The sequence below is a fragment of the Nicotiana tomentosiformis genome, chromosome 11, assembly GCF_000390325.3.
Source record: "Nicotiana tomentosiformis chromosome 11, ASM39032v3, whole genome shotgun sequence".
Lineage (NCBI taxonomy): Eukaryota > Viridiplantae > Streptophyta > Magnoliopsida > Solanales > Solanaceae > Nicotiana > Nicotiana tomentosiformis.
Genome location: NC_090822.1, coordinates 20,949,204 through 21,021,292, shown reverse-complemented (window position 1 = coordinate 21,021,292; position 72,089 = coordinate 20,949,204). Strand labels below are relative to the sequence as shown.

The window sequence follows — 72,089 nt, the reverse complement described above, 5'->3', positions numbered from 1 at the left end:
TAAGCTAGCTGGTCGGAATAAGGCATATGAGGACCACGACCACCTGAGGCACCGTGGGATGCCTGGAGTGATAAATGAAATGGCCTGGGAGGATGGCCCTTACCAAAAGTACCCCTGCCTCTAGATGAGGCACCACTGAACTCACCAGAATGACAGTGTCTCTTGTCAGACCCCTAACCTCCCTGAGCAAGAACCATCTCGACTCGTCTGGCTACATTAGCAGCCGCCTGAAAAGAAATCTCACTCCTAGTCTCCTTAGCCATCTGCAATCTGATAGGCTGAGTAAGTCCATCAATAAACCTCCTCAACCTCTCTCTCTCTCGGTGGGAAGCAGAAGAATAGCATGATGGGCCAAATTCACAAAATGAGTCTCATACTGAGTAACAGTGATACTGCCCTGCTGGAGTCGCTCAAACTGACGGCGACACTCCTCTCTCAATGTGATAGGCAGAAACTTCTCTATGAAGAGCTGAGAGAACTGGTCCCAAGTAAGAGGAGGCGACCCAGCTGGGCTGGTCAACAAATAATCTCTCCACCATTTCTTGGCGGAACCAGTTATCTAAAATACAGCAAAATCGACCCCATTGGTTTCCACTATACCCATGTTTTGTAGAACCTCGTGACAGCTCTCGAGATACTCCTAGGGATCCTCTGAAGGAGTACCACTGAAATGAACTGGGAAGAGCTTGGTAAACCTGTCCAATCTCCATAAAGCCTCAGAAGACATAACTGACCCATCACCGGTCTGCGCCGCAATAGCCGGTTGAACTACTCCGACTGGCTGAGCTGCTGGAGCCTGATACTGGGGAGCTATCTGCTCTGGAGCGGGAGTAGTGGGAGTCTGGGCTCCTCATCTAGCCTGAGAGACAGTTGGTGCCATGGGGAATGCGCCCGTCTGGGCCACGCTCTCCATAAGGCCCACCAAACGGACCAAAGCGTCCTGAAGTACTGGGGTGGCAATGAACCCCTCCGGAACCTGAGTTGGCCCGACAGGAACAGTCTGGCCTGGAACCTCCTCGTCAAGCTCTATGTGAGGCTCCACTTCTGGGGCTGCTGCTCGAGCTCTGGGCTGATCCCTGCCCCTGCCTCGGCCCCTGGCACGTCCTCGACCTCGACCTCTGCCCCTCGTAGGAGCTGCCACTGGAGGCTTTGGCTGTTGCTCAGCTGAGAAAGCGGTACGTGTCCTCCCCATCTGCCATAGAATAAGAGTAGAAGAGTTCAATCAGTATTGAGAAAACAAAATCGCACGACAGAGAACAATAGAAGTGAAATTTGTTCCTAAACTTCATAGCCTCTAGAAGAATCACATGCGTCTCCGTACCAATCCTCCATACTCTACTAAGCTTGATCGTGAATCGTGAGACCTAAGCAACCTAGTGCTCTGATACCAATTTGTCACGACCCGGAATTCCCACCACCGGGACCGTGATAGAGCCTAACATGTCACTTGCTAGACAAGCCAACGTTAGAAAATCATTAAACCAAATCCTTAATTCCATTCAGTAAATAACAATACTTAGCTAAGATGAAATATAATAAGTGCGGAATAATATAAAAACTATATTAATTACTACCACCCGGATCTGGAGTCACAATTCACGAGCATTCTAGAATTTACTACAAGTAATAGTCTGAAAGAAATACAACTATTTAAATGAAAGAAACAGTAAAACAGAAGGATAGACGGGGACTTCAAGGTCTGTGAATGCCGACAGATCTACCTTGAGTTTCCGTATAGCGGGTCCAACAGCTAAAATCTTGATCAACCAGAGCCGGTATCAAAATCTGCACAGAAAGTGCAGAGTGCAGTATCAGTGCAACCGACCCCATGTACTGGTAAGTGTCGAGCCTAACCTCGACGAAGTAGTGACGAGGCTAAGGCAAGGCACCTACAAATCAACCTGTACAATTTAACAGTGTATATACAAATAAAATAAATGAGAGCTAGATAAGAATTATCGGGAGGGGGAAATATGTTGGGGGAAATACGGAATAAAGAGCTACAACAAAATAAGAACTGGAACAATCAATATACTATAAATTAACAGGAGCACGAATACAGTAAAGTAAAAATGCACGACATCACCCTTCGTGCTTTTACTCTCAATCTCACCATAAAATCAATAGAAATGACACGGCATCACCCTTCGTGCATTAACTCTCATATCATGGCACGACATCACCCTTCGTGCTTTTACACTCACAATATGGAACGACATCACCCTTCGTGCATTAACAATCACAATATGGCACGACATCACCCTTCGTTCATTAACACTCACAATACGGCACAACATCACTCTTCTTGCATTAACACTCTCCCTTACCATAATGTAATGCATAAATAACAACAGGGAGATAGAATAACAAGTACAAGCCTTACTTCAACATTTGGTTCCACAATAATAATCTCACCTTTGAAATAAATACTTAATTATCATCAGAGAATCCGTAAACATGATAAGAACGATCAATTTAACAACAATAGTCTAAACACGTAACAATTAGGCATAGGAAAGAGACAATGCAAGAAAAATGAGAGAAAACAGGTAAAACAGGTCAAACAGGTAAATTGGCGATGCATAAGTACTCGTCACCTCACATATAAGCCGCTCATATGCATTTCACATTGCAAATAATCTGAGGTTCCTAATTCCCTCAAGTCAGGGTTAGACACAATACTTACCTCTCTCCGAAGGCTACTTAATACTCAATCATAGCTTTTCCTCTAGAATTCACCTCCAAACCACTCGTAGCTATTCAAAAACGACTCAAAATATCAAACATTGCTAAAGGAATTAATTACATTTCATAAATTTAGATTTCCCAAATTTTCCTCCAAAAAGTTAAAAATCGACCCCGGGCCCGTTTGATCACAACCCAAGGTTCGGACCAAAATCCACTTGCCCATTTACCCCCGAGCCCGGATATATAATTAGTTTTGGGATCCGACCTCAAATTGAGGTCTAAATCCCCATTTTCTTTGTTCAGCAATGCCTTCACACGATCAAAATATTCATGCCCATGTTCGAGATGCATAATAGACTCTTTGGTTGCAGAAACTTTCCACTAAGAACAATAGGCGATATAGTGGAAGATGTTTCTCGTAGAATTTCATTTGTTTGCAACACCATAGCTGATTATGGTGGTGACCCAAACATGCAAACCATTGTGCCGCCGATTTGTATTTAGAGATTAATTGAATAACAATGTCCATATCACTATCTAGGATAAGAATGCTTGAGATTATTTTCAATGTTAGAATGTATATCACACTTCATCATTCTTATTTATGGATTGGGGGAGGAGGGGGAATAGTTCTTATGGACTCAGATCTAAGGCGGAAAAATATGAAATAGAAATACGGGTCTACTGGACAATCAATGACTACATATTTTCTTATATTTATCTAGGATTTATCTTTAGGGCCAACCTACTGGTACACATATCTCTTCATGTGCTCTTACGACGCACGCAATTAAAGAATCTACAGGAGAAAGTGTTTCTTGGACTACCTCCCAAATAAAAGATTATTTTGATTTATCCGGGCGGGTAAGCGACCAATTTCGTAGCTTTGTTATCTATTTTTTGATTCGGATATGAGTTGGATTCGACATGATTGAAATCAGATAAAAGGAATTGAAGCATTCTTTTTCTTTTCCTTGCACTAAACTTTGCTGCTTTCGTTATACCATATTGGTATACCATTTTTTTCCCCGCACCATTCTTTTGCTGCAAATACTCAACAAAGAATTGTTTGCATTTTATGTGCTATTTTCCGTCAGTTGGTGTGCTCTTTTTATTTGTTCATTTTTTTAATTTCTTGCTAATTGATGTCATATTGTTTGACTTGACAGGTACAATTTTCCCGACTTGATTGATCATTTCAATAATAGAGGTCTGTAAGGTTTGTTGTAGTTGTAGTAGTAGTAGTTGTTGTTGTTGTTGCAGTAATTATTGTGTATATTAATTTTTTGTGATGACCCAAAAGGTCATCTTATGTTTTAGAACTCGAATCCGTTCTCTTAAGTCTTAAAAATCTTATTTTTACCCTCTTCGATTTGCGTGCAGAATCCGGGCAGGTTTTCGGAAAGCTTTTTATGTTGAAAACTAATGAAAATAAGATGTTTTCCTTAAAAAATGATTTTACTTGACTTCGGTCAACATTTTTGGGAAACATACCTGGATCCGTGTTTTGACGGTCCCGGTAGGTCCGTATCGAATTATGGGACCTGGGCGTATGCCCAGAATTGAATTCGGAGGTCCCTAGCTTGAGTTATGAATTTTTGATGAAAATTAAAAGTCTGAAAATTATTTATTTTTAAGGATTTATTGATATTTGGCATTATTAGTATCGGGTCCGTATTTTGGTTTCGGAGCCCGGTACAGGTTCATTATGATATTTAAGACTTGTCTGTGAAATTTGGTGAGAGACAGAGTTGATTTGACGTGATTCAGACGTCCAGTTGAGAAAATAGAAATTTTAAAGCGTTCTTGAGAATTTTATTTGATTTGGTACTAAATTCATAGTTGTAGGTGTTATTTTGGCGATTTGATCGCGCGAGCAAGTTCGTATGATATTTTTAGAGTTGTGTGTATGTTTGGTTTGGAGCCCCGAAGACTCGGGGTGAGTTTTGGATAGGCTACAGAGTGAGTTGGACTTAGAAAAAGTAGCTGGTGTATCGCAATTGCGAACTTTCTTCGCATTTGCGAAGGGAGTCTGGGAGGGGTATGGATCGCAAATGCGATATTTTGTCCGCATTTGCGAGGTCAGTGATCGCAATTGCGACACTTTCCTCGCATTTGCGAAGGGCAGCAGGATTGTGAAGGCTTAGCAATTGTGATAGCCCCTTCGCAATTGCGAGCTTCGCATTTGCGAAGCTCAGGTCGCAAATGTGACGTCTGCAGCTGAACAAAATGACTTTTGAACGGGAATTTTCATTCATTTCCCAAATTTTCAAGACCTAAAACACAAGAGGCGATTTTCCAAAGACCATCTCTTCCCCAAATCATAGGTAAGTGATTCTAAACTGGTTTCTTTCAATCTTTCACTACACTTTACAAGATTTTAACCAAAAATCTAAGGTTTTCATGGTAGAATTAGGGGTTTTGGGTAGAAACTAGGGATTTCGGAAATTTGGGGATTTAAACCTCAATTTGAGGTCGGATTCCAAAACCAATTATATATTCAGGCGCGGGGGGTGAATGGGTAAATGGAATTTGGTCCAAACCTCGGATTTTGACCAAGCGGGCCCGAGGTCGATTTTTGACTTTTTGGAGAAAAAATTAGGAAATCTAAATTTATGCAATGTAATTGATTCCTTTATCAAAATTTGATATTATTGAGTCATTTTTGAATAGATACGAGTGGTTTGGAGGTGAATTCCAAAGAAAAAGCTGTGATTGAGAATTAAGTGGCCTTCGGAGCAAGGTAAGTGTTGTGTCTAACCCTGACATAAGGAAATTAGGAACCTTAGATTACTTGCTAAGTGGAATTCATGTGAGCGGTATTTATGTGAGGTGACGAGTACTTAAGCGCCGCCAATTTACCTATTTTCTATGTTTCTCAGTTTTTCTTATATTGTCTCAATCCTATGCCTAATTGTGATGTGTTATACTAGTGTTGTTCAATTTATCGTTTTTATCATGTTTACGGATTTTAGGTGATAATCGAATTTTTATTTCAAAGTTAAGATTGATGTTATGGAACCAAATGTTGAGGTAAGGTTTGTACTTGCCATTCTATCTCCCTGTTGATATTTATGCATTGCATTATGGTAAGGGAGAGTGTTAATATACGAAGGGTGATGCCGTGCCATATTGTGAGTATTAATGTACGAAGGGTGATGCCGTGCCATATTGTGAGTTTTAATGCACGAAGGGTGATGCCGTGCCATATTGTGAGTGTTTGTCGGGCGATATTGTGAGAGTTAATGCACGAAGGGTGATGCCGTGCCATATTGTGAGAGTTAATGCACGAAGGGTGATGCATTGCCGTTTCTATTGATTTTTATGGTGAGATTGAGAGTAAAAGCACGAAGGGTGATGCCGTGCATTTGTTTCCTTACTGTATCCACTATTCCTGTTGATTCATGATATATTGACTGCTCCGGTGATCATTCTGTTGTAGTTCTTTATCTTGTATTCCCCTCAGTATGTTCCCATCCCGACATTTCCTGTTTAGTTCTTCATTTCTGTTATTTGTATATACACTGTTAAATTGTACAGGTTACTTTGTAGGTGCCTTGCCTTAGCCTCTCACTAATTCGTCGAGGTTAGGCTCGACACTTACCAGTACATGGGGTCGGTTGTACTGATACTGTACTCTGCACTTTCTGTGCAGATTTTGATACCGGCTCAGATTGATCGAGATTCTGCTATTGGTCCGCTGTCCGGAGACTCAAGGTAGATCTGTCGGTGTTCATAGACCTTGAAGTCTCCGTCTATCTTTTCTGTTCTACGGTTTCTTTCATTCAGATAGTTGTATATCTTTCTCACTATTACTTGTAGCAAATTCTAGAATGCTCGTGAATTGTGACTCCAGATCCGGGTGGTAGTAGTTAATATAAATTTATGATATTCCGCACTTATTATATTTCATCTTAGTTAATTATTGTTGATTACTGAATGGAAATAAGAAATTGGTTAATGATTCTCTAACGTTGGCTTGCCTAGCAAGTGAAATGTTAGGCGCCATCACGGTCCCATCGGTGGAAAATTTTGGGTCGTGACAGTTGGTATCAGAGCACTAGGTTTCCTAGGTCTCACAATTCGCGAGCAAGCTTAGTAGAGTTTGGAGGATCGGTATGGAGACATCTGTGCTTATCTTCCAGAGGCTATGAAGTTAGGAACAAGTTCACTTCTTTTCTTCTATGTCATGCGATTTTGCTTCCTCAATACTGATTGAACTCTTCTACTCTTATTCTCTCGCAGATGGCAAGAACACGTACCGCTTCCTCAGTTGTGCAGCAACCAGAGCCTCTAGTGACAGCTCCTACACGGGGCAAAGGTCGAGGCCGAGGCCGTGCTAGAGGCAGAGGCATGGACAAGGCTCAGCCTAGAGCCCGAGCAACAGCCCCAGCAATGGAGCCTCAGATAGAGCTTGACGAGGAGGTTCCAGCCCGACTGCTCCTGCCGGACCAGCTCAGGTTCCAAAGGGGTTCATTGCTACCCTAGTACTTCAGGACGCTTTGGTCCGTTTGGTGGGCTTTATGGAGAGTATGGCCCATACTAGCGCATTTCCCATGGCACCAACAATCTCTTAGGCTGGAGGAGGAGCCCAGACTCCTACCACTCCCACTCCGGAGCAGATAGCTCCCCAATATCAGGCTCCAGCAACTCAGCCAGTCGGATTAGTCAGCCGGTTATTGCGGCACAGGTCGGAAATGGGCCAGCCATATCTTCTGAGGCTTTATGGAGATTGGACAGGTTTACCAAGCTCTTTCCTGTTCACTTCAGTGGTGCTCCTTCAAAGGACCCCTAGGAGTATCTTGACAGCTATCACGAGGTTCTACGAAACATGGGTATAGTGGAGACCAATAGAGTCGATTTTGCTGCATTTCAGATGACTGGTTCCGCTAAGAAATGGTGGAGAGATTACTTGTTGACCAGACCAGCTGGGTCGCCTGCTCTTACTTGGGACCAGTTCTCTCAGCTCTTCATAGAGAAGTTTTTGCCTATCACATTGAGAGAGGAGCGTCGCCGTCAGTTTGAGCATCTCCAGCAGGGCAGTATGACTATTACTCAGTGTGAGACCCGTTTTGTGGATTTGGCCCGTCATGCCATTCTTCTGCTTCCCACCGAGAGAGAGAGAGAGAGAGGGTGAGGAGGTTTATTGATGGACTTGCCCAGCCTATCAGATTGCAGATGGTTAAGGAGAAAAGGAGTGAGATTTCTTTTCAGGCGGCTGCTAATGTCGCCAGACGGGTCGAAATGGTTCTTACTCAGGGAGGTCAGGGGTATGACAAGAGGTCTCGTCATTCTGGTGAGTTCAGCGGTGCCTCATCTAGAGGCAGGAGTACTTTTGGTAGAGGCCATCCTCCCAGGCCATTTCATTCAGCGCTCCAAGCATCCCACGGTGCCTCAGGTAGTCGTGGCCCTCAGATGCATTATTCCGACCAGCTAGCCTACAGTGCACCACCAGCTCCTATTAGTGCACCTCCACTCCATAGTTATCAGGGTGGTTATTCAGGTCGACAGGGTCAGTTTCAGGGTCAGCAGTCACAAAAGCCGAGGTTATGTTATACTTGTGATGATCCGAGGCACACTGCTAGATTTTGCCCTCAGGCAACGGGCAACTCACAACATCAGATTTCTCGTGTCATGGTTCCGGCACCGGTCGCTGCACCACCTGCTCAGCCAGCTAGAAGCAGGGGTCAGGCAGCCAGAGTTAGGGGCCAGACCGTTAGAGGTGGAGGTCAGGCCGTTAGAGGTGGAGACCAGCCAGCTAGAGGCCGTTCTAGGGATGTAGTTTAGGATGGTGGGGCCCAGCCCCGGTGTTATGCTTGCCCAGCCAGGCCTAAGGCTGAGTCATCTGACGCTGTTATCACAGGTACTGTTTCAGTTTGCAGTAGAGATGCTTCAGTTCTATTTGATCCGGGATCTACTTACTCCTATATGTCATCCTATTTTGCTTCCTATTTGGTTGTGCACCGTGTTTCTTTGAGTGCTCCTGTGTATGTGTCCACCAGTGGGAGATGCTATTGTTGTAGATCGTGTTTATCGTTCGTGTATGGTCACCATTGGGAGTCTTGAGACTCGTGTAGATCTTCTACTTCTTGACATGGTTGATTTTGATGTCATACTGGGTATGTATTGGCTGTCACCTTATCATGCTATATTAGATTGTCACGCCAAGACGGTGACCTTAGCCATTTTGCCAGCAGGGTTATCTCCTATGTGAAGGCTCGACATATGGCCGAGAAGGGGTTTCTAGCTTATTTGGCTTATGTTTGCAATTCTAGTGCGGAGGTTCCTTCCGTAGATTCAGTGCCGGTTGTTCGTGAGTTTCCAGAGGTTTTTCCTGCAGACTTGCCGGGGATGCCACCCGACAAGGATATTTATTTCTGCATTGATTTGGCTCCGAGCACTCAGCCTATTTCCATTCCGCCATATCGCATGGCCCTGCCAGAGTTGAAAGAATTGAAGGAGCAGTTGCAAGATTTTCTTGATAAGGGCTTCATTAGACCTAGTGTCTCGCCCTAGGGTGCACCGATGTTGTTTGTGAAGAAGACAGATGGATCGATGAGGATGTGTATAGATTATAGGTAGTTGAACAAAGTCACCATCAAGAACAAATATCCATTGCAGAGGATTGATGATTTATTTGATCAGCGTCAGGGTGCCAAGGTGTTTTCAAAGATTGATTTGAGATCTGGCTACCATCAGTTGAGGATTAGGGCATCCGATGTTCCTAAGACAGCTTTTCAGACTCGGTATGGGTATTATGAGTTTCTAGTTATGTCATTTGGGCTGACAAATACTCCAGCAGCATTCATGGATTTGATGAACCGGGTGTTCAAACCCTACTTGGATTTCTTTGTGATTGTGTTTATTGATGATATCTTGATCTACTCCCGCAGTCGAGAGGAGCATGAGCAGCACCTTTGGATCGTTCTTCAGACTCTGAAAGATAGCCAGTTATATGCTAAATTCTCAAAATGCGAGTTTTGGTTGAGTTCAGTTGCTTTCTTGGGTCATGTTGTATCAGCAGAGGGTATTCAGGTGGATCCTAAGAATATTGAGGCAGTCCAGAACTGGCCTAGACCCACATCAGCTACAGAGATCCATAGTTTCCTGGGTTTGGCGGGCTATTACCGTCGATTTGTGGAGAGGTTTTCATCCATAGCAACCCCGTTGACCAGATTGACCCAGAATGGTTCCCCATTCAGGTGGTCAGGCGAGTGTGAAGCGAGCTTTCAGAAGCTCAAGATAGCTTTGACTACGACACCGGTATTGGTGTTACCCACATGTTCAGGATCTTTTACAGTATATTGTGACGCATCTCGTATTGGTCTAAGTACGGTGTTGATGCAGGGTGGCAAGGGAATTGCATATGTTTCATGGCAGCTGAAGGTTCACGAAAAGAATTACCATGTTCATGATCTAGAGCTAGCAGCCATTGTTCACGCGCTGAAAATTTGGAGGCACTATCTTTACGGCGTGTCATGTGAGGTATTCACTGATCATCGGAGTTTGAAGTATTTTTTCAAGCAGAAGGAACTCAATATGAGGCAGAGGAGGTGGCTGGAGCTATTGAAAGACTATGATATCACCATATTGTATCATCCCGGGAAGGCCAATATGGTGGCCGATGCTTTGAGTAGAAAGTTAGTCAGTATGGGTAGCCTTGCATATATTCCAGTTGGTGAGAGACCGCTTGCATTAGATGTTCAGGCCTTGGCCAACCAGTTCGTGAGGTTAGATATTTCTGAGCCCAGCCGTGTTCTAGCTTGTACAGTTGCTCGGTCTTATTTATTTGAGCGCATCAGAGATTGGCAGGATGACGATCCTCATTTACTTGTCCTTAAAGACACAGTGCGGCACAGTGGTGCCAAACAGGTTACCGTTGGAGATGATGGAGGTTTGAGGATGAAGGGTCGTATTTGTGTGCCAAATGTGGATGGGTTTCGTGAGTTTATCCTTGTGGAGGGTTCACAGTTCTCGGTATTCTATTCACCCGGGCGCTGCCAAGATGTACCAGGACCTACGGCAGTATTATTGGTGGAGGAGGATGAAGAAAGATATAGTTTCTTACGTAGCTCGGTGCCTAAATTGTCAGCAGGTAAAATATGAGCATCAGAGACTCGGTGGTTTGCTTCATCAGATGGAGATTCCTGAGTGGAAATGGGAGCGTATCACTATGGACTTTGTTGTTGAACTCCCACGGACTCAGAGGAAGTTCGACGCCGTATGGGTTATTGTGGACAGGCTGACTATGTCAGCGCATTTCATTCCAGTGGCAGTTACCTATTCCTCGGAGCGGTTGGCAAAGATTTATATTCGTGAGATCGTCCGTCTTCACGGTGTGCCCGTGTCTATCATTTCTAATCGAGGTACGCAGTTTACCTCGCACTTTTGGAGGGCAGTTCATCGTGAGTTGGGTATGCGTGTTGATTTGAGTACAACATTTCATCCCCAGACAGATGAGCAGTCCGAGCGTACTATTCAGATCTTGGAGGATATGCTCCGTGCCTGTGTTATTGACTTCGGAGTTTCTTGAGATCAGTTTTTGCCGTTAGCGGAGTTTGCCTACAATAATAGCTACCAGTCAAGCATTCAGATGGCTCCCTATGAGGCATTATATGGTAGACGATGTAGGTCGCCAGTTGGGTGGTTTGAGCCGGGGGAGGCTCGGTTATTGGGTACAGATTTAATACAGGATGCCTTGGATAAGGTCAAGATTATTCAGGATCGACTTCGCACAGCTCAGTCCAGGCAGAAGAGTTATGCCGACCGTAGAGTTTGTGATGTTGCACTCATGGTCAGAGAGAGAGTGTTACTTCGGGTATCACCCATGAATGGTGTAATGAGATTCGAAAAGAAGGGCAAGTTGAGCCCTAGGTATATCAGACCTTTTGAGATTTTGGAGAGAGTGGGATATGTGGCTTATAGGCTTGCGTTACCACCTAGTTTAGTAGTTGTTCATCCGGTATTTCATGTGTCCATGCTTCGAAAGTATTACGGTGTTTCGTCCCATGTGTTAGATTTCAGCTCTGTCCAGTTGGACAAGGATTTGACTTACGAGGAGGAGCCGATGGCAATTCTAGCCCGGCAAGTTCGTCAGTTAAGATCAAAGAGTTACCCTTCAGTTCGAGTGCAGTGGAGAGGTCAGCCTATTGAGGCAGCTACTTGGGAGTCTGAATCTGATATGCGGAGTAGATATCCCCACCTTTTCACCAGCCCAGGTACTTTTCTATGTCCATTCGAGGACGAACGGTTGTTTTAGAGATGGAAATTGTGATGATCCAAAAGGTCATCTTATGTTTTAGAACTCAAATATGTGCTCTTAAGCCTTAAAATCTCATTTTTACCCTCCTCGATTTGCGTGCACAGTCCAGGCAGGTTTCCGAAAAGCTTTTATGTTGAAAACTAATGAAAATAAGAATTTTTGCCTTAAAAGTTAATTTTAGTTGACTTCGGTCAACATTTTTGGTAAACGGGCCCGGATCTATATTTTGATGATCCCGGTAGGTCCGTATCAAATTATGGGACCTGGGCATATGCCCGGAATTAAATTTGGAGGTTCCTAGCTTGAGTTATGAATTTTTGATGAAAATTAAAAGTTTGGAAATTATTTATTTTTAAGAATTTATTGATATTTGGCATTGTTAGTATCGGGTCCGTATTTTGGTTTCGGAGCCCGGTATAGGTTCATTATGATATTTAAGACTTGTCTGTGAAATTTGGTGAGAAACGGAGTTGATTTGACGTGATTCGGACGTCCAGTTGAGAAAATAGAAATTTTAAAGTGTTCTTGAGAATTTTATTTGATTTGGTACTAAATTCGTAGTTCTAGGTGTTATTTTGGCGATTTGATCGCGCGAGCAAGTCCGTATGATGTTTTTAGACTTGTGTGCATGTTTGGTTTGGAGCCCCGAGGGCTCGGGGTGAGTTTTGGATAGGCTACTGAGTGATTTGGACTTAGAAAAAATAGCTGGTGTGCTTCAGCTGTGTTGCAGGCCTCAGACCTCGCAAATGCGAAGTCATGGTTGGCATTTGCAATCATTGTTGAGGTCGTATTTGCGAACTTCTCATCGCAAATGCGAAGAGAAGCTGGGCCAGCCTATGTTCGCAATTGCGAACTTTCTTCGCATTTGCGAAGGGAGTCTGGGAGGGGTATGGATCGCAAAAGCGATCTTTTGTCCGCATTTGCGAGGTCAGTGATCGCAATTGCGACACTTTCCTCGCATTTGAGAAAGGCAGCAGGATTGTGAAGGCTTCGCAATTGCGATAGCCCTTTCGCAATTGCGAACTTCGCATTTGCGAAGCTCAGGTCGCAAATGCGACGTCTGCAGCTTAACAAAATGACTTTTGGACGGCAATTTTCATTCATTTCCCAAATTTTCAAGACCTAAAACACTAGAGGCTCTTTTTCAAAGACCATCTCTTCCCCAAATCATAGGTAAGTGATTATAAACTGTTTTCTTTCAATCTTTCACTACTTTTTATAAGATTTCAACCAAAAATCTAAGGTTTTCATGGTAGAATTAGGGGTTTTGGGTAGAAACTAGGAATTTCGAAAATTTGGAGATTTAGACCTCAATTTGAGGTCGGATTTCAAAACTAATTATATATTCGGGATCGGGGGTGAATGGGTAAATGGAATTTGGTCCTAACCTCGGGTTTTGACCAAGCGGGCCCGGGGTCGATTTTTGACTTTTTGGAGGAAAATTTAGGAAATCTAAATTTATGCAATGTAATTGATTCCTTTAGCAAAATTTGATATTATTGAGTTATTTGTGAATAGATACGAGTGGTTTGGAGGTGAATTCCAAAGGAAAAGCTGTGATTGAGAATTAAGTGGCCTTCGGAGTAAGGTAAGTGTTGTGTCTAACCCTGACTTAAGGAAATTAGGAACCTTAGATTACTTGCTAAGTGGAATTCATGTGAGCGGTATTTATGTGAGGTGACGAGTACTTAAGCGCCGCCAATTTACCTATTTTCTATGTTTCTCAGTTTTTCTTATATTGTCTCAATCCTATGCCTAATTGTGATGTGTTATACTAGCATTTGTTCAATTTATCGTTCTTATCATGTTTACAGATTTTTGGTGATAATCGAGTTTTTATTTCAAAGTTGAGATTGATGTTATGGAACCAAATGTTGATGTAAGGTTTGTACTTTCCATTCTATCTCCCTGTTGATATTTATGCATTGCATTATGGTAAGGGAGAGTGTTAATGCATAAAGGGTGATGTCGTACCATATTGTGAGTGTTAATGCACGAAGGGTGATGCCGTGCCATATTATGAGTGTTAATGCACGAAGGGTGATGTTGTGCCATATTGTGAGAGTTAATACACGAAGGGTGATGCCGTACCGTCTCTATTGATTTTTATGGTGAGATTGAGAGTAAAAGCACGAAGGGTGATGCCGTGCATTTGTTTCCTTACTGTATCCATTATTTCTGTTGATTCATGGTATATTGATTGCTCCGGTGATCATTCTGTTGTAGTTCTTTATCTTGTATTCCCCTCAGTATGTTCCCCTCCTGACATTTCCTGTTTAGTTCTTCATTTATGTTATTTGTATATACACTGTTAAATTGTACAGGTTAATTTGTAGGTGCCTTGCCTTAGCTTCGTCACTACTTCATTGAGGTTAGGCTCGACACTTACCAGTACATGGGGTCGGTTGTATTGATACTGCACTCTGCACTTTCTATGCAGATTTTGATACCGACTCGGGTTGATCGAGATTCTGCTATTGGTCCGCTGTCCGGAGACTCAAGGTAAATCTGTCGGCGTTCACAGACCTTGAAGTCCCCGTCTATCTTTTATGTTCTACTGTTTCTTTCATTCAGACAGTTGTATTTCTTTCTGACTATTACTTGTAGTAAATTCTAGAATGCTCGTGAATTGTGACTCCAGATCCAGGTGGTAGTAGTTAATACAAATTTATGATATTCCGCACTTATTATATTTCATCTTAGTTAATTATTGTTGATTACTGTATGAAAATAAGGAATTGGTTAATGATTCTCTAACGTTGGCTTGCCTAGGAAGTGAAATGTTAGGCGCCATCACGGTCCCGTCGGTGGAAAATTTCGGGTCGTGACATTGCTTTTACCTATTATCTGATTCCTACATTAGTAACACTTAGCAGATGCTTCATCGTTTTTATTGTACACACTACATGGTGTAGCGGCTGAATATCTTTTGATCTTTTTCTTGTCAAGAATTGTATTGGAAAATTTTAAAATTGCAAAGGTCACACGGGCTACATTCGTCTAGTAATTAAATATAAGAAACAAACAGATTCTTAAGATGTAGAGGATGTTGCCTTAAAACACCTTCTTTCACCTTTCAAGCAGGTTGCGATCTACATAATCTTGTTCCAAATAGAACTCATATGAAGCATGACTTATTTCACTGGAGTCTTATTATGGTCTTTATTCTGCATGTAGTATTTTTGTCCTTCCTTTGTGTCAAGAATTATAGGTTGTTCGTTTTGTAGTTAGTACATAACTTAATCAAACATAGTTTTCTAGCATTAAATTCTTCAAACTAACTGGAAAGTTAGCTTTTCAATATGCAGATTCTCAAACTTCTATGGTATGTCCTCTTGGAAGTGGGAGAAAGAAAGCCTTGACATAATGATATTCTGTCACACTTGTGTCCTTTTTGCTTAATTTTCATCTCTTTCCTGTCTGGATCATATGGCTAATCTTGTCCAGCAAGGAGAACATCCTTGCATAAGCGAGCACAATGTCAAGAAGTGGCTTTTTTCTTGCGACCCCACGATCTATAGCCACCTTACCAATATCGCCAAGCGCCTTCCTATTTCTCCCTTTTGCTGCCACATTCTTTTTCTGCTTTGCTGCCCCAGGGACTGCCTCACCTGAACAATATAAAAGTCTATCTATATTAGGAGTATCAAATAAAATACCATTAACATTCAATACATAGTATAATATTTATAGAGTTGATTATTAGCATCATATACTGAACAATCTATCATCAACATTTTAAGAGGTTCACCCAATAACAATGGACGGTGCACAAAGTCTATCTACTTAGTATCAAACAAAATACCACAAATATTCAATAATATATAGAGAGTGATTATATGTAACATCATTTAACATGATAGATGGTTCACCCTATAAGAAATGTTTATGTCCCTGAAAATTTACTGAGAGACCTATTCAAAAACAATAGGCCACCGCTTCTTTCACCAGTTTAATTTTAACACAACCATTCCATTTTTTTTGTTAAAAGGTAAAGAAAAAACATATAATGATTGAATGTGCATCATTTACTGAAAAACTATATCACAAATAGCCAAATAGGTCGATTGGTTCACATAGGTATCCAACAAACAGAGAAAATATGGAAGGAAATCAAATACCTAAGACTGTAAGAGCTAAAATAAATAAGTAAACATATCATAATTTATGTAGTCCTTGAAGTATTTAAAACCTGTGTCAAGGCTATTCTTGTTCACTGATTGATCATGATCAACAACTGATTATGATCATGTTATGGATTTTAGAAAAAATATGCAAGCAGCAAGAAGGTTGAAAATATGATTGGAAAACTGTCTCTAAAATTTTATTAATCATAGGGCTTTAAATAGACAAATAAATAAAGTAGTAGACTCTTCCTACAACTAAATTACTAAACTCTTACTATAATTAAAATTCTGAATCTTCTAGTAGACTCCTCCTAAAACTAAACAACTAATTATTCTAGAAAACAGTAGCAGTAACAGATGCAAAATCCAACACTCCTCCTTGCTTCTGTTGCTGCAGTCTAAAGAAGGTCATCCTCAATTCCTTCTTCTGCTATTAGTACTTGTGCATGAGCATCTTTGAACTCGCACACTTTTGTAACATGACCTTTTTGTTTGCAATTTTCACATAATGCATCAGGTCTCCACCAACAAAATTATTCTAAGTGTGTTTTCTTTTTGCAATATTTGCAATAAGGATAATCGACTTTTTCTTTTTGGTGTTTCGCATAAAAAATATCCTCAGTAACTTTGTCTTGTCTGAAGGCCCTTTTTTTCTGTTGTGCTTGTAGAGTACTTATTAATTATGCAACAGAGATGGTAGAAAGATCTTTAGACTCTTCCAGAGAGGAAATTTTGGATTCAAATCTCTCGGGAATTGTCACAAGAATTTTTTTCAACTATCCTGTCATCTTTGAAATCCTCGCCAAGTAACCTGATTTTATTGACAATTAAAGAAATTCGGTCAGAATACTTAGCGATGGTCTCATCATCTTGCATTCTAAGAGATTCAAAATCTCTTTTCAAATTTAAAATCTGATTTTGTCTGCCTCGTTCACTTCCTTGATACTCATGTTTGAGTGTTTCCCAAGATTCTTTTGCTGTCTCACATGCAATGATTTTAGAGAAGATTGAATCTGCAACTGAATTTTGAATTATAGTTTTGGCTTTGTATTTTTTGGTTTTCTCATCTGAATGAGCTTTGATTTGGGCAAAGGTAGGATTTGCAGGAAGTGGTTGTATAAGTTTGTCTTCCATTACAACTTCTCATAGATCATAAGCTTCAAGATAAGATTTCATCTTCACTGACCAAATCTGATAGTTTTCACCAGTGAAAGTTTGTGGGGTATTCAAAGATATACCGCTTGTCACGACCCAAAAATCCTAACCTGTCGTGATGGCACCTATCTCAGTACTAGGCAAGCCGACAACATCAATAACCCACGATTTCCTATAAATTTAAAAATGTAACGTTTAATACAATACCAAAAATCTAGCAATTTCTGATACAACACTCCCAAAACCTAGTGTGACTGAGTACATGGGCATCTAATATGAATACAAGTCTAAAAAGTATAGTCTGAGACTAAATACAGTGAACAAAGAGATAGAGAAGGAGAGACAAGGTCTGCGGAACACTGCAGCTACCTCAAAATCTCCTGAAAATCAACCGCGTGAAAGGATCAACACCCGCTATGTCCGGAAATACCTGAATCTACACACGAAGTGCAGGGTGTAGTATGAGTACAACCAACTCAGCAAGTAACAATAACAAATAAGGAACCGGAGATAGTAACGAGCTACACAGTTATGGTTTATTTCCAGTAATTCCAGCAAAAGAATAGACATGCGATCAAATCTGGCAGTTTAATGTCAAATCAATTTTTATACAGTTCTTGTTCATGTAATTCGTATATCAACAATCTTTCAGAGATTTCACAACAATGACAGATAGCAACTAAGTGCAACAATAAATGAAAATCAAGTACAACCTCTTAGGACAACAATCACTCACTGGGCTCCCAACCCCCATCACTCCCTGGGCTCCCAGCCCTCATCACTCACTGGGCTCCCATCCCTCATCACTCTCTGGGCTTCCAGCCCTCATCACTCACTCTCAATCGGTACCCGCGCTCATTGGGGGTGTACAGACTCATGAGGGGCTCCTACAGCCCAAGCGCTATAAGCACAGACAACTCACGTGCTGCACGGATAACTCACGTGCTATAATATAAATGTATGGATCCGCCCGGCCAACTCACGTACTGCACGGCCAACTCACGTGCAATAATAATATAAGGATCCGCACGGCCAACTCACGTGTAATAATAAGCCAATAAGGTCTGCTGCAGGCGGGCAACCCCAATCCATAAAATATCCTCACAATCAGGCCCTCGGCCTCCCTCAGTCATAAATCTCTCCAGTCTCTCGGGCTCTCAATAATCATGAAATCAACCCAAACAACAATGATATGATGTATCAATAATAATAACAGAGACTGAGATAAAATGTACAAGTAAAAATTGAGACTGAATAAATATAGCATTTAGCAGGCAATTCAACATGTACACAACCTCTGTGGGTCCCAACAGTACCATCACATAGCCTAAGCATGATTTCTAACATGATTTACAGTTAAATTTTATCAACACATAGAGGGCATATACCTAACAACAAATTATTCAACTTTACAATTTTCCGGGATGGAACAAGTCACAATCCCCTCGGTGCACGCCCACACGCTCGTCACCTAGCATGTGTGTCACCTCCAAAATAATCACATGATACCAAAATCCGGGGTTTAATACCCTCAGGACCAGATTTAAAACGGTTACTTACCTCAAACCGTGTAATTCTTTATTCCGCTATGCCATTTCCACGAGAATTGGTCTCTGAAAGCCTCGTATCTAGCCACAATTAATTCGATTAAGTAAATACCCATTATTGTAATTAATTCCATAAGGAGATACTAAGTTTTCCAATAAAATCCGAAATTAACTCAAAAATTTTCCGTGGACCCCATGTATTGGAACCCGATAAAAGTTACAGAATATGAACGCTTATCCAACCACGAGTCCAACCATACAAATTTTACCAAAATCCGACACCAACTCGACCCTCAAATCTTCAATTAAAGTTTATGAAGATTTCTACCATTTTCAACCCAATCCTTACCCATTTGAACTTAACAATCTTTCCACAACCTTATTGGTATGTATATATGATACTCTACACCCAAGAATCATACTATTAATCACCCATCTTTACTTCAAATCCGAAATTGCAGAATTAGGGAAAGAAATTCTTACCTCTTTGAAGCCCTAGCAAGATCCCTGTAAAATCTTCAAACCTTGAACAAGAATTGATGGATAAATCACTAAGTTTTCACTTTTTCTCTCTAAAATGCTCTCACCTCTATCTAAAATATCAGATTTTTGGCTCAAAAATGAGCTTCAAGGGCTATAAATCGAATTTGGGTCGAGTCAAAAATTAGAAAGAATGGAAGCTCCGACGCAGTTATGCGGTCGCATATGCGATCGCATAATAGGTATGCGGTTCGCATACCGGCCGCATAATTTGGTCTCCAAACCTGGGTGTTACAGACATATTTTGCGGTCATTATGCGGTCCGCATACTTATTCTGCGGTCGCATAATGCACCGCAAAACAGGTCTGCGGTCGCATAGTGCGCCGCAGAGTTTTCTCAAATCTTGCCCTCCTCCTGTTCTACTTTGTGACCATTATGCGGTCCGCAGAGTGATTCTGCGATCGCATAGTGGTCGCAGAAATGATAATTTTTCGATAAAAGTTTCCTTTACACTTTGGTGCATTGTTCAACCCAAAAAGTCCGAGCCACGGCTCGCAAGCTCGCCGCGAGAAATTTTTATAATCTTTGTACTAACTGATTTACCTCGGCACCACCAAACCTTAATTTTCTTAGCAAAATTTCTGCAGGGTCGTTACACATAAGTCAACATCTGGTGAACCTTTTCAACTTAAACTTCCATCATGAAATTTATTCTTCCAAGATAACTCCGAAATACCTTAAAACCAAAACCGACAATTCACACAAGTCATAATACTTCGTAGAAAGTTATTCAAGACTTCAAATAGTTGAAAGGAGCGTAAATGCTCAAAACGACCGGTCGGGTCGTTACACCGCTGCTTGCCATTGTTAAAAAATTGATTAAAAATCGGTATGGGTAAAAATGCGTATGGTTTAAAAGGGGTTGAAATTGGTTGTTTTTCAGCGAATTCAGAAATCCGTCAAGATTAATGGAGGCTCTGATACCACTGTTAAGTATTTTAGAAAATATATGCGAGCAGCAAGAAGGTTGAAAATATGACTGAAAAACTGTCTCTAAAATTTTATTAATCATAGGGTTTTAAATAGCCAAATAAATAAAGTAGTAGACTCCTCCTACAACTAAATTACTAAACTTTTTACTATAATTAAAATTCTTAATCTTCTAGCAGACTCCTCCTAAAACTAAACAACTAATTATTCTAGAAAACAGTAGCAGTAACAGATGCAAAATCCAAGAGATCGTTCCCATTCAAGGCTTTGCCATATAATGATACATTCTTCAAAGCACCATTTTGCTTTTCATGCATTGTGAATGACTTACCATTGCTAAAAAATTGGTGTAAAAAAAGACTGTAATACTTTTTAAGCTATCATGGTGCAAACGTCTTATGCTGTAAATGACTTACCATTGCTACAAATGGATTGTCTTATCTATATGAATAGGAAAACTGTAATAACAGAAAGAACCATGAAAAGCTTCAAATATCTTGTCCATAAGTATTGAAATTTGCAAACTAAGTAAAACGGAAAAGTTAAATAGTAGAAAAAACTTGAAATGATATTGTTCATAACTAATAAGACAACTAATAAGACTACTAAAGTAACTAATCAGATAGTTCTTGGTTTCTCTAAGTGTTACGTTTGCAAACGCCTTATATATATGTTATTTTCTTCTTCTTAAATACTCTCTTGATTTTATTTTCTGACAATTGTGCATTCGGATCTTCTTCAACCACTATTTCGTCATTAGTTATACCAATCTTGGCAGGTGTATTTGCAATATCGATTAACTCGTTATCTTCAGTGGACTCCTGCATATAAAAAGCACAAAAAATTGAGAAAACCAGTAGTGAACTTTTAGTTCAGGTAACTTTATTAATTTATACCCTGCAAATACTTTAATTAAAAGAATCAATTACCTAAAAAAAATGTTGATAGGGAGTTCGTAGCATCCTATAGAATAAACAAAATGAACATTCAAAACTTTTAAAGTTATAAAAAAACCTCCAGATCGGAAAATTTATTCAGAAAGATACCCTTCCAGATATATAAGTATCTTTAATGTTAAAGGACAAATTAAAAGTCATCGATGTATTTACCTCACATTTCTTTTCTCCATCTAAGCCTTGATTAGTATTGAAGTCAGGGTCCTACCAAACATTAATAAATAAATGAGTTTGAAATTATACTACAAAATCTGCAATTTAACAGAAATTCTCAATTTAAATACGTTATGAAGTTTGTGAGCGAAGATCACATACAGTGAAGGCATGTGAATGTGGAACATAATCATACTTTTTTTTTAGCAGTTGCTCCTCATCTGTAAGCTTCACAACACTTTAAACTTCAGCTTGCAACTGAATGTTCGAGCTCTTGACAATAACCTTAAACATGAATTTTCTTTGAAGAATATTGTTCAACTCTACCGGATAGGAATACTCATCAACATCGCCAGTATTCTAGAATTAAATTTTGCTTTAGAATTTTTCAAATACCAAATGTGAATTTAATTACTTGATATACCTCAATTAATCCTTCTTTCAATTCATTTGCAGACTTGCCTATGAGAAACATGGCTTCGCGGTCCAGAGCAACAGGGAAACATATCCAGTAGTATCCAGTACCCTAACCTGAAGCTTGTACCTAAAGCACGTTTTATTTGAGATATAAATGTACATTTTGATGGATTAAGGAAATAGAGCTTCTGTTATTACCTATTCACCGTTGAGTAATCTTTTTTTTTACATTTTGGGTTAGGGTAAAGATAAATGCTTCTCACTTTATCCACCTTCTTTTGACACTTCTCACCGCTTACATATGACTACCCTTTTTCAAGTTCAAAATTTTCAATACTTGCTACAATCCGACAGGGGACCTTCCTGTTGAATAAAATGATAATTAGTAGATAGTGAAGTTGAGAGAGAGCATATATGTGCAAATCATGAATGATATAAGTTAGGCATACTTTATATTAGAAATATGACGGTTGTCATCCATTAGTAACCAAAATGTCATCCAAGATGTGAACATATGAAGCATGATTCGTGGTAAAACATATGTTTACATATAACTTCCTTATTACAGAGATTAAAGATAGGTTAATTTTGCATGACTATAAGATTTGGTGTTTAAAGATAGTGTTGCCGTACTAAATTACTAACTGGCTCAAAATCAAGAGGAACTTATGTAAAAAAAGTGTTAAGTGTGCAGTAGAATATTGATATGATTGGAGTTTTTCTTATATTTTCCTTTTGTGCATTCTACTGAGCATAAAAAAGGCATTAGCCCCCAAAGATTTCACTTGCTAAACAGAGCTGTCATCTTTTCCATACCAAATTATATTAGTCAAACTAAAGATTTATATGCAAATTGAGTCAATGTAATATAAAAACTTATCATATGCTAAATGCTGAACCACTTTTAAAATCAGGCGAACAAACAGTAAACTTGAGACCTCAATTTTAAGGCACTTTATATCACCGAAAATTGCATCACTATTTATTTAAGCCTACACCTATCTATGTGACGCAGTTTACATGGTAAAGCTACTTCCTATAGAATATGACTGAACAGCAGAAAATTTAAAAACAAAAGTGTGTTACATACATATAAGAGTCATTGTGATAGTTTTTATCAACTTAATAATCAAACATGCGAAACACCAATAAGCTGCAAAATCACTTTTAAAGGATAACTTTCTTGGTGACAATTGTATATTCATTGTAAAAGATGGTCTTTCAGAATATCAACGTAAGAAGATTAACATTACACTGTAATGTTTATAGCTTCTTTATTCAATTTTGTCACACAGCTACTTACACTATACATTGTAAAAGTTGTGCATAGAACAACTATTAACATTAAAGACCGTTTGAACTAATACTACACAAGATAGTTTACTCACTTGCATGGACTCCACTAATTGGCCAATTGTTTTAACTTGAACAATGCCCTTCTCTAACTCATCCGAAACAAAGTAACTTTGTTGAGAGATAGCCTCTCAGTGTAATTATCCCGAATATAAAATAATCTGTATTTATGAATGAGTAAGACAGTTAGATGTATACTTGAAAAATATATTTGAGGATAGATGCAATGAAAAAAACCATATATTGCATCGTGTTTTAAACTCTTCAGATTGAGAAAAATTTGGATTAATCCACAGCTTTGATGCATTCCAAGTATTGGCACAGAATATGAATCCAAAATAACATACGTTTAAGATATAATGAATAACTTTCACAAAAAATGTGAAATTGAATAACTGCATTTTACCTTGAAATTTATGGGATTTTATGAGTTGCAGAACAACAATAACATGCTGGTTGTTAGAACTTAGCAGGTGAGGTACAATTTCATCAACAAATTCGCCCCATAATGTAGCAGACAACTTCTTCATCCTGCCAAATAGAAATAGATATGCAATTTTAAGCATATGTAATCATCAAATCCATCCTTAATCAGTAGATGACTGTTTATTCTTACTCATCATCTTCTAGTTGGATATCCATAAACTTCCTAGAAATTCCACCCCGTTTGTGCATTTTTACCTCACTAAAACTAACGATATCTCCGATCACATCTAAATAAAAATATGTTAAAAGAAATAGGAGAAAAGTTCATAATTAGAAATTTAAGGTAAAAATTATTTTTACCGAATATAAAGAAATTTTTGTCAGGGAGTGTAGAGCTGTAAAAAGCCAAATGAAAGAAATTCATAACTAAGTTCAAAAGAATATCCGTATAAATTTAGAAAGAATATGGACTTGAACTTTGTATATATTATAGCTCCATAAGTCATCTTTCCAACGGCACAAGCGGATCGTGGTTTCAGCGTGCCTGTAGAGAGATATAATTTTTTTATTCAGAACGCGCAAAGCTGTGAAAAGCAGAATACCTGAAATATTAACTGAATTCAAAAGCATATCTGTACAATATACGAAATACTTGACCTAATTTTTGTTTATAATGTAGTTTCAGAAGTCCTCTTTCTAACGGCACAAGCATATCATGATTTTGATGTGCCTATATAGAGATAAAATACTTTTAGTCAGGGCGTGCAAAGCTGTAAAAAATCTATCACGACTCGAAATTCCCACCTGTCACGACCCGAAATTCCCACCTTCAGACCGTGATGGCGCCTAACATTTCACTTGCTAGGAAAGCCAATGTTAGAATAATATTATTCATTTTTAAAATAATTTTTTTGAATTTATTAATAACAAAGAACAAATGTGGAAGTAAAGTCTGAAATGTAGTGAATAATCCTTAAAAATAACGGTGTCTAAATACCATCCCAGAATTGGTGTCACAAGTGCACGAGTTTCTAGAATAATAAAAATAAAGGCCTGAATAAAATAAAGCTGCCTGGAAACAAACACACAGCTAGAGTAAAGTATACGGGACTTCAGAACTGCGAACGCCGTGCAGTTATACCTCAAGTCTCCTCTTAGTAGCTAAAATCCGAGCAAGTCTATGGTAGGCCGCTGGGACCAACTCCGAAATCTGCACAAGAAGTGTAGAGTGTAGTATCAGTACAACCGACCCCATGTACTGGTAAGTGCTGAGCCTAACCTCGATGAAGTAGTGACGAGGCTAAGCCGGTTCACTTACATTAACCTATACGCAATATTAGTAACAACAACAAATAATAGAAATAAATCAGGTAACTCATTTATAATAATTGAAGACAATTCAGCAGTCATAACTAATTATCATTTCCATAAATTATGTTGCAGCGTGCAACCCGCTCTCACAATATATTCACATTCAATTCTGTTGCAGCGTGCAACCCGCTCTCCCAATATATTCCTTTTAATCAAGTCCGTCATATATTTATTTCAATCAAGTATATATAGACTTTTAAATAAGTCTGTTGCGGCGTGCAATCTGATCCCCCAATATTGACTTTTAAATAAGTCTATTGTGGCGTGCAATCCGATCCCCCAATATTGACTTTTAAATAAGTCGATTGCGGCGTGCAATCCGATCCCCCAAATATTTACTTTTAATAAGGCTGTTGCGGTGTGCAATTCGATCCCCCAAATATTGACTTTTAATAAGTCTGTTGCGGCGTGCAACCCGATCCTCCAATATGGACTTTTAATAAGTCTGTTGCAGCATGCAACTCGATCCTCCAATATGGACTTTTTTAATAAGTATGTTGCGGCGTGCAACCCGATCCTCCAATATGGACGTTATAATAAGTTTATTGCGGCGTACAACCCGATCCTCCAATATGGACTTTTCAATAAGTCTGTTGCGGCGTGCAACCCGATCCTCCAATATATTCATTTACCAATTCTTATAGAAGAAATTTTCTCAATAAATGCAACAATTAATATAAAACTATAAGACAACAAGCATACAATAATTATGATTTAATTATGAAACAAATAATGACAAATAGCAAGTTATTATGGACATCAGAGAGAAAATAGGCAGTTTAATATTTAATATGCTAAATGTCAAATAACAATTAAGACACATAATTCAAATAGCATGTAACAATTAATGCAAGAATTCAAGGATTAATATTTGACGAAGAATAGGAGAGAAATAATTATTATAATAATTAATTCATGATTTAAAATAATTTATGATTTTTTAAGTAATTAGGCAAACAATTAATTTGACGACGTATAGACACTCGTCACCTCGCCTATACGTCGTTCACATACATTTCACATAACAAATAATTTAAGGGTTCTATTCCCTCAAGTCAAGGTTAACCACGACACTTACCTCGCTTTGCAGTTTCCAATTTCCAATTTCCAATCAATTACTCGACCACAGTTTTTTCTTTTAAATTTATCTCCAAAAGCTTCAAATCTATTCACAAACAATTCGATATACTCAATACGAATCATAGGAATTAATTCCATATGAATTTACTAATTTTCCGGAAAAAAACCAAAATTCATTTAAATATTCGACAGTGGGACGCACGTCTCAAATCCCAAAAAAACTCGCGAAATCCGAATATCCGTTCCGCTACGAGTTCAACCATACAAAAATTATCCAATTCCGATATCAAATGGACCTTCAAATCTTAAATTTTCGTTTTTGGAAGATTTTATAAAAATCTGATTTTTCTTCCCTAAATTCACGGATTCATGATGTAAATGAGTATGAAATTATGAAATATAATCAATATAAGATAAGGAACACTTACCCCAAGAATCATACTCTTAATCACCCATCATTACCCAAACTCGAAATTGAAGATTAGGGGTTAGAACCTTACCTCTTTGATGAAGAACTTGAGGGATTTCTTGTTGGATTTCAGGGCTTGGAAAAGAATTTGATTAACAAGATACTTTATCTACTTCCTCTCTCTAGAACACTTTCACTTCTCTCTAAAATTATCAGATAATTTCCCCAAAATATGCCCCAAAATCTATTTATCAAAATAGGGTCGGGTTATAAAAATAGAAAAATTACCCCTCCGAAAACAGGTATGCAATCGTACAATGCACCGCCAAATAGGTATACGGGTCGCACAATGGATTGCAAAACTGATGCCCAGAAGTGGTATGCGCTGGACAGATCGGCGACCATTTTGCGGGTAGCAAACCTGTTTTGCGGCTTGCATAATTGATTTGCGGTCGCACAATTTGCCGCATAATCATATTTTTTTCAGCTTTTGGTAATTTGGTCATAACTTCTTGTAGGAATGTCCAAATGACGAACGGTTTGAAACGTTAGAAACTAGACTCAAAGAATTAGATAGGTAATACACCATATAAAACTTCGTATCATGAGAGTTATGCTCATTTGAAGTTAGGTCTTATGCGAACTCACTTGAAACTTTAGTCTTCTGAAATTTCAAACCTCTACATTCGATGCCGAAACCTATCGAATCAAGTCCGGTTGACCTCAAATTTTACACACAAGTCATAAATGATATAACAGAGCTATAAAAATTTTCGGAACTGAATTACGACTCCGATATCAAAAAGTCAACCCCGTGGTCAAACTTGAAAATCTTTAGCATTTAAATTACTAGTTTCCGTTAAATGGTCATAACTTGAGCTAGGGACCTCCAAATTAAATTCCGGGCATACACCCAAGTCCCAAATTATGATATGGACCTAACGAAACTTTCAAAATATTGATCCGGGTCTGTTTGCTCAAAATATTGACCAAAGTCAACTTAGTTGAGTTTTAAGATTTTAGTTCACATTTTAATCCATTTTTCACATAAAAACATTCTGAAAAATTTTACGGACTTCTCACGCAAATTGAGGAGTGACAAATAGTGCTTTTCAAGGTCTTAGAATACATAATTAATTATTAGATTTAAAGATCATATTTTGGGTCATCACACCACATTCGGTACCGTGATGGCGCCTAACATTTCACTTGCTAGGCAAGCCAACGTTAGAATAATTTAAACTATTTTTTTTAAAAAAATTTAGATTTATTAATAACAAAGAAACAAGTGCGGAAATAAAGTTTGAAATAAAGTGAATAATTCATAATAATAGCGATGTCTAAATACCATCCCAGAACTGGAGTCACAAGTGCACGAGTTTCTAGAATAATACAAACAGGGGTATGAATAAAAAAACTGTTTGAAAGAAAGCATACAGCTAAAATAAAGTAGAAGGGGACTTCAGCACTGCGGACGCTGTGCAGTTATACCTCAAGTCTCCTCTGGGTAGCTGAAATCCGAGCAAATCTATGGTACGCCGCTGGGACCAACTCCAAAACCTGCACAAGAAGTGCAGAGTGTAGTATGAGTACAACCCACCCCATGTACTCTATAAGTGCCGAGCCTAACCTCTACGAAGTAGTGACGAGGCTAAGGCAGGTCACTTACATTAACCTGTACGCAATAATAATAATAACAACAATAATAGAAATAAAACATGTAACTCATTTCAACAGTTAAAACCAACTCGACAGTCATAACCAATTATAATTTCAATCACTTTCCGTTGCGGCGTGCAACCCGCTCCAATAATATAATTCTTCAATAAATTTTCGCTGCGTCGTACAACCCGCTCCAACAATATAAACTTAAAATATAATCCGTTGCGGCGTGCAACCCGATTCCCCAATATATTCCTTTTCATTTTCGTTGCGACGTGCAACCCGCTCCAACAACAAAATTTAACAACTCTTAAATATAATAAAAATAATCCCATAAACACCACATTCAGTAAGAAAGTATTTGGCAACAATGCACACATTATTTATAAATTATTTAGGAAACAAGTAATGAAAAGTAGCAATTAATTGTGGAAATGAGATAGTAAATAGGCAATTTCATATTTAATATGCTAAATGTCAAGTAGCAATTAAGACACGTAAATTAAATAAGCATGTAACAATTATTGCAGGAATTCAAGAATTAATATTTGACAAGGAGTATGAGAGGAACAATTATTATAACAATTAATTCGTGTCTTAAAACAATTTTTGATGTTTAAATAATTATGCAAACAGTTAATTTGACGACGTATAGACACTCGTCACCTCACCTATACGTCGTTCACATGAATTTCATATAACAAACCATTCAAGGATTCTATTCCCTCAAGTCAAGGTTAACTACGACACTTACCTCGCTTTGCAACCAAATTCAAGATTCCAATAAACCTTTGCCTCGCGAATTCATGTTCAAAATCCTCAAATCTAGTTATAAACAATTCAATATACTCAATAAAAATTATAGGAATTAATCCCATATGAATTTACTAATTTTTCGGATTAAAATTCGAAATTCATTTTAATAATTAACTGTGGGACCCACGTTTTGAATCCAGGAAAAACTCAATAAATATGAACACCCGTTCCGATACGAGTTCAACCATATAAAAATTATCGAATTCCAACATCGGATTGACCTTCAAATCTTCATTTTACATTTTTTGAAGATTTTCTAAAAATCTGATTTTTCTTCCATAAATTCACGGATTCATGGTGTAAATGAGTATGGAATCATGAAATATAATAAATATAGGATAAGGAACACTTACCCCAACGTTTTTCCATAAAAATCGCCCAAAATTCGTCTTACTCGAGCTCAAAATCGAAAATGGTAGAAAATGGGGCGAAATCCCATTTATAGAATTTAAGTTATGTTTGCCCAGGTTTTTACCCTATGCGATCGCGGACAATGCTTCGCGATCCCGAAGCACATTTTTAGGTTGCCCAGTTTTTGCTCTACGCGAGCACGGCAGTGCTCTCACGAACACGAAGCACATCTTCTCAGCCTTCCGCGATCGTAGACTACCTTGTGCGATCGCGTAGCACAAATTTTGTGCTTCACCTTCTGCCTCATTCCTTCTTCGCGAACGCAGCTTGGCCCTCGCGTTCGTGGTGACTTAGTTGCTTCAACTATGCGATTGCAGACCTCACTATGCGAAAGTATAGTACAAATTTCATCCTTGACCATTAAGTCTTCACGATCGCGGACACAGTCAAGCTATCGCATAGAAGGAAACCCGTAGCAGCAGGTTCAACAGTTTCATGGTTCCGAAATGCGCCGATCATGATCCGAATTACACCCGGGCCCTCGGGGTTCCAAACCATATATGCACACCAGTCCAAAAACTTAATACAAACTCGCTCGCGCAATTAAAACACCAAAATAATGCCTAGAGCTACGAATCAGATACCAAATCAAATGAAATTTTTAAGAAAACTTTAGAATTTTTATTTTAACAACCGGTGGTCCGAATCACGTCAAACCAACTCTGTTTCTCATCACATTTGGCAGACAAGTCATAAATATAGTAATGGAGCTATACCGGGTTCCAAAACTAAAATACGGACCCGGTATCAACAAAGTCAAACATTGGTCAACTCTTTAAAGTCATTCAGCCTTTAAACTTCTAAATTTCGACAACATGCGATAACTCGATCTAGGGACCTCCGAATTCGATTCCGGGAATACGTCCAAGTCCCAAATCATGATACGGACGTACAATAACTGTCAAAATACTGATTGGAGCCCGTTTGCTCAAAATATTGACCAAAGTCAACCCAATTGAGTTTTAAAGCTCTATTTCACATTTTAATCAATTTTTCACCTAAAAACTTTTCGGAAAAATTTACGAATTGCACACGCAAGTCGAGAAAAGTTGAATGGTGCTATTTTAGGTCTTAGAATATAGAAATAGTTATTAAATTGAAAGATGACCTTTTGGGTCATCACATTCTCCACCTCTAAAACAAACATTCGTCCTCGAAAGGAATTAGAAAAGTACCTGAGCTGGTGAAAAGGTGTGGATATTTACTCCGTATGTCCGAATCGGACTCCCAGGTAGATGCTTTTACCGGCTGACCTCTCCATTACACCCGAACTGAAGGATAACTCTTAGACCTCAACTGTTGGACCTGCTGAGCTAGAATAGCTACCGGTTCCTCTTCATAAGTCAAATCTCCGTCCAATTGGACTGAGCTGAAATCTAATACATGGGACAAATCACCATGATATTTCCGGAGCATAAACACATGGAACACCAGATGAACTGCTGATAAATTAGGTGGTAGTGCAAGCCTGTAGGCTACTTCACCCACACTTTCAAGAATTTCAAAGGGTCCAATATACTTAGGTCTCAACTTGCCCTTCTTTCCAAATCTCATTACACCTTTCATAGGTGAAACCCGGAGCAATACTCTTTCTCCAACCATGAATGCAATGTCACGAACTTTACGGTCGTCATAACTCTTTTGCCTAGACTGAGCTATGCGAAGTCGATCCTGAATAATCTTGACCTTATCCAAGGCATCCTGTACCAAATCGGTACCCAAAAATCGAGCCTCTCCCAGTTCAAATCAGCCAACTGGCGAACGACACTGTCTCCCGTATAATGCTTCATATGGAGCCATTTGAATGCTCGCCTGGTAGCTATTATTATATGCAAACTCCGCAAGTGGCAAGAACTGATCCCAAGAACCTTCAAAGTCCATAACACAAGCGCGGAGCATATCTTCCAATATTTGAATAGTGCGCTCTGACTGTCCGTCTGTCTGAGGATGAAATGTTGTACTCAACTCAACCCGTATGTCTAACTCACATTGTACAACCCTCTAAAAGTGTGAAGTGAATTGCGTACCTTGATCTGAAATAATAGACACGGGCATACCGTGAAGGCGGACAATCTCACGAATTGAAATTTCAGCTAACCGCTCTGAAGAATAGGTAACTGCCACTAGAATGAAATGTGCTAACTTGGTCAACCTTGTCCACAATGACACAAACTGCGTCATATTTTCTTTGAGTCCGTGGGAGCCCAACAACAAAATTCATAGTGATACGCTCCCACTTCTACTCAGGAATTTCTAACTTTTGAAGCAAACCACTTGACTTGTTGACAATTTAGACACCGAGATACATATGCCACTATATCCTTTTTCATTATCCTCCACCAATAATGTTGCCGCAAATCTTGATATATTTTTTCTGCGCCTGGATGAATAGAATACCTGGAACTGTGTGCCTCTTCAAGAATTAATTCACGAAGCCCATCACCATTAGGCAAACAAATATGATCCTGCATCCGTAGAACTCTATCTTCCCCCACAGATACATGTTTGGCATCACCGTTCCGCACCATGTCCTTAAGGACAAGTAAATCAAGATCATCATACTGCCGCTCTCTGATACACTCAGATAAAGAAGACTGAGTGACTGTGCAAGCTAGAACCCGACTGGGTTCTGAAACATCTAACCTCACGAACTGATTAGCCAAAGTCTGGACATCTGCAACTAACGGTCTCTCACCAACCGGAATATAAGCAAGACTGCCCATACTCATCAGCTTTCTACTTAAAGCATCAGCCACCACATTGGCCTTTCTGGAGTGATACAAAATGGTGATATCATAATCTTTCAAAAACTCCAACTATCTTCTCTACCTCAAATTGAAATCTTTTTGTTTGAACAAATACTGTAGGCTACAATGATCAGTAAATACCTCACATGAGACACCGTAATTGTAATGCCTCCAAATCTTCAGTGCATGAACAATGCCTGCCAATTCTAAGTCATGAACATGATAATTCTTCTCGTGAACTTTCAACCGCCGTGATGCATATGCAATCACCCTGCCATTTTGCATCAATACTGCACCGAGCCCAATGCGAAATGCATCACAATATACCGTATAAGATCTTGAACCTCTAGGTAATACCAACACTGACGTCACAGTCAAAGCAGTATTGAGCTTCTGAAAGCTCAACTCATACTCATGTGACCATCTGAATGGAACACCTTTCTGGGTCATCCTGGTCAACGGGCTTGCTATAGATGAAAACCCTTCCACGAACTGGCGATAATAACCCGCCAAACCCAGAAAACACTGTTTCTCCGTAAGTGAAGTAGGTCTAGGCTAATTCTGAACTGCCTCAATCTTCTCAGGATCCACTTTTATGCCTTCAGCCGATATTATATGCCTCAGAAAGGCAACTCAGTTTAACCAAACTCATATTTTGAAAATTTGGCATATAAGTGATTATTCTTCAAAGTCTAAAGCACAATCCGAATATGTTGCTCATGCTCCTCTCGACTGCTGGAGTAAATCAATACAGAAGTCAATATCTCTGTCGGGTGGCATCCCCAACAGCTCTGCAGGAAATACTTCTGAAAATTCACGAACAACTGGTACTGAGTCCATAGAAGGAACATCCTCTCTGGGATCGCGAATATAAGCTAAATAGGCTAGACACCCCTTCTCGACCATATGCCGAGCCTTCATATAAGAAATAACCCTGCGGGTAGAATGAATAGGAGTTCCTTTCCACTCTAATCGAGGTAACCACGCCATGTCTAGGGTCACCGTCTTGGAATGACAATCCAATATAGCATGATAAGGTGACAACCAATCCATACCCAAGATGACATCAAAATCTACCATATCAAGAAGTAGAAGATCCACACTAGTCTCAAGACTCCCAATAGTAATCACACACGAACGATAGACATGATCTACCATGATAGAATCTCCCACTGGTGTAGATACACACACAAAAGCACTCAGAGAATCATGAGGTACAACCAGATATGTAGAAAAATAGGAAGACACATAGGAATAAGTTGATCCTGGATCAAATAGAACTAAAGCATCTCTATGGCAAACTGGAACAATACCTGTGCTCACATCATTGGATGACTCGGCCTCAGGCCTAGTTGGAAAAGCATAAAATCGAGACTGGGCCCCACCACTCTTAACCGCGTCCCTGGGATGGCCTCTAACTGGCTGACCTCCATCTCTAACGGCCTGGCCTCCACCTCTAATGGCCTGACCTCCACCTCTAGCTGCCTGACCCCTATCTTTAGCTGGCTGAGCAGGCGGTGAAGCAATCGGTGCCGGTATGATGGCACGAGAATCCTGCCGAGATCTGTTACTCAACAACCTAGGGCAATACCTCCTGATATGACCAATGTTCCCACACTCATAACACCCATCCTGTTGCCGTGGCTGCTAAAGCTGACCCAAACGGGACGGATAACCGTTGTAGTGACTCTGGAGTGGTGGTGCACTGATAGGAGCTGAATGTAAACTAAATGATGGCTGCCCAGAGTAAGGCATAATAGAGCCGTGACTCCCTGAAGCATCGTGAGATGCCTGAAGTGCTAAATGAAATGATCTGGGAGGATGACCCCTACCAAAATTACCCCTACCTCCAGACGAGGCACCACTCAACCCACCGAATTGACGATGCCTCTTATTAGACCCCTGGCCTCTCTTTTGTGCAAGAACTATCTCGATCCTGCTCGTAACATTAGCAGTCACCTGAAAGGAAATCTCACTTCCGATCTCCTTGGCCATCTGAATCCTGATAAGGTGAGTAAGTCCCTTAATAAACTTTCTCACTCTCTCTCCCTCAGTAGGAAGTAAACGGAGAGTATGACGGGCTAGATCCACAAAATGGGTCTCGTACTAAGTAACAATCATACTGCATTGCTGGAGACGCTCAAAGTGCCTGTGGTAATCCTCTCTCAATGTGATTGGGAGTAAATTCTCTAGAAATAGCCGTGAGAATTGTTCCCTCGTGAGTGTAGGCGACCCAGCTGGTCTGGTCAACATAAAATCTCTTCACCACCTCTTGGAGGAACCCGTCATCTGAAATACAGCAAAATCGACTCCTTTGGTGTCAACTATAACCATGTTCCATAACACTTCATGGCATCGGTCAAGATAATCTTGTGGGTCCTCAGAATTTGTACCACTAAACGGAAAAGTGGCAAAATTGCCCCTAATCCTGTGGGTACTCAGAACGGAAAAGGGGCAAAATTGTCCCTAAACTATTGAAAATAGAGCAATTATACCCTCCGTTTGTTATTGTGCACAAAAATACCTTTACCGTTAGTCAAGTGGAGCATATATACCCCTCTCCACTAATAGACTCCACATCAACTATAAATTCACTTTCAAAAGATTTTTTTTGCTGAGTTGGAGTTCCACATCAGATTTGGCTGTTTGTTTTTCATCAAAGAAATTTAATGAAATCTAAATTACCCATGTCTTTTTCCATTTTCAACAATCAACAAATAAAAATGCCTTAATCAACAAATCCTATCAAAGAATCAATTATTCTCCTCATTGTTCTCATATTTATTTATTCATCATTAACCCTTCAAACATCTATAAACACTGTCGAAATAGCCATTCCAGAGTTCAGCTTCATCGTATTACAACATGTACCACCTGGAGATATTAACATAGAAAAAGAAAGATTTATTGGTGTTAGAGACTTAATTCGATTCTATTTTTACATTTATTTTGTTTAATCCTTCTGCAATTTTCTCCATTTTTTAATTTTCAAGCCTCTATATCATCTCTCTTTCCATTTTAAACCGTTTGCAGGGGATCAACTCTGGACTTGTGTTTTTCTATACAATTTTTTAGGATTTTTCTATACAGATTTCTGAAAGAAAAAAAAATATGTAAGGAAAAAATGGACTATTGGAGGAGTTTCTGTTGAAGTCTGATGGGGCTCGCTGGTTGGATTTTTTGGGATAAAAGTCTGCTACATAAGATAAGGAGTGGTGATGATTGATGAAGAAGTGAGAAAAGTGGCGAGGGAGGTGTCGGCGAGATGTCCTTGATATTGGAGAATTAAGAAATTATATGGAGGGTATTGTTTTCCAAGCGAGAGCTCCAAATTAGCAAAGAAAATACTTTTGAAAGTGAATCTATAGCTAATGTGGAGTCTGTTAGTGGAGAGGGGTATATGTGCTCCACTTGACTAACTGTGAGGGTATTTTTGTGCCCCATAGCAAACAGAGGGAATAATTGCTCTATTTCCAATAGTTTAGGGACAACGTTGACCCTTCTCCCTAATAAGAATTAAATGGAACAGTGACGTTCTTACATTCCGAATGCCATTAATTGTTCCCAGCTATAAGATCAAATTATAGTAGGATTACCAAATAGAGAAGGCTTCATCAATGGAACCATGGTATTAATCATACCTTTACTGCCAAAGTTACAAAAAGAACAATCAGAACACGAAGTATCAGAAAATATCGTACCTGATATCGCAGTATACATATTTTTCTTTTCTCTAGTTGGACAATATTTTAATTAATGCAAAATTCACATTATTCAGTTGATGAAATACCACATTAAAACCTCTTTTCTAGATGACATCCAGTATTTTTTCATCAACATGAGTCTCTTGCGATGTAAGAATTACTGTTACGCCAAGTTATAGCAAAATGTATTTGCACCAGTTCATGATATATAACTCTATAACAATTTCAAAGAAAAACAGATTACATTTTTTCCCCAAAAGTATAACATACCTATTAAATGTTTCAGGAATCATCGCAACAACTCTTTTCCCAATTGGCTTATCAAACTTTGCAAGAAAAGTAGTACATATACCTCAAAAACACACTTTTGTATTTGGATCCTACAAATGTTTCTGGAATCACCTCAGTAACTCTTTTCCCATTTGGTTCATCAATCCTAGCAACAAAAGTAGTAAATTCAAAAGAAGATGTATTTATTTATGGAATTGCTGAATCATCAACAGTAAGTTAAACAGTTCATGGAGGGATCAACCAGTGGCGGACCCAGAATTTTGTGCAAGCAGGTTCAATCTTAGAAGTACATAACTTTAGTTGTAAAATAGTAGTTGTCAAGTGGGTTCAAATAAAGTATTTATACAAAATTTATACAACTTTAATCCTAATTTATACATATATACTGTATTATTTTTTGGTGAAGCGGGTTCAGTTGAACCCGCTAACCACCACGTGGGTCCGCCACTGGGATCAACTGCATATTTGTCTTAACTACTCATAAGAGGAAAAGAAATAGAGCCATAGATGATAGAAATTCAGCATTGAGTTTAAAAGAATATAATATTTGTTGAAATTTAGAAAGAATCTACACCATATTTTTGTATGTATTGTAGTTCCAGAAGTTCTCTTTCCAACGGCACAAGTAGAAAGTGACTTCAACGTGAATACATACAATATTGCTTCCAAGTCTAACTGTGAAAAACAGAATACAAGAATTTATAATTGAATTTAAAAGTATATCTGTATAAATCAATAAAGAATCTTGGTCTAATTTTTTAATATATTGTAGTTCCAGAAGTCCTCTTTCCAACGGCACAAGCAGATCGCAATTTCGACATGCCATTGGAGAGATAATCTTTTTTTAGTCAGAGCGTGCAAAGCTGTAAAAATCAAAATTGCAGAAATTTATAACTGCGTTGAAAAGAAAATCTGTATAAATATGCAAAGAATTTGGACCTGATTTTTGTAGATATAGCAGCTTCAGCAGTGTTCTTTCTAACGGCATAAGCAGAACGTGGTTTTGACGTGTCTGCAGAGAGATATGAATTTTTTAGTCAGGACGCACAAAGCTGTAAAAAAATTAATACATATTATTCAAAACTTAATTCCAAAGCATATGTGTATAAATCTATAAAGAATGCTAACCTTATTTTTGTACATACTATAGCTCAAGAAGTTCTCTTTCCAACATCACAAGCGGATCGTGGTCTCTTTCAACATGCTAAATGAAACAATGTATACAAAAGACATTATCATAAAAAACAAATCTTAGTAATTAAATAGATTAAAAGTAAACAGAGAAGCCTACCTCCTCAACAATTGTCAGAATAAATTTCGAAAATCTTCTTTAAATACTACATTTGTAGCTTCAGTAGTTATTTGTCCATCATCATCATAAACCTGAATTTCTAATCCCTTTCTAGCTGTCACCCTGGAAATAGCAACGCATAGCTATCCGTGTGTAAACACACGTTTCTTCAAAAATAATCCCACGTGAGACAATGATTGTCTTTGGCTTTTATTGATTGTCATGGAAAAAGATATAGTGATTGGAAATTATTTTCGCTGGAACTTAAATGGAATTCTAGCATCAGATGGAGTCAATGTCATTCTTGGGATAAACACTTTTTGTCTAGCCATATGTCCTGATAAAACCTTGGCTTCAATAACTTGATTTTCAAGTTTAGTTATGATCAACTTTGTTGCATTACATAATCCTGCTGATTGGTCAATATTTTTTAATAACATCACCGGAACACCTACCTTTAGAGTAAGAGCATGATTTGGAACTCTAGAACATTTAATAGTGTTCAAAATTTCTGGTGTGTGTACATGTTCCAATACTGAATAAGTTTGATCAGAGTTGCAAATTGTATCGGAACTCAAATATGATTTTTCAGGACTATGATTGAGTGAAATCATATATTCGTTGATTGATTCTACCATATCAAGAGTTGGAGCAAGAATGGCTCTTTGTTGGAGGTATCCTATATCGTTGCAACGATTGATAAAATCAGGATATGTACTTTCCAAAATTGCAGATATTGGATCAACAGAATCTTTTATCAGAAGATCATATGGTATTTCAACTTTTTCATTGCCATCAACTGAATTATCAATCGTACCATCACCAATTGCAAAAATCCAATCTGAAAAATATTCAACTCTTGCATCTGGGACCCTATTTCATTACTTTGCAATCTCATATTCTTTGTTAGCCTTAAGAATTGACAATGAGACCATAAATAAGAAGAATTGAGAGAAGCATTAACAATATCTTGCCTAGTACCTTTTAGAATGGCATGTAATATTTGTCTGAAGTCACCACCAAGAACAACTGTTTTACCTCCAAATGGCCGTTCTAAGTTGGATGCATCTTTGAATATAAGAATGTCTCTTAGAGTTCTATCAAGAGATTCAAAACAATAACTATGCATTATAGGTGCCTCATCCCAAATAATCAACTTTGCCTTGGCAATCAAGTTTGCTAACAGAGTACCTTGATTGATATTACATGTTGAATCTTCAGTAAGATTGAGTGAAATTATAAATATTGAATGAGCTGTTCGACCACCTGGTAACAAAAGAGATGCAATCCCGCTAGATGCAACAGTTAACACAATATCTCCTTTAGATCTTATGGCAGAAGAAAGAGTCCTCCAAATAAAAGTCTTGCATGTTCCTCCAAAATCATATAAAAAGAAAAATTCACCTTTGTTTTCATTCACAACTGTTATTATTTTCTCATAACTACAATTTTGCTCACCTGTCAAATTCTTTACTAACTCTTCATGTTCCTCTGCCAAAGCGCGTCTATTATAACACAATTCATCTCGAATTAATTTGTTACTGGTGTCAACTTCTTCCTCTTTATAAGTAGGCGTTGGCATTATTGGAAAATCCCCAAAACTTCTTCCACAACCTTTTAAGAAGTTTTCCAACTTTTGCAAATAATAATTTTTCAACTCATTATCTGTTAGGTCAAATTCTGGAAAAAAAAAAAAAAAAAAAAATTAAATATAATTTCAATTAATCTTACTGGTTAGTGTAGCTACATGAAATGAATAATAAGATTAATGGATCGGTAAAATGTAAAATGGTGATTTAGATAAATATGAAGGCCATTTTAATTATCAGCGAATTTGAAGCAATAAGATACCAAACCATCTAGTTCATTTTATTGAGAAAAAGTACAAATCTTGAAGTGAAGATGCATTTTCTTCTACCTAATATTACCAGAAAGCCAGTTTTATTGGGGTATTTAGAAAATATTATGGTATATACCAACTTGTCACGACCCGAAATCTCACCCATCGTGATGACGCCTATCTCAATACTAGGCAAGTCGACAACATCAATTACCCACAATTTCTTTTAAATACGAAAAAATATAATAATTAAGTTTAAGAGAAAATTCCACAAATACTGGATACAAATACACTCCCAAAATCCGGTGTCACTGAGTACATGAGTATCTACACATTACAGGTCTGGAAAACACGATATATAATAATCTGAGACCAAAAATAATAAACAAAAGGATAGGGAAGGAGAGACAAGGTCTGCGAAACATGGCAGCTACCTCTGAATCTCCGAAAAATTAACTGTGTGAAAGAATCAAAACCCATTGTGTCTGGATCACCTGGATCTGCACAAGAAGTACAGGGTGTAGTATGAGCATAACCAACTCAGCAAGTAACAATAATAAATAAAGAACTGAAAGTAGTGACGATCTTCACAGCTAAGTCCAAATACAGTACTTTTCAACATAAAAAGGTAGACATGCTTTCAAGTTCAACATTTAAAACTCCACAGTAATTTCATATCAAATTTTGATTGAATCAGAAATAATATCTTTTATAGTTTTCCAAAACACTGATATATGACAGCTGAAATGCAGCAATAATTGAATCAATGCATCCTCTCAGAGTAACGGTCATTTAGTCCTCCCATTCACTCCAACCTCACATTCACTCTTTTCTCTTAGTCACTCAATCCTCTCAATCACTTAGCACTCGGCTGTAATGACTCGGCCGGTCGTTTTGAGTGTATTAGTCGCGATCCCCTATTTACTATTTTCTCCGTATCTGTTTTTGCTTATGTGACTAGCCGGGAGGTCTTGTTTTTGGTTTCGGAGTATTTTGGGATACTTAGTCCCTAAAACGGAAGCTTAAGTCTCAGGATTTTGACCATAGTCAAAATTGTGTGAAGACAACTCCAAAATGGAGTTCCATCGATTCCGTTAGCTCCGTTGGGTGATTATTGACTTAGGAGCGTGTCCAGACTGTGAATTTGAGGTCTGTAGCTAATTTGGGCTTGAAATGGCGAAAGTTAAATTTTTGGAAAGTTTGACCGGGGGCTTGACTTTTAATATCGGGGTTGGATTCTAATTCCGGAAGTTGTAATAGGTTCGTAATATTGATTATGACTTGTGTACAAAATTTGAGGTCAATCGGAAGTGGTTTGGTAGGTTTCGGTGTCATTTGCGGAATTCGAAAGTTTAGAAGTTCTTTAGGCTTCAATCCGGGTGCAATCGATGTTTTGATATTGTCTTGAGTGATTCGAAAGTTTGACTAAGTTCATATTGGGTTATATGACTTGTTGGCAACTTTGGTTGAGGTCCCGGGGGCGTCAGGTGGAATTCGGGAGGTTTCAGACTTGGTTTTGGATTTGAAAGGTAGCTGAAGTGTTGCTGTTGCTGGTGTAATTGCACCTGCGGAGTGGGAACCGCAGGTGCGAGCTCGCAGAAGCGGGGATGGGACCATAGAAGTGGCCAAGGATGAGATGAGCAGAAGCCGTAGGTGAGAAAAGTTTCCCACACCTGCGATGGTCGCAAAAGCAGGCAGCTGGGCGCAGGTGCGAGTTTTAGCCGTAAGTACGATGGGTTTTTGCAGATGCGATCTTCTAGGCGTAGGAACGGAAGCTAGGATTTTAAGTGGAATCCACACCTGCGATGGATTTTCCACAGGTGCGGCGTCGCAGATGCGATAGTGGGTCCGCAGATGCGAAAAGTCTGGGCGGAAGGTTTAAAAGCAAGGGTTCGCGATTTTAGTCTTAATTCACCATTTGAGACTCGAACTTAGGCGATTTTGGTGAAGATTTTTGAGGGGATTTTTGAGGTAAGCTTCTTGTACTCATTTTTTATCATAAATCTTGATTTCCCACTAATTTTCCCCACCTAATTAGCGTGATTTTGAAATGAAATTTGGGGGTTTAGGGCTTGAGAATTGGAGAGTGGATTTTGGGGATTTGGAGGACCAAATGATGTCGGTTTTTGATGAATTTAGTATGGTTAGACTCGTGAGTGAATGGATTTTCGGGTTTTGTGACTTTTATCGGATTTTGAGACGTGGGCTCGGGGTCCGGGTTTGAGCTTATTTCGGATTTTGACTTATAGTTTTGTGTTTTTCTTGTGAAATTGATTCTTTTAGCCTATATTAATTATATTGTACTGCTTGTGGCTAGATTCAGGGCGTTTGGAGATTGATTCGAGGGGAAAAGGCATTGCGGAGTAGGATTTTACGCGGGTTGAGGTAAGTAACAATTTTAAATCTGGTCCTGAGGGTATGAAACTCCGAATTTTGGTATGATGTGACTATTTTGGAGGTGACGCACATGCTAGGTTACAGGCATGTGGGCGTGCACCGTGGGGGATTGTGACTTGGTGCGTCCAGTGAGACTGTAAAGTCGAATAACCTATTCTTAATTACCTGTTCTCTCTATCTTCTAGAAATTTGAGTGTCATTAATGTTAGAAACCATGCTTAGGCCATATGGTATTACTGTTGGGACCCTCAGCGGTCGGGTTCTTGTTGAATTAGCCGCTATTTACTGTTTTGTACTCAGTCACAGTTTTACTTGCGTATCATATCTCTGTTTCCTCTTGTTTCCTTGTTGATACTGCTATTGTCTCTTTTGGCTGATTTGTATGATTTCTAAAAGCCCGAGAGGGCTGGAGAGGTTAGTGACTGAGATAGGGCCTGAGTGCCAAGCTGCGAGCTATGTGAGGAATATGGATCGGGTTGCACACCGCAACGAGACTTATGGCTATTTATGGACTGTGGAACGGGTTGCATGCCGCAACGATCCTTATGTCTACTTATTTGATTGGGTCGAGCTGCACGCCGCAACGATATAACGCTTGGGCTGAAAGGAGCCCCTCCGTAGTCTACTCACCCACAGTGAGCGTAGGTACCTATTGAGTGTGAGTACTGAGGGATGAGAGTTGAGTGATTGAGCTGCTGTGACGAGTTGAGTGACTGTTGCCTTGAGAGGCTGTACTTGCTTTTTTATTTGTTGATGCACTTAGTTTCTATCTGTCATTGTCATGAAATTTATGAAAGATTCTATATCCGAATTTACCCGCACTTTAATTGTATAAAATTGATTTGATTTGAACTGCCGAATTTGAAAGCATGTCTATTCATTACTGGAATTATTGAAATGAACTGTATTGTATAGCTCATCACTTCCTTCTCAGTTCCTTCTCAGTTCCTTATTTATTTCTGTTACTTGCTGAGTTGGTTGTACCTATGCTATACCCTGTACGTCATGTGCAGATCCAGGTGTGTTTGAGCACGGAGGTCGTTGAGTTCGTGTGTGATCGAGTATAGGAGACTACGAGGTAGCTGTCGGCGTATGCAGACCTTGTATCTCCTTCTATGTTTTCTTTCTTTTATGTATTGATACTTAGACACTATTTGTATTAGACTAGATATCTAGATGCTCATGACTCAGTGACACCCCGATGTTGGGTTATTTTCTTTTCGCACTTATGTTATTTTGGATTTTACCCCCATTTTTATGAAAACCTCTGGTTATTTTAAATGTCTTAATTCATTTCTGTTAAATTTTGTAAGTGTTTTGAAAATGTCAGCTTGCCTAGTATCACGATAGGCGCCATCACGACGGGTTAGGTTTTGGGTCGTGACATCGACACTCACACTTAGTTGGTACCTGCGCTCACTGGGGATGCGTACAGACTCCGGAGGGGCTCCTTCAGCTCAACCGCTATATGTCACGATCCAAAATCTTATCCATCATGATGGCGCCTATCTCGATACTAGGCAAGCCGACAACATCACTAACCCACAATTCCTTTTAAATACTAAAAACATAATAATTAAGTTTAAGAATAAATCCCACAAGCATTAGAAATAAACACACTCCCAAAAACCAATGTCACTGACTACATGAGAATCTATACATTACAAGTATAGGAAACTCGATCTATAATAATCTGAGACCAAATACAATAAACAAAAGGGTAGGGAAAGAGAGACAAGGTCTGCGAAATATAGCAACTACCTCTGAATCTCCAAAAAATCAATTGTGTGAAATAATCAACACCCACTGTGTCCGGGATCACCTGGATCTACACACGAAGTGCAGGGTGTAGTATGAGTACAACCAACTCAGCAAGTAATAATAACAAATAAGGAGTTAAAAGTAGTGACGAGCTTCTCAGCTAAGTCCAAATACAGTACTTTCCAACATAAAAGGGTAGGCATGCTCTCAAGTTCAATATTTAAGATTTCACTGAAATTTCATAACAAGTTTGACCGAAACAGAAAATAATACTTTTCCAAAATTTTCAAAATAATTATATATGACAGCTGAAATGCAGCAAATAATGAAATCAATATATCCTCTCAGAGTAGCAGTCACTCAGTCCTCCCATTCACTCTTTCGTCACAGTCACTCATCACTCGGCACTCGCACTCGCACTCAGTAGGTACCTGCGCTCACTTGGGATGTGTACAGACTCCGGAGGGGCTCCTTCAGCCCAAGCGTTATATCAAGCCAATCATGGCATAAATAAATAAAATATGATGCGGCGTGCAGCCCGATCCATAAATATCCTCATAATTAGGCCATCGGCCTCACTCAGTCATCAACCTCTCCAGTCTCTTGGGCTCTCAGAAATCATGATAATCAGCCCAAAATTGATAATATGATATTTTAATAAATAGCAACAGAGACTGAGATATGATATGAAATGAATAAACATGATTGAATGTGAAATTTCAATTTGAACATATAATTCAACCATATAAATGACCCGAGTGGGTACCAATAATAACAACATATGTCTAAGCATGATTTTTAATACGAGTCTCAACTCAATTTTCCTTAACACGTAGAGAATGTACGGATATCAACAGATAATTCAACTACACAGTTCCATGGAATTTGACCAAGTCACAATCCCTACGGTGCACACCCACATGTCCGTCACCTAGCATGCGCGTCACCTCAAAACCAATCACATAACGTATGATCTGGGGTTTCATACACTAAGGACCAAATTTAAAACTATTACTTACCTCAAACAGTGTAATTTCTTATTCCGCTATGCTTTTGCCTTATGAATTGGCCTCCAAACGCCTCGAATCTAGCCACAAATAATTCGATTCAGTCAATAAAAAGTGTAGAAATTAATTCCATATGAAAATATAATTGTTTCCATAAAAATCCAAAATTTCATCCAAAAATCGCATGTGGGGCCCACGTATCGGAACCCTACAAAAGTTATAAAATATGAACCCTCATCTAACCACGAGTCCAACCATATAAATTTTACCAAATTTCGACATCAACTATAACCTCAAATCTTCAATTAAAGTCTTCAACAAACCCAATTTACCCATATATATTAGGCTCACTGTTTTACGAATATCTCTTAGAGTTACATGAACACCCATTCCCTAAACCAAGTGTTTTCATAACTTAAACTCTTTTCACAAGTTTTATAAATGTAAACCACTTACATACATATTTCAAAATTCTTTCAATCATATTCACCAACACATGTCTAGACTCTTTTAAAAATTCACACCCTTTAAAGATCGCGCGCTTTTTTTTTAATCATACTATCACTTATACATACAGTAAGCCGTAATCTTTAACACTAATTAAGATATAGTAAAATAATTGATCCCAAACTTAGTCTAAGTCCTATGGAGCTACCTTAGGTAGATTTTAAGGGGTGCCTAACACCTTCCCCTTAGAAGAACAAAATTTCTTACCCATAATCTTACTAATTAGTAGACTACTAATGAATATGACTTAGTAATTAAATAGGTGCATTAGTATACCTTTAAATATTAGGTAGCGGCTCTCTTTTATCAACAAAAGAGAAACCACAAATTGAATCTTGTTCTGAGTAGTGCAAAATTGGGTGCAACAACATGGCGAATCTGCTGGGGATCAACACTTAGGTTCTGACCTTAGCAAACTTACACTAATTTGACATCTAGATTTATTTGTACATTGCTTTAATTGTAGATAAATTGCAATTACGTGCTTACCTGCTTTATTTGCTATTTATGCTTATTATCATGCTTCGTGTTGCCACGCCCTTGTCTGCTACTGCTTTATATACATTGTAATCACATTTCTTCCTATCGAGTCTTGGCCGTACACTATCACACACAATGGCACACGAGGGTTGTCTTTTACACCCCTCTAAACCTTCCTTTCAAAACTCTATAACTTTAGAGAATGGCTTTGTCAGGTCAACTGACATAACTTCTCGCAGCCTTCAGTCCAACTCAAAAGTAGGAGACACTCTACTCTAGTAAAATAGGTCATGCTGTATAAACCTTAGGTGAGTCAGTCTTTGGCACTGACGCACAATTAAGAAGCAAACACTTACCAAATATCTTTCTTTTACCCATTACGGAAAAATGGAAATCAACCAAAACATCCTTGATATTAGCATGGTAATGGGAGGACCACATAAATTGAAATAGTGGTGGAATAATATTCATTGGGAACACGGAGATGAGGTTCAGACACATCTGGGGAAATTAACCGCTTTGCTGAATATTCGAGCAGACATGGTGCTCACTCGCCTGTTGATAGAATTTTGGGATCTGGCTAAGGTGGTGTTCAAATTTGCCGACTGTGAGTTAGTACTGACATTGGAAGAATTCACAAGTTTCACGGAGCTGTCGTTCAACGGAAGGAAGCCAATATTGCCAGTTACTATGCCCGGTTACCGATTCTTAGATGCCTTAGGCCTGGCCAACAGTAGGAGTCTCAGAAGTATTGAGGACGGATGGGTCAGCCTTGACTAGCTTTTCGACAGATTTGGGCACCGTGAAAGCTACAAGTGGTATTCAGGGGAATTTCAATGTGACCAAGTGACTTGGGAGAGTCTTAGGCCTATCACTTTCTCAATGGCACTATTGAGACTATTGCTCTTCCTGTAGTGAAGGGGTCGGATCAATATCAACCTATTACATGTGGTTCTGGCGATCTTCTATGGCAATCTTTAAGCTACTTTGGTGCTGATGGTATTAGCTGAGATGCCGAGGTCTTTGTCCGCATGTTCAGGAGGGTATGATTTCTTTAAAGGTTGTAACTTGCTACTCTATATTTAAGCTACTGAACATTTCTTCCAGCAAGAGGCAACCATCGATTACTTTGTGGGCGTCAATAACATGATCCACAGCCATAACAAAAGAATGAGACATTGGGTCTCCCTACATGGGCAAGAAGAGTGGAGGGAAATGCTGACCAACCTGAGTGGAGAATGGATCAACTGGAAACTGTCCTAGTTAGATGGAAGAGAAATCTTGAGGACTCCTCAGAAATACTTCATTGAGCTAATCGGACTCAAAGATATTCAACCATACTCACCCATGTGGGTCCTCAGACAATACGGGATGATCCAAGATATGCCTCTGTGGACAAAGACAACACTATATGAGGATTCGTACAACAAACATATTCAAATCCTCGAGATAAGAAGGCTCTAAGAAGAGTGGAACAGCCTGGTCACAATGCCTATGGGTCAAAACACATGGTGTACAACAGAGTATTATGTCTGGATCAACGGGAAAGAAGAGTTGGCTCAGCCAAGCAGAGAGGGTAAAGACTGGTTAGAGGACGCAATGGCTGCTTTTCAAATTTACCATGAGATCCTGCCACATTATGTTGTGACCACTTTAATGCACCATCAGGTGGTCCCAGGATCCATTGACCACATGTTGCCACCTGCCATAGACGATGACTATGTAGTGGTGTGCATCCAAATAGAGTCTAGCATAGAGCCAGAAGAAGATCCGGAGGAGGATTCGGAAGAAGAGACAGAAGAAGATGAGGATATGGGAAACGACTCAGGGGATGGTTATTAGAGTAGGTTGATTTGCCCCTTTTTCCCACTTTGTACCCTTATCCCTAGTTTTCTCTTTTACTTTCCAAATGGGCAAGTTGTCCAAGCCTAAAAAGTTCTATGAAACAGTGATGCAATCTTTGTTCTCACTTGTATCAGTCCAAATTATCAATGAAAATAAATTATTTCGGATCTAAATGTGTCAAGTCTAAAGTCTAAATGTCTGCCAAACACTGAGATTTAGGCCTACCTCCGGCAATGAAAGGTCCCTGTGAATTCTAGGAAACGCGATAGCCTTAATGAACGAATTAATTACTCTGTGTGATTTCATGCTTGTATAAATGAACAAACTGACTCCTGTTTCTTTTATTTTTTCTTTCTTCTCATTTTTATTTTGCTTTATTTTTATCCCCCATAAAGAAAAAAGAAAGTTGGTTTGTGTCGACCGAAACTGGCGGAACCACCATACAATCTAAGGTCAACGGGAAAGATGTCAGCTGTAGAAAACCCAACTGAACATGCTCTGGTCATAGCCGACAGCCCGGGGCGATCGGAGGAAAATGATGACACTAGGAATGATGAACATTTGGCCAGGATGGCCCAGGAAATGGAGTCTCTAAGGGAGGAGGTACAACATATCATGGAGGTAGCGTGCCTGGCCGTGACAACGCTTCCTTAACCACTCGATTCCCTTCTTTGGATTCACTCTCACACCATTTTCCTTTCACATCACGTCAAAACAATAACACTCCAACTACAGTGCCTACCACTCAAGTTATACCCCCAGTAACCCCTACAAATCCACCAAATCCCCCTATCCACACTACCTACGTACCACAGTACATTCATACACCACAAAACCCGCATATTACCACCAATGCAACTCACACCCTTCCACATGTTGGGGTCACTTTTACTATCAACCAGCACATACCTGTGGCACATACTGCCACCCATGAGCGGTACGTTCCCCCTGTATATGCCATTTCTGAACCTACCTTTACAATACCTGTCATGGTTAGGGTGCCTTATGAGATTGACCAATACGTCGAGATGGAAAGAGAAGCCAGGCGTAAGGAAGAAGAGTCAGTATCTGAGCAGTTATAAATCTTGAGGAAACAGATGAAGAGCCTCTAAGTTGCCTGAGGAAGTGAAAATTTGGATTGCCAAGATCTGTGTATTCATCTGAATATGGATATGCCAGCAAGGTATAAACCCCTAAAGTTTGATATCTTCAATGGGACGGGTGATCCCTACACACATTTGAGGGCATATTGGGACAAGTTAGTCGGAGTGGGAGGAATGAGAAGCTAAGGATGGAGTTATTTATAAGAAGTTTGACGGGAGAAACACTCACCTAGTATACTCGACAGGATCCGAGAAATTAGAGAACTTGACAAGCTATAGTGGAGGACTTCATGAATCATTTTCGATTCAACACTGAGATAACTCCCGATCGGTTCGCACTGGTGAACTTGCAGAAAAAACCATCTGAGTCATTCCAAGAATATGCACGTCGGTGGAGGTAAGAGGCCGCCAGGGCGCAACCTCCGCTGGATGACAATGAATTAACCAAGTATTTCATCAGAGCCCAAGACGGGATATACTTTGAAAAGATGATGGGACAAAAATTTCCCGAGCTGGTCAAGATGGGAGATTTCTTAGAAGAAGGTATAAAATTTGGTAAAGTACAATCCATGGAAGCACAACAAGCGGCCATCAAGGCCATCCAATCAAGGTCGATCGATGGAGGAAAGAAGAAGAAAGGGGAGGTCTCAGCAGTCGTCCCTTATTATTAACGCAACCCACATCACGTAAACACTTCATATTCCCCAAACAATCATTCATCACCATCCACTTACGCTCCAGTCTATATCCCCCAACCATATTACCACCCTCAACCATAATACAACCCTCCTCGAGCCAATAACACCCAAAAACCACAATGACTATATGCTCATGTCCAAATCACTTGTCACCAAAACCAACCTGCTTATGCACCACACCCTCGTCCCAACTTTGAAGAGAGGGGTCCTTGAAATTACACCATGATTGTCGACCCTCTGGTCCAATTGTTCGAGAGATTGAGAAGGTAATGATTGATACACCCAGTTGAAGGAAGGGTTCATGAAAATCCCTCCAAGTATTTTGACGCAACTAAAAGATGCGTGTATCACTCCAACATACCTGGGCATGATACTGAAGATTATTTTAAGCTAAAAAATATGATTTAAACATTGATCAAGAGCAGATCTATTCAGTGCACTCTGGCACCGCCTAATGTGAATCGCAATCCGCTGCCAAATCACCTAAACTAGGGAGTTAACAAGATCACATTGGATGTAGAGTATGACCTAAAGGGAACGATTGTTACTATAGGAAACGCAGAAGCCACCAAGATCCCTCCTCAAAGGCGCCAATGAATACAGTACAAGTGAGACCCACAGTGATTGTTCAGACCTATCGGCGACAACCTGTCATTGCTACAAGAGACAAAGAAGTCTGGAATACAAAACTGTCTTGTGGACGTACCAGCAAAAAGGGATAGCCAAAATGACAGACTCTTCCGCAGCCCATGGTATGACTATTTTTGGGAGATGTTACGCTCCTGAAGATATCAATCGAGGGAACTTAGGAAGAGAGAAAATTCAAATAAGGAACATAATAGACCCAGAAGTCGCTGAGTTTTGGAAAAGAATGTCGACCAAACAATACTCTGTGGAGGAGTAGCTGAAGAAAACTCCAGCACAGATATCAATCATGGATCTCTTAATGAGTTCTGACAGTCATAAGGATACCCTATTGAAAGTACTAAGTGGGGTAAGTGTACCGAGTAACACCACCAGTGAGGCACTGGCCGCGGCAATTGGGAAAATTATCGAAGCAAACATGATCACTTTCAGAAGAGACAAACTTCCTGTCGAAGGCGCAAGTCACAACAAGGCTATTCATATCACTGTCAAATGTGTGGACAAAGTGGTGTCCCGGGTGTTGGTCGATGGAGGGTCAGGAATCAACATTTGTCCGCTCTCTACCCTAAAGGAGTTAGGAATTCATTTGAGGGGAGTCAAGGAAAGTCACGTGAGGGTGAGGGCCTTTGATGGTTCGCAAAAGGATGTTATTGGAGAAATTTATTTGGCCTTGCAGATCGGGTCGGTCGAATTTCCCATATTGTTTCAAGTAATGGACATCTCATCTTCCTACAACTTGTTGATGGGAAGGCCCTGGATACATATGGCATGGGTTATCCCATCCACTTTACACCAATACATGAAATTTGAGTGGGGATCTCAGGAGATCGTGGTTCATTGGGAGTGGGGTCACTCCACTTATTTGGAGTATGTTGTTCCATTCATTGAAGGGCTAGACGGCATTGATTTCCATGCAGTGGAAATCATGCAGACTGCCGAAATGGAAAAGATTTAATAGAAACGAGGAATGCAGTCATTGTATAGATCCAAGATGTCTTTGAGGGAGATGATGAAATATGGATACAAGCCAGGAACAGGGCTGGGAGCCAGGTCGGACTGAATCAGCGAGTGAATTGAACATAACGGGCAGAAAGGAAGGGATGGCATAGGATATCAGCCCCCGGAAGAGAAAACTCCTACCGTTAGCTCCGGGAAAATGGTTTTTGTGCCAGAGCATATTTCAAGTCCTGGTCAAAGTTCAGTACTAGAAATTTATATCATCGATGGGATGGAAAAGTTGTTCGTAAATATGATTGAAGAATGTTGCGAAGGGACTGACATCAAGACACCAACTATCAGGAATGTTGAACCAGGGGAAGATCCGCGGAATTGGACCACCAGTCCGTCTTTGGTTTACCAAGAGTCTTGGTAGTATGGAACTGTAAAAGTTTTCTTTTGAAAAGTGCACGGTCAATTGAGGCACGAAAAATGTTTGTACCTTTTTTTCATTTGTCTATTTTGAATGCTTAAGACGTTCCTTTTTTGATGAAATAAAAAGAATCATTTTTCAAATATTGCAACTTATTTACCTCTTTGTTTATACTTAGCTTTTATTTTCAGTAATCAAAAAGCTAAAAACCCGCATTCTGCGATTATGACATGTAACGAAACCGTCGAGCGCAACGACCCTGATTACGAAGAGTATGACGAGAGTATGATGCCAGAAAATTTCCCGCAGGATATCGAACAACTAGAGAATCAGAAAAATTCCAACTTCGAAGAAACGAAAGTTATCAACATCGAAAGTGAAGAAGACATAAAAGAGACCAGATTCAGCAATCACCTAGAAGCCGAGCAGAAGAAAAAACTGATTGAGCTCCTCCGACAGTACATCGATGTATTCGCATGGTCATATGATGACATGCCGGGAATAAGCACTGATATTGTCTTGCATAGACTGTACACTTATCCTACCAAACCGCCAGTCAAGTAGAAACCCAGAAAATACAAACCTAATTTAATTCTAAGGATAAAGGAAGAAGTGACCAAGCAGAAAGAAGCGAATGTAGTAAGGGTCACCAACTATCCAAGCTGGTTGTAAAATTTTGTACTAGTACCCAAGAAACACGGGAAGATCAAGATATGTGTGGACTACCGAGATCTCAACAAAGCTAGTCCAAAGGACGATTTTCCTCTCCCAAATATCCACATTCTCATCGACAATTGCGGGAAGCATAAACTGTAGTCGTTTATGGATTATTTTGCTGGATATCACCAAATATTAATGCACGAGGAAGATGCAGAGAAGACAACCTTCACTACACCTTAGGGAGTTTACTGCTATAGAGTCATGTCATTCGGTATCAAGAATGTCGATGTCACCTCCATGAGGTCCATGACGACCCTTTTTCACGACATAATTCATAAGGAGATTGAAGTGTTTGTGAATGATGTCATCATAAACTCTCAAAAGATTTTAGAGCACTTGGACAATTAGAAGAAATTTTTTGAACACCTGCAAAGGTACAATTTGAAGTTGAAGCAGGCAAAGTGAGTATTCGGAGTCCCCGTCGGAAAGTTGTTGGGATTCATTGTAAGATCCCAACAAAGAACAAGAAAGATGTAATGAGTTTCATGGGTAGATTGAATTACATCAGCCGCTTCATAGCCCATTCCACGGTAATCTGCGAACCCATTTTCAAGTTGTTGATGAAGGATGCTTCCAAAAGATGGACAGAAGACTGCAAGAAAGCCTTCGAGGGAATCAAGGATTATCTGTCAAATCCACCAGTGTTGGTTCCTCCCGAATCAGGGAATCCATTGTTAATATATGTGTCAGTCTTGGATAACGCCTCTGGCTGTGTGTTCGCACTAAATGATGAAACTGGGAAAAATGAGCAGGCCATCTACTACTTAAGTAAGAATTTCATGCCATGCGAGGCCAAATGTTCTCTGATAGAACGCATTTGTTGTGCTCTAACTTTGATTGCCCAGAATCTAAGGCATTACATGTCAGTATACACTACACATATGATATCACAGCTTGACCCACTCAATTACATCTTCCAGAAACCGATGCCTACCAGAATGCTAGCGAAATGGAAAATTCTCCTCAGCGAATTTGACATTGTGTACATAACTCAGAAGGCTATCTAAGGACAAACGTGAGCCAATCACCTCGTAGAGAATCCGGTGGATGGGGATTATGAGCCACTTACTACGTCATTTCATGGTGAAGAAGTGCTATTTGCTGGAGAGACTATTGAAGATTCATACCCTGGATAGAGGATGTTTTTCGATGGAGCGGTAAACTTCAAAGGAGTCGGAATTGGGGCAGTCCTGATTTCAGAATCTGGACAGCATTATCCAGCATCGGCAAAGATAAGATTCCTTTGTACCAATAATATGGATGAATACGAAGACTGCATCCTTAGGATCAGAAAGGCAATCAGCATGAATGTCAAAGAACTTTTGGTCATAGGGGATTCTGATCCATTGATACACCAAGTCCAAGGGGAATGGTCCAACAAGAATGCCAAGATACTTCTATACCTGCACTTCATGAAGGATCTATGCAAGCAGTTCACAAAGATTGAGTTCAGGCACGTCCCCAGGATTCAGAACGAGTTCTCCGACGCCCTTGCAACCCTATCATTTATGATTCAGCATCCAGACAAGAATTACATCAACCTATCAAGATAGAGATCAGTGACCAACATGCCTATTGCTTCTATGTAGATGAAGAACCAGATGGTAAACCATGGTATCACGACATCAAGGAATTTCTTTCTACCAGAGAGTACTTGAAGAATTCTACTAGTGGTAAAAAAATGAGCCCACACGAGGCAGGCAAACCACTGTTTCCTCAACGCAAAAATCCTGTACAGGAGTACTCCTGACTTAGGTTTGTTGAGATGTGTAGATGCTGCCGAGGCAACCAAATTATTGGAGGAAATATATGCAGGACTTCACATGAATGGGTTCACATTAGCGAAGAAGATCTTGAGACATGGATACCTTTAGACAACTATGGAAAGCGATAGTATTCGCTAGGTGCAGAAGTGTCACCAATGCTAGATTCATAGGGATTTCATCCGGGTTCCGCCGAATGAGTTAAACATAATGGGTTCCCCTTGGACGTTCGCCGCATGGGGCATGGATGTGATTGGACCTATAGAACCTACCGCATTGAATGGACATCCCTTCATCTTGGTAGCTATCGACTATTTCACCAAATGGGTCGAGGCATCTACTTACAAGGACGTCACAAAGAAGGTACTGGCAGATTTTGTCTGGAACAACAATGTCTGTAGATTTGGAATACCGAAGTCTCTCATCACTGACAATGCAGCTAACCTCAACAGCGACCTCATGAGAGAAATTTGCAAGAAGTTAAGAATCGTCAACCACAATTCTATAGCCTACATACTGAATAGGGCAGTTGAGACAGACAACAAGAATATCAAGAGAATTCAACGAAAAATAGTGGACAATCACAGGTAATGGCATGAGAAACTAACTTTCGCTTTACTGGGTTATCGGACCACCATGAGAACATCCACTGGGGCAACGTCGTACATGTTAGTATACGATACTGAAATTGTGATACCCGCAGAGGTTGAAATTCCATCCTTAAGGGTCATTCAAGACGCAAAATTGGACGACGCAGAATGGATACGGTCAGACAGGAGCAACTCATGCTCATTAACGAGAAAACAATGGATGCACTATGTTACGGTTAGCTATATAAGAACATGATGGCTAGTGCATTTAACAAGAGAGTGAAGCCTCGTCATTTTGCACCGAAATAGTTGGTCTTGAAGAAAATCTTTCCCCGCCAAGAGAAGCGAAAGGAAAGTTCACACCAAACTGGCAATGTCCTTACGTGGTTCACCGAGCACTATCAGGTGGAGATCTAATATTGACAGAAATGGATGGAAGAATCAACACGGAGCCCATCAACTCAGACGCAACCAAGAGATACTATGTTTGAAGACAAATAGAGTTAGGTTTTTGCTGTAACAAAACTACATTCAACTTGACATCCCATGGAGGGATACGTAATCAACCAATGTAAGGTTTGGTTTCTCACCCCCTTCTCTTGTAATAGAATAACCAAATATCACTTTTGTATGTTGTTCAGGAACTATGCTGACTTGATTTCCTCAGAAAGGAAAACATAGGAATCCTCATCGAATTCAGTCATCTTTTGTAATTGAACTACGTTACGGCCTGATTTCATTTAGATATGTAGGATGTCTGAATTAGACTCAGCCAATTTCATTCTTAATCTCATTATTTTGTATCTTTTGTAATCGAACTTCGCTTGACCTGATTCCATTTCGATACATAGGGTGCCTGAGTCAGGATCGGTTATCTTTATCATATCATATCATAATCCACGAACTACGTTCAGAACTAATTTCGCTTGGATACGTAGGCAACCCGAAAGGGTTCGGTCATAAACTTTAGAAAGCCTTGTAATGCATTAGTTCGAATTAGGACGTAGTCGTGACAGCAAGCAACTGCGTTATTAGAAGCATCATGGAAGGTCGACATCAACAAGGCAAATTTCTCAAGGGAATATACTCGCGTGTGAAGAACCTTTCGTAACATGTCATAATCTGGAACAACGACATTTGCCTTAAAAGAAAGTATTTTCAAAATGTTTTCTAAAATAAATATATATATATATATATATATATATATATATATATATATATATACACACACACACACATTAATTTGTTCCATCTACTGAATATGACAGCGCAATCATGTCAAAGCCTGGGCAAACCAATGCTGTGGTCGACACAAGCCGACTTCCCCGTCCCCACTAAGAATTTTTCTTTGAGTGTAGGGTCAACAGGGAGTAAGGAAGCACTAGGACCACACTGGGGCAAATGAAAGACCCGCCACTTGCCTAAGATTATCTATCTTCCTTCTTTACTTGAATTTTTCTGGTACAGCTAAAAGCTAACCTTTGAATCCTTTGCAGGTACCTCGAAATCAGACAATTGATAAGGAAAAACCTGTACATAGAAAATCACATGTTCAACTAATCGGAGCATCCTGTAAAAGATGGACTGTCGGCTTCACTAATTAAAGCCTTGTATATAGCAAATTGCCTACTCAACTAATCGGATCACCCTATACAAACAAGCCACCGACTTCACCAATTGAAGTCATGAATATAGAAAATTGGAGCGACATGCACAAATTGAACGCCAGCTTCGCCAATCGGAGCCTTGTATATAGCAAACTGCAAACTTCGCTAACAAATCAATTCGCATCGCTACTCCGTAGCAACGGATGCCAGAATAGACAGTCGCAAACTTCGTCATCAACTTTCTGCCAATTGATGGCCGCAACTTAGCTTTGCAGTCAAGAGTATCTCTTGGGTGTGCTTTTATTTCCTTTGCTATTACTTTCAATGTTTTAACGTTTTGCTCGTGCAGCTTCAGGCATGATTACTATTTTAGTCAATCACTCCCAAACGGAGATTACTTTATATTTCAATACAAAGCTCTCCCAACAAGCGGAGACGCACTCTACAAATCAAGCTCTCCCAACAAGCGGAGATGCACTCTACAAATTAAAATCTCCCAACAAGCGGAGGCGACTTTCAAATGCTTCGACAACTGCAGAACGGTACACAACCTGGCTAAAAATCAAGTCCAGATCAAGTATCCCATCATATCGATCCCAAATAACCGCTCGGCGGCAGCCAGGCATCATCGTTCCTGCATCATTTACATTGCATCTTAATATATTTTGCAATACAATATATTGGTATGCATGTATTTCATTTGTTTTGCAGGAACAAACACCGCAGCATGGAACGTTTTCTAAGTTGCAGACCAAACTACAATGCTATGAGGGACAACCAACCTATTAGCGGGCCAAGGATCCAAGATCAAGACGACCAGTGAGACTCAAGATTTTCAAATCTTTCAAATCAAGCTGCAAAACTCGAGCTATCATGAGTGCCCAATCCTCCGCCCTGCTATAACGTCACAATAAAATACTGGGGAAGTTCCTGCAAGTGCCGCTTTCTTAAAATCTTCACTCCAGAACTACATGAGGACTAATCCTCATTATGCTCGAGGTATGTAAGCAATTCAAAGCCAGAATTTGACCCCAATATCTCCAAAAGTCTTCCCAAAATCTTCCCAAATTCTTCCTTAACTCAATCGTGCAACTCATAATCTTCATTCCACTCCTGCAATACATGCCTAAAGTTGAGAGAAAATTGTCTTTAGTTCAATTTCTTTACCTGAAAATAGTGAATCTAAGCGGGTTGTTCCTCAAAACAACGGCTCACAATTGCTCTCCATTTTCTCTTTAATTTAAACACCCCCAGAGGTCTAATTGCAACCACCCGATCAAAGTAATCCAATGGCCACCAATTTTTTCCATTTAAATCATTTCTAAATTTCCAATTACCAAAATGATCGGAGTCGTTGATCAACAGATCCATCGGCTCTCGTTCCATCTCCCAACTTTAATTCAGATGCCAACCCCTATACCCCCCAAACCTTAATCATCCACTCCAAATACCAACCGCCTTTCCTTTAGATTTCCTCTTGCTTTTCTCTCATCTCCATTAACCATTAATCTCCCAAAACCCTGCACAAATTTGTGCAAGGTCACTTGAAACCACTATAAATCACCCCTTCTGTCCCTGCTACACCATGAGTCTTGCTGATAATTTCCAGTTTCATCTCACAAATTCAAGACCCCTAATCCGAAACCCTAAGCTCGAAAAGGAAATCCTTCAAATCACCTGATTTTATCTTATGAGTCAAAGGTCAAGTCTAAAACCACCCTTTGACTTCTGAAATCCGTGAATCCAGCCGGCTATTTCCTATATCATCACTCTAAATTCAAAATACCTAAATCTGAAACCCTAGACTAAAAAATGCAACATCAAATCTCCAAATTTCTTTTGTGTTCTGTCAAATCGGAGCATGCATGGAGTACTTCTCAGAGTTCATCATGAGGATTCAATGTCCAGAGGTAAAACTTAATAACTTCTAGACATTAGGGTTTAACTGTTGGTCCAAAGCTTCAACGGTCGATGCTCAGGTAAGCTCGACCCTGTTTCCCCCTCTGATTTCACTCAATCTTGCTATCATCATCAATCTTCCGTCACTCTCCACTATTATTTTGAATCTATAAAACCCTAAGAGACTTAATGGCACTATAAATAGAGCCTTTAATGTTTTCTTCAAATAGAACCTAGAATCACCAACTACACGAACAACCTAATAGAGAAAATGACCAAAACCTATCTAAGAGTAATTATGAGAATTCAAAAACCTAGGATTTCTTACTGATTTTTGTTATTTTATTTTTTGAGTGATTTCACTGCTTCGAGCTTGAAATCTTGGGTCTTAAGCAATTACGAAGGATCCATGTTTGGTCTGTTGCCCTCGAAAAAGGTCAGTGCATCCCTAACTTCTATCTTTTGATCATCTTATTTGAACATTATGAATACGGCAGTTGTCTTCTGTGAACTATAGTCGTTAATGATGCTTGTAACTAGTATAGAAATGTTATTTTTTGTTTATAATAACATGTTGTCTAGTTGTGATCACTTGTCATGCTTCTGAGTCTTTAATCAATATTGATCAAGTTGTTATGTGACCTCAAATGACTTTCGTTTATGAGTCTAAATAGTCCACATGATTAATTTCCCTTAATATGCCTTGAATGACTGCACATGTTTACCTAAGCTTCATAGTCTTTCATTGATGATTTTGTTGTGATCTCTACCTCTACATATTGTTTCCCTACATTCTATTTGTCTTGTGGTCGAGTTTATTATTTGATAATCCTAACTGAGATAGACCAGAAAGTTCGTAAGTTCATATCACCAACCATCTAACTGAAGCATGAAAAATCTAAGTATTTAAATGCCTCCTTCTCTATGCTTGTATCTACCAATTCAGAGCGCAACTTCTAGGTTATCACTATGACATTCGCATGAGTATATCTACTTGTTGGTTGCATCTGTATGAAATAGTATTGTTGAGTTGAACTTTCTTTTTTTCATTAATATCAATAACTTTGTTGTATATATTCTGCTAAGATTAAGTCATCCCTTTTCATAAAAACTAAGTCATAATCATGTTTGTTATAGTTGACTAGTGATTGTTGTTAAGATGAACACACTGCCTCATGTTTATATAAAGTCTTCAGTTACATGTTAAGTCAAAACCTATTGGGTATAGTACTATCTTGTCTTTATTCTCTTTTATGACAATGTTGACTTTGTGAAACTTACATCCATCTCCATCCCTTCATGGCATTGCTGATTTGATTCTATAATAGGTGAAGCCCACCCTGTCTTTGTATGGCCACTAAAGTATCTGTGCATAGTTAATTTTAAAATAGTACTCAGTCCTCTCTTTTCTGCTATTCTGAAACTAAATCTGATCTTCAAACCTATGAGAAGTTCTTTATTGATATTGATTGAACATAGTGGTTTGTTTAACATTAGTACTATTATGAGAACAATTCTGTTAAAGCATCTTTAGGAACTCCGTGTTTAATCTATAACATACAATCTTACTAAGAACCTTGATCATGTTCTGATACTTCTGATAACACCTAAGAAGTTGTTTGGCGCAATTGTTTGTTTAAATCCATATTGAAGTTTCCTAAGAAATCCAAGTAGTTTGGTCAGTCTATGCATGTGCTAGTGGCAAGAATTAATGTCACGACCCAATTTCCCCTCCGTGTGATGTCGTGAAGACACCGCGTCTCTATACATCAGAGTCTATCAAAAGAAAATACAGAAGATAATGGACATGGAGAAGAGTAGAAGGGGACTTCGAGGTCTGCGGATGCGGCAAATATACCTTGAAGTCTCCAAAGCTGTCCCAGCTCACTGATAGTGCGGCTGATAAGGAGTACCTGGATCTGCACACGAAAAACATGTGCAGAGAGTAGCATGAGTACACCACAATTGGTACCTAGTAAGTGCCAAGCATAACCTCGGTCGAGTAGTGACGAGGTCAGGACCCTACTGGTAAATATATAATAAAACAAGATAGAGTGTAATACTGTAATAAAATAAAGGCTGAAATCTAACAACATTGAAATCATAGAAGGTAACAGCTCAGTACACAGAAACACAACAGGGGATCTCCCAAAGATACCATCTCGTAGTCCCAAACGTAAATGTGCAGTACATGGGGATCTCCTGGAATATCGTTCTGTAGTACCAAAGTAAATATGCAGTGCAGGAGGATCTCCCGGAATACCATTCTGTAGTCCCAAAGTAAATATGCAGTCTAGGGGGATCTCTCGGAATACCATTCCGTAGTCCCAAAGTAAATATGCAGTACAAGAGGATCTACCGGAATATCGTTTCGTAGTCCCAAAGTAAATATGTAGCAAAAATAATAGAATTCAATAGTTACGGCACAAGATTCTACAGTTTAACCTAAGTACCAGTCAAGGAAAGACATGTAAATTCACTAAACATGTTGCACATAGTTCAAGTAAACAGTTAAGGCAAGTAGGCATGCTATGCTAATCTAGCAAGATACTACACATGCTGATGAAACTCAAATAAGAAAGAAACCAGGTTATTACTTAGTAGAAAATCAGGTTTTTACACAATTAGCCGGTGTATGTACTCGTCACCTCACGTACACGGCGTTCATATATCAAAAATAGTACAAATCTTACGGGGATTTCCCCCACACAAGGTTAAGCAAGCCACTTACTTCGAACCAAGCTCAGTCAATCGGTAAAAATGCCTTTCCCACGAATATCCAGCTCTGAATGGCCCAAATCTATCCAAAAGCAAAATCCGAAATTAATTAAATACAACCATAATCGACTCATCTAGTTAATTAAATCAATATTTTAACAAAAATTCTGAAATTCGCCCTAAAACGTCGACTCGGGCCCACATCTCGAAATTGGGTAAAAGTCACAAAATCCGAAAGCCCATTCACTCACAAGTCTAACCATATCAAATTTACTAAAATCCGACACCAAATGGTTCTTCAAATCCACAATTCAAACTTTCAAAATCCCTAGTCTCAAACTCCCAAATTCTACCTTAAATACACACTAACTAGGTGAAAATATAAATGGGAAAGCAAGATTATTGATCAAAATAAGCACAAGAGACTTACCTCAAGAAATATCTCGAAAATACTCTCAAAAATTGCCCTAAACCGAGTTTGCAAAGTCCAAAATAACAAAAATTGTGAAGCCCTTCGATTTTAACCACTGCCCAGGTATTTTCGCACCTGCGGAACCTGGGCTCGCACCTGCGGGTGCGCTTGTGTGGAAAATGTGCACATCTATGCAAATCACTTACCCCCTCTGCCTCCGCACCTGTGATGAAAGGGCCATACATATGCGTGCGTGCCTGCGGAAATCCCTTCCGCTTCTGTGGACCTTGCGCACCTGCGATGACCCTAACGCACGCTTCTGCGCTTGCCTCTCCGCACGTGCGATCCCTCAACTGTGGTCTCTCCACCGCAGGTGCAAGAATACCAGATGCCTGAAGACTTCAGCAGCAACACAAATCCAACTTTTTGATCCGTTAAGCACTCAAAACTCACCCGAGGCCCTCGGGACCTCAACCAAACATACCAACCAATCCTAAAACACCATACAAACTTAGTCAAGCCCTAAAATCACACCAACTAATGCTAAAAATTAAAAATCATCCTCTGATTCAAACTTAAAGAACTTGAAACTTCCAAATTCGATAACTGATGCCGAAACCAACCAAACCACGACCGATTGATCCCAAATTTTGCACACAAGTCATATTCAACATTATAGGCCTACTCCAACTTTTGGAATCGGAATCCGACCCTGATATCAAATATTCCACTACCGACCCAAAACTCCAAAAAATCGACTTTTGTCATTTCAAGCCTAAATGAGCTACGGACCTCCAAAATACAATCCGGACACGCCCCTGAACCCAAAATCACCTAACGGAGCAAACAAAAATGACAAAATTCCATTCCGGAGTTATTTTCATACATTTCTGACTATGGTCTAAATCTTAAGGCTTAAACCTCCATTTAGGGACTAAGTGTCCCAAAATACTCCGAAACCAAAAACAAAACCTCCCGACAAGTCACCTAAGCAGAAAACGGTACGTTGGAAATATTAAATAGGGGATCGGGTCTATTACTCTTAAAATAATCGGCCGGGTCGTTACACTTAAGCTAATCAACATCTAATTAGTCTGTCGGGGTAGAAGTATTCGTGTTTCTTGTGTTGCTGCATATCTGAAATATGTACTCTTTACCTTCCCTTTGAATGTGTTTTCCCTAGTGTTCAGACCTTTGGTAGTATATTATAGTATTTTCTTACCCTCTCCCACATGTGTCTGAAGTCTGACCTTTAGACTTACTTGATATGTCTGTTATTCATTTGGTATTATAGATGTAGTCATAAGGATGTTTTGTGTGTCTTTATGTTATTCTGTTAAGAGAAAAGTATACCTTTTGTGGTAGGGGATATTATAGCATTTAATTTACATTGAAAGGGACTCATTAACACTTAAACACATAGAGAAAAATAAGTGGTTAGTGCTTAGGGGTATTTGGGAGTGGAGTTTGACTCTAGGTTGGGCCCCCCCCCCCCCCGGCACAAGCATTGTCCTGGGCCTTGAGTCCCTTGGGAACTTTGAAGTGTCGGGGGGATTCGAAGGGGGCATCGACCTTGAGTATGACTCTCTCCTTAGCCCTTAATTTATTGACACTTTTTATTCTCTAGGGGGTTTAGTGTTTAATGACAACGAAAGATTTTCAATATATATTATTTGCCATGTATAACCACCACATTAGTATAAGTTTTCTCAAAGCATTATAGTATTGATAGTTTATTACATGTTTTCTTCGATCATCAACTTATATGTCTGATTCATGGCTCAATACATAGAACATGTATTTAATGACTTTCTCTTTCTCTTGGACACGTACATTTGTTTGGGCCTGCTGAGTTCCTAAGGAACTTAGGCCCAAGCCCAGTATTGCTGCATTATTCGATATCTAAAGTCATCTGCTGGCATCCCTTTACTGTTGGGACTGCCTTCTTGAGGCCCAATTACCAGAGTCCAGTCATCTTTCCCAAAACTCTTTTATAATATTGTCTACCGCTTCACTAGTTTAGCCCACTGCCTTGTTGCATTTTGTTATATCTTTGTTATTGTTCTATCTCACATGTATATAACACTCATATATTAGATCACATACTTTATTTTATGCTTTAATGTCGTATAAAATTTAGGCAAACCCTAAAGAACATAGGACTAAAGGAATTAGTTGGTAATTAATCCCCCATTTCGCTAATTATATTTGTTTATATCAATTTATGTTTTTCGCACACCTACTTTTCTTAACAAGATTTTGAAGCCCATAACTTAGCAAAAATAGAAGCCCTCATTTTCAAAGAAGAATCATATCCAGATCGCAAAGATAGCTTTTCTAAAAAAATCGACTCTTTCAAAAACACAGCTGCCCGGCAAATATTTCTAAACAACTCCTCAAGTCCAATACTAAAAATTTCATAAACTAAGGTATATCTTAGGCTCATTGTTTTACGAACATCTCTTTGAGTTACATGAAAACCCATTCCCTAAACCAAGTATTTTCATAACTTAACCTCTTTTCACAAGCTTTATAAATATAAACCACTTATATACATATTTCAAAACTCTTTCAATTATATCCACCAACACATGTCTAGACTCTTTTATAAATTCACACCCCTTTAAAGATCTGGCGCTCTTTTTTTTTTTTACCATGCTATCACTTAGACATACAATAAGTTGTACTCTTTAACCCTAACTAACGTATAGTATAAATAATTTATCCCAAACCTATTCTAAGTCCTATGCAGCTACCTCAGGTAGATTTTAAGGGGTGTCTAATACCTTCCCCTTAGAAGAATTAGAACCCTTGCCCATAATCTCACCGTTTAGCAGACTACTAATGAATATGACTTAGTAATTAAATAGGTGCACTAGTATACCTTTAAATATTAGGTGGTGACTCTCTTTTATCAACAATAGAGAAACCACAAGTTGAATTTTATTTTGACTAGTGCAAAATAGGGTGCAACAAGTATGATGACCCCCATTTGCTTGTCCTTAAGGACATCATGCGTTACGGTGGTTTCAAGACGGTTGCCATTGGAGATGATGGGGTTTTGTTGATGCACGGTCGTATTTGTGTGCCCAGTGTGGATGAGCTTCAGGAGTTGATTCTTAAGGAGGCCCACAGTTCCCGGTATTCCATTCATCCGGGTGCCGCCAAGATGTATCAGGACTTGCGACAGCATTATTGATGGAGGAGAATGAAGAAGGATAGAGTTTCATATGTCACTCGGTGTCTGAATTATCAGCAAGTAAAGTACGAGAATCGGAGACATGGTGGTTTGCTTCAGAGGGTGGAGATTCCTGAGTGGAAGTGGGAGCGTATTACCATAGATTTTGTTGTTGGGACCACATGGACTCAGAAGAAGTTTGACGTAGTATGGGTCATTGTGACAGGTTAACCAAGTCAGCACATTTCATTCCAGTGGTAGTTACCTATTCTTTAGAGCGATTAGCTGAGATCTATATCTACGAGATCGTCCGTCTTCACGGTGTACCTGTGTCCATCATTTCTGATCGAGGTAAAAAATTTACCTCGCACTTATGGAGGGTCGTAAAGCATGATTTAGGCACACGGTTGAGTTGAGTACATCATTTAACCCCCAGACTAACGGACAGTCCGAGCGCACCAATCAGATATTAAAGGACAAGTTTCATGCTTGCATTATGGATTTCAGGGGTTCTTGGGATTAGATCTCTCTGCTTGTGAAGCTTGCCTACAATAACAGCTATCAGTCGAGTATCCAGATGGCTCCCTATGAGGCATTTGTATGGGAGGCGATGTCATTTTCCAGTTGGTTAGTTTGAGCCGGGAGAGGCCCGGTGGTTAGTTCATGATGCCTTGGAAAAGGTCAAGATTATTCAGGATCGACTTAGCACAACTCAGTCTAGACAAAAGAGTTATGCCGATTGTAGAGATTGCGATGTTGCATTCATGGTTGGAGAGAGGGTATTGCTTCGAGTTTTACCTATGAAGGGTGTGAAGAGGTTTGAAAATAAAGGCAAGTTGATCCCTAGATATATCAGGCCTTTTGATATTCTTGAGATAGTGGGTGAGGTGGCCTATAGACAGGCACTGCCACCTAGTTTATCAGCAGTCCATCCGGTGTTCCATGTGTCCATGCTCCGAAGGTATCACAGTGATCCGTCCCATGTGTTAGATTTCAGATCAGTCCAATTGGACAAGGATTTGACTTATGAGGAGGAGTTGGTGGCCATTCTAGCCTGGCAGGTCCGGAAGTTGAGGTCCAAGAGATATCCTTCAGTTAGAGTGTAGTGGAGAGTTCAACCGATCGAGGCAGCCATGTGGGAGTCCGAGTCTGACATGCGGAGTAGATATCCACACCTTTTCACCAGTCCATGTACCTTTCTATGTCCGTTCGAGGATGTCCATTGGTGTTTTGGTCGCGCGAGCAAATTCGTATTATGTTATTAGACTTGTGTTCATGTTTGGTTTGGAGCCCTAAAGGCTCGGTTAGGATAGGCTACCGAGTGGTTTTTGGACTTAGGCAATTAGTGGTTCTGAGTTTTCAGATATCTGGTGCATCCTTCTTCGCGATCGCGAGAGTAGTGGTAGAATTTCCTCTATACGAACGCAAGGTTGAGGTTGCGAACGCGAAGCAATGGTGGGATCACCCTTCGCGAATGTAACCAAATATACTTTAACGCGATGGGTATGGGCCTGGAAGGGGGATCAACGGTGTGTTCTACAAAAACGAGATCGGAGGGTCGCAAACGTGAAGGTCAGGGGATACAGCCATCGCGAACTCGTAGGGCATATAGCAAACGTGAAGGTCAATAGGGTTGTTGTACTTCGTGATCGCGTCAGGTCCTTCACGAACACGATGAAGACCTGACGCCAGTGATTTAAAATATCCCAAAGACGGGATTTTGCTCATTTTTCACCATCTTCACATTAGAGCTCGGCCTAGAGGAGATTTTGAAGAAGAATATCATCCCTACTTCATAGGCTAGTATATTTCAACTCATTTTCTTCCATTTCCATCAATACACATTGATTTCTAACCTTAATCTAGCTCTTTCATGGTAGAAATTTAGGAATGTGGGTAGAATTGGGGGGTTGTAAAATTGAGATTTAGACCTCAAATTGAGGTCGGATTTTGAAACTAATCACATAATCGGACTCGGGGGTGAATAGGTAATTGGGTTTTGGGCCGAATCTTGGGTTTTGAAGCATTCCTAGGGTTGACTTTTATTGACTTTTTGGGAAAAGTATAAAGATCTTTGCTTTATCTATTGTAATTGATTTCCCTAGCATTGTTTGATGATATTAAGTCGCTTTTTGTTAGATTCAATTGGTTTGGAGGAGGATTCTAGAGGAATGACCCTGATTAAGCTTTGATTTGATTGCGGAGCAAGGTAAGTGTTGGGTCTACCCTTTATCTGAGGGAATTAGGAACCTTTGTACTATATGTTATGTGAATTACATGTCTAACAGTGTATATTCGATGTGATGAGTGTATATACGCCGTCAAATAATTGTTTCCATGTCTTAACTATTACATGCTTTAATTGCTTTCTATGTCGTAACTTGTTACTTGTCATTAATTATTCTTGTATTGAAAAGTTTGTTCCTTCCATGATTCCATGAATTAATTGCTACTTGCCTTAATTGTCTTACTTGTATACTTTAATTGTCATATATTTGGCTTGTCTTGTTAATTTTGTATTAATTGTAGCATTCCTTGATTTGTTACGGGGTTACTGTATTGCTTTGCTTTCACATTCTTTAATCATAGAGATTCTTGTGAATCGGTTGGATTGATTATATTTATTGAATTTGTTTATGGATCGGGTTGCATGCCGCAACAGTTGTGATATGGTGGAATAAGGGAGGATTTTGATATTGATATGGTGGGATCGGTTTGTACGCCGCAACAGTTGTATACATAATACATGATATTGATAAATTGTGACATGGTGAAATAAGGGAGGATTATGATATCGATTATGATGATATGGTGGGATCGATTTGTGCACCGCAACAGATTTTATATGTGATTTTGATATTGATATGGTGAAATAAGGGAGTATTATGTGTGTACGGTGGGATCGGGATGCACGCCGCAACGGATTGTGTGTGTTGTATTCATTGTTGTTATTGTGTTGAGTTCCAATGTTGTTATATGAAATTATACAACAACAACCCGGTAAAGTCCCACAAGTGGGTCTGGGGAGGGTAGAGTATACCCAGACCTTATCCCTACCCCGAGGGAGTAGAGAGGTTATTTTCGGAAGACCCTCGGCTATCCGTGACACCAGTTCTGGGATTTTTATTTGGTTATCATTGTATATCAGATTTATCTACTTTATTTCAGTTTATTTAGCTTATTGGTTTTTATTTGGTTTGAATTATTAAAAATGGTTAATAGTTATATCTAACGTTGGCTTGCCTAGTAAGTGAAATGTTAGGCGCTATCATGACTCCGATGGTAGGAATTTCGGGTCGTGATATTTTGTCACTAATTTCGGCATTGCCTCTTGATATTGTTCGGATCTTGCCCCATCTTGACTTTGGATTTACATTTCATCTTACTATGGACCTTTGTCCATTTAAGTATGAATGGGAAAGCCACTTTCAAAGTTATTCTTGATTATTGGGCTTCGATCCTACTTGATTTAGAGCCACAGTCCTTCTTGTTAATTAATCATGCTTGATGTGATTGCATGACATATATGTTGGGCGAAATTAACTAATTGATGCACTTGATGAAATAACTTTGTGAAGCTTTCTTGGCCTTGGGATATGAATGTTAGTTTCTTGGACTACTTCTTGGTTTGATATTTGTCCTCTCAAATTTTGTATCCTCGTTATGAACTTGATAAAGATTTGACGATCATTTATGTATGGATTCTTTCTTGTATTCTTGTTGATACATGACTAATTGTTAACATGAAGACATAGCTAGATTATATTTTTTTTAGTTGCATATGATCTATTTGTGTTCGAGTTGGAACTTGGAGAATTTAATAGCTCAAAGCTAAAGTTTTTGTGCCACTAAGTGTTATGCTTAGCGATAATTTATTTCTATCGTAGGTGATGCTATGGATGAGGTATGACAATGGGATTTGAAGTAGACTCTTTGGATCATAGATGAAGATCACTCTTGCATGATTGTTTTAGACTTTTTGGGGACTTGTACATGATCCATATGAAGCACTTAGATATGTACTTTTGAATGTATGTTGGGTCATGATGCTACTATTTTGGTGAATAATTTGACTATTTGGAGGTATTGCCCATGCCCAAGTCTTGTAAGATATAAAATTTAGTACTTGAATTGAACTTGAAAAATTTATTGAAGACTTAAGTAGCTTGTATTTGAATAAGAGTTGAACTTTATGCTTAGTTTGAGTCTTGAATGGTGAATGAAAAAGATATTCCTCTACTAAGTATTTGGTAAATTCTAAATATTGATTTAATTCAATTAGGTGTTGTCACTCTCTTTTTATAGTTGTTTCTTGCTCCTTTAAAGCATTTTTTTATGAGATTTGTTTAGAGTTGAGATGTCGTATGTTGAACTTTGTAGATGTGCCTATTTTTACTAATAAATTATAAATACAATTTACTAAACTAGACCTGAACTCTTTTCTAAATCTCATGGAAGCATCGGAAAATTATTTTATTTATTTATTTTTTCTTTCTTTTCTTTTCTTTTTGTTAGTTTAGTTTACAAAAATAGTTTTAAAAAAAGTGAATGTTTAACTTTATAAGTATTATTTGGAGTTTATAAGTGGCATCATCCTAGAGGGTTGCTACATGTATAAGGCCTCGTAAGGAGCCATCTAGATTCTCGAATGATAGCTATTATTGTAGGCGAACTCTACTAGCAGTAGAAGTTGATCTCATGAACCCCCGAAATCAGTAACACAAACACGTAACATGTCCTCCAAGATCTGAATAGTGCGCTCGGACTGTCCATCCGTCTGGGGTTGAAATGACGTACTCAGATCAACTTGTGTGCCTAACTCACGTTGCACAACTCTCCAAAAATGCAATGTGAATTGCGTGCCTGGATTCGAGATAATAGACACCGACACACCATGAATGTGAATAATCTCCCGAATAAATCTGAGACAGTTGCTCCAAAGAATAGGTAGTCATGACTGGAATGAAGTGTGCAAACTTGGTTAGTCTGTACACAATGACCCACACTGCATCGAATCTCCTTAAGGTATGTGAAAGTCAAACTATAAAATCCATAGTGATACGCTCTCACTTCCACTCTAGAATATCAAGCCACTAAAGCAAGCCACCCGGTTTATGATGCTTGTACTTCATTTGTTGTCAGTTCAAACACCAACTAACATACTAAACAATATCCTTCTTCATTCTCCTCCATCAATAGGGTAACCTCAAGTCCAGGTACATCTTCGCGGCACCCATTTGAATGGAATACCGCATACTATGGTCCTCCTCAAGAATCATCTCATGCGACCAATCCACATTCGGAACACATATCCAACCCTGCAGCCTCACCTTCTTAGCATCACCATGCTACACCGTGTCCTTAAGAACAAGCAAGTGGGGATCATCAAATTGATGCGTCTTGATGCTCTCAAACAAAGAAGACCGTAAAATCACGCAAAAAGGAACCTGACTAGGCTCCAAAACATCCAACCTCATGAATCAGTTGGCCAAAGCCTGGACATCCAAAGCTAACGGTCTCTCCCTAACTAGAATAAAAGTAAGACTACCCATGCTCTCAGCCTTCCTACTAAATGCATTGGCCACCACATTGGACTCTCTGGGATAATAAAGAATGATGATATCATAGTCCTTTGGTAGATCTAACCACCTCTGTTGCCTCAAGTTCATATCCTTTTGCTTGAATAGGTGTTGTAGACTCCTATGCTCTGTGAACACCTCACATGACATGTAGTAGTGATAATGCCTCCAAATCTTCAGCGTGTGAACAATGGATGCCAACTCCAAATCTTGCACTGGGTATTTCTTCTCATGGGGCTTCAACTAACGCTAAGCATAAGCAGTCACTCTACCCACCTACATCAGCATACTCCCAATGCCAATCGTTAAGCATCACAATAGATTGTATAACAACCCAATGTTGAAGGCAAAACCAGAATTGGAGTTGTAGTCAAGACAATCTTGAGCTTCTGAAAGCTCTTCTCATACTCGTCAAACCACCTGATGGAGCACCCTTATGATTCAATCTAGTCAAAGGATCTGTGATGGATAACCCCCCCCCCCCCCCCACAAAACGACTATAATACCTAGCCAAGCCTAGAAAATTCTGGATCTCAATAGCAAAAGACGGTCTAGGCCAACTCTGAGCTGGCTCAATCTTCCTCGGATCCACCTTAATCCCCTCAATGGATATCACGTGGCCCAAGAGCTGAATCAAGCCAAAACTCACATTTGGAGAATTTAGTATATAGTTTCTTCTTCCTCAAAGTCTTGAGCACGATCCTCAAGTGTTGCTCATGATCCTCACAGTTGCGAGAGTACACCAATAGGTCGTCAATGAACACGATGATGAAGGAATCAAGATACGTCTGGAACACGTTGTTGATCAAGTGCATGAAGGCCTCTTGGGAATTGGTTAGCCCAAAAGACATCACCAAAAATGTATAGTGACCATAGTGGGTCCTTAAAGCCGCCTTCGAAATATCTGAAGCCTGGATCTCCAACTGATGGTACCCCGATCTCAAGTCAATCTTCGATAATATCTTAGCACCCTGAAGTTGATCAAACAAATCATCAATACGTAGTAATGGGTACTTATTCTTGATTGTAACCTTGTTCAACTGCATGTAGTTAATGCACATCCTCATAGAACTGTCCTTCTTCATCACAAATAAAATTGGAGCACCCCAAGGCGAGACACTCGATCTGATGAAACCCTTAAAAAGAAACTCCTGAAGTTGTTCATTTACTTCCTTCAACTCCACTGCTTCCATGTGATATGGTAGAATAGAGATGGGGTCAGTGCCCGCCACCAAGTCAAAACCAAAATCAATGTCCCTATCGAGTGTCATGCTCGGTACGTTCACTGGAAACATATCTGGGAAATCTCTCACTATCGTAACTGATTTAACGGTAGGAGTATCAGCACTGATATCCCTCACAAAGGCTTAGTGTGTCAAGCACCCCTTCTCAACCATCTGTTGTGCCTTCAAAAAATACACCACCCTACTAGGAACATGACCCAATGTACCTCTCCACTCTAACCTTGGTAACCCCGACATGGCCAAGGTCACAGTCTTAGCGTGATAATTCCGAATAGCGTGATAGGGCGACAATCAATCCATCCCAAAATCACATCAAAGTCCACCTTATTGTGACTCTGTCTAACTGTTACTCTAGTGTATGAACCCTCTAATGAAGTACTGAAAACACTAACTGTCTGTACATACTGAAAGACTTTAAAGTAATGATAATGCCCCGAAAGAACTAGGGCTCACCAAATAGCTGGTACGAGAATCCTAGCGCTCTGAATCGTCAACCTGTAAATCATTACCTATATCGTGAGATGCAGTCCCCAAACAAAAGGGACGTCAGTACATTTGAATTGCACTGGTATGTAAAAAACTGAAAGAAAGAACTATAAATGCTAAAACTAAAACTAAGCTGATAACTGATAACTAAACTAATAACTACTGAAACTGAAACTCAAATGATAATTGATAACTGAAATGATAAGTGATAACTGATAACTGGACAAAGGAAGTAAGGATATGAATACTCCATTTTTCTAAATGATGAACCACATGTTTATCTAAATAAACTACGACCTCGGGCCCAATATATATGTGCATAAGCTATGGCCTCGGGCCCAAGTATACTTATACATAACTACAGCCTCAGGCCCAAAATGAATAAAGCATAAACTACGACCTCAGACCCAAGCATACATAAAGCATAAACTATGGCCTCGGGCCCAAACATGCATAAAGCATAAACTACGACCTCAGGCCCAAACATGCATAGAGCATAAACTACGGCCTCGGGCCCAAATACAGGTGTTCAACATTCAGGGATTAAATTTCAGGAACTAAGAATTATACTGCAATATGTGATGCTGAAATACTAAATCATATTGAGTTACATGATAGTAGAATGTTGAATAGGACTAGACTGAGACATGTATTCATTAACTGATTATGAAAACTGAAACTTCGATTGTTTATGACATGCTGAGTAATCTAGACTGAGACTCATGGGTACCAAACCCAAGTCTATATTGATTATGCACTGAGCTTACAACCTTCAGATTGAAAGTCATGAAGGAGTTACAAAGCTAGAGAATAGAAGTTCTGCAACTATTCAAGGAACTAAGCTTAACTATATTTCTTAGGCAATTAGTAATGTCGTAAAAGAAACGTAGTGTAGGGAGAATCA

At 39.4% G+C, this 72,089-nt stretch overlaps 2 protein-coding genes and 1 long non-coding RNA gene across 3 annotated transcripts; 1 reads left to right on the top strand and 2 right to left on the bottom strand.

The window, feature by feature from the left end:
• Positions 1–36,776: 36,776 nt before the first annotated feature.
• On the bottom strand, positions 36,777–37,289 carry LOC108944047 (uncharacterized). The gene is made up of 2 exons (XR_004505336.2): positions 37,175–37,289; positions 36,777–37,058 (listed from the first exon to the last, which is right to left on the bottom strand). It is a non-coding gene; the product is annotated as an uncharacterized lncRNA (long non-coding RNA).
• A 296-nt stretch (positions 37,290–37,585) lies between these two features.
• LOC108944046 (uncharacterized) lies at positions 37,586–39,343 on the bottom strand. Its single transcript, XM_018768736.2, has 3 exons — positions 39,340–39,343; positions 38,319–39,017; positions 37,586–38,178 (listed from the first exon to the last, which is right to left on the bottom strand). The coding sequence occupies exons 1-3, from the start codon at positions 39,341–39,343 to the stop codon at positions 37,586–37,588; spliced, it is 1,296 nt and encodes a 431-aa protein (XP_018624252.2).
• A 13,505-nt stretch (positions 39,344–52,848) lies between these two features.
• On the top strand, positions 52,849–53,262 carry LOC138901120 (uncharacterized). The gene has a single exon (XM_070188856.1). It carries the CDS (start codon positions 52,849–52,851, stop codon positions 53,260–53,262), a length of 414 nt encoding a protein of 137 aa, XP_070044957.1.
• Positions 53,263–72,089: the final 18,827 nt, after the last annotated feature.

Excerpts from the sequence above, each read along its gene's own strand:
- LOC108944046 (XM_018768736.2), bottom strand. Across the intron at positions 38,179-38,318 it reads ATTACATGCCATTCTAAAAG|ATTGGATTTTTGCAATTGGT; the intron begins GTACTAGGCAAG and ends AATATTTTTCAG.
- LOC138901120 (XM_070188856.1), top strand. The coding sequence starts at position 52,849 with ATGTTTTTCGATGGAGCGGTAAACTTCAAAGGAGTCGGAATTGGGGCA.